Source organism: Suncus etruscus, chromosome 13 (genome assembly GCF_024139225.1).
Source record: "Suncus etruscus isolate mSunEtr1 chromosome 13, mSunEtr1.pri.cur, whole genome shotgun sequence".
Taxonomy (NCBI): Eukaryota; Metazoa; Chordata; class Mammalia; order Eulipotyphla; family Soricidae; genus Suncus; species Suncus etruscus.
In genome coordinates, this window is record NC_064860.1 from 42975820 (window position 1) to 43047908 (window position 72089).

General features: G+C 42.2%; 2 protein-coding genes, 1 non-coding gene and 1 pseudogene across 3 annotated transcripts in view; 3 read left to right on the top strand and 1 right to left on the bottom strand.

Moving 5' to 3' along the window:
* The window catches only part of TMEM50B (transmembrane protein 50B), an 11559-nt gene extending 10838 nt beyond the window's left edge, over window positions 1–721 (top strand). Inside the window, exon 6 of the mRNA XM_049785827.1 lies at window positions 375–721. Coding sequence (XP_049641784.1) covers window positions 375–420 — 46 coding nt within the window. The 3' untranslated portion in view covers window positions 421–721. The remainder of the gene's footprint in view (window positions 1–374) is intronic.
* Window positions 722–20479: 19758 nt separating this feature from the next.
* LOC126026055 (V-type proton ATPase catalytic subunit A-like) lies at window positions 20480–50093 on the bottom strand. Its single transcript, XM_049785772.1, has 14 exons — window positions 50003–50093; window positions 42437–42565; window positions 40134–40348; window positions 39610–39747; window positions 36458–36609; window positions 33877–34039; window positions 31586–31694; window positions 29907–30029; window positions 29690–29804; window positions 27477–27540; window positions 27020–27223; window positions 25635–25729; window positions 23899–24070; window positions 20480–20596 (listed from the first exon to the last, which is right to left on the bottom strand). The coding sequence occupies exons 1-14, from the start codon at window positions 50085–50087 to the stop codon at window positions 20495–20497; spliced, it is 1866 nt and encodes a 621-aa protein (XP_049641729.1). The 5' UTR covers window positions 50088–50093; the 3' UTR covers window positions 20480–20494.
* LOC126026271 (40S ribosomal protein S15-like) lies at window positions 30055–30527 on the top strand (annotated as a pseudogene).
* LOC126026643 (U6 spliceosomal RNA) lies at window positions 30627–30733 on the top strand. Its single transcript, XR_007501867.1, has one exon. It is a non-coding gene; the product is annotated as a U6 spliceosomal RNA (small nuclear RNA).
* Window positions 50094–72089: the final 21996 nt, after the last annotated feature.

Genomic DNA, 72089 nt, shown 5'->3' on the forward strand with positions numbered 1-72089 from the left:
TGGCCCCAAAAAGAAAAAAAATTGTATAGGGGGAAGTGATAGCACAGCAGGAGGGTGTTGTTTGCCTTGCATTTGACCAACCTGGGTTTGATCCCCAGTATCCCATAAGTCCCCCAAGCCTTCTGGAGTGGTTCCTGAGCATAGTCAGGAGTAAACCCTGAGTGCTGCCAGCTGTGCCCCCCCAAAAAAAATCCCAAAAGAATGGAGGAGAGAATTTGGAATGCACCCTGGCTAGCAAGATCGCAGAGCAAACCAGTCCCCCTAACTACTGTCCTCAGTTCCAGCCTTGACACTATGGGGGAAGGGGTGACCCCTGCAATGCCAGTTATGATGTTTTTTTTTTCCCTTCATGGTATCCTTTCATCTCTTTCCAGCACCCTGATCTATAAATTCGGGAGGACAGAGGAGCTGTGGAGCTGAGGCCAATTGTGAACCCCATTTTCTTCCGACTGTATTCTAGCTGTAGATATGTTTTTAATCTCTCAATATAGTTGACTGCATTTTGCCAAACGAAGACACCCGTGCAGGGAATGTGCTGTTCTGGCCTGCGCCTGTGCCCTGAATGTGGAAACATGCCTCGGATACATGTGTCCTCCATCTTCATGGTCGGGATGGTTAATGTGCTCCTGCCATGACGGACACATGGGTTTGTGTCAGAGCCTGAGAGCTGGGCCTGGCCCCTGAGCCCAGGGCCTGTCAGAGCTCAAGCCATGGTCTTTTTCCTGCAGTTGGCAAAAACAAAACAAAACAAAACAAAAAAAAAACAACCAACAACAACAAACCCATACCCCACAAAATCCAATAACAGCCCCTCTCGCTGAACTAAGCACTGAGCCACTTCAAAGGGTATTTTCTGTAAGCTATAACTTATTTAGACTTAAAGCAGATTTTTTTTTAAGACAAGGAAAAAATAAGTTTGTTCTTGTATATGACAGAAAGTGAATTTTGATATGGAGGTTTTTTAACTCGCTTGAAAAAGCCCCTTTTAACAGTGTCTCTGATAGGCCCTTCTTGTAGCAGGGCTGATGCAGGATCAGGAAAGCTCAGCTGTGCTTAAGAGCAGGTGATTGAGGAGTTTAATATGGATCATTTCTGCAGGCAGCAGAGGGGCTGAAGAGATAGTTCAGTGGGGAGAACACTTGCTTTGCGTAGCAGCCAAATTCCATCCCAGGCATCCCATAAGGTCCCCCAATTACCACCAGGAGCAATTCCTGAGTGCAAAGCCAGGAATTATTCCTGAGCACTGTCAGAGAGCAGCCCCTAAACCAAAATATAATAAAACAAAATAAAAGTAAATCATAAGGTAGCTGAATTTGGCTGTTGGCTGAATTCCTTTCAGCCCCCACCCCCACCCCCAATGTCTGACATTACACAGTCTCAGTGTAAAAGCACCACCTACAGACTGACAAGTGGGGAAAAGGAGTTGGGAGGTCAAGACCCATTTCCCAAAGGCAGTCGGGGAAAACTTGCTGTTTCCTCAACTCAGTGCCTGACCGCCAGGCCCCGGAGGCTCCTGAGTTTTGGGCTATGCTTCTGCTTTCGTATTTCAGCCTGGACGGTCACCTGCAGCCAGTGGCACCCTTTCGAGCAGTTTCCTAGGGAGGGCAGTCACGGCCTCCACTGCTCCCCCTTGTTTTCTCTGTCCCACACCCCGCAGATTTTGTGTGGGACTCTTGTTTCTTCCAGTGGGATTTGCTAGAGCAGAGTCTGTTGGAGAGAGACAGCAATGACACCCCCTTGTCATGTCTGCAGTGCCCAATGCCAGCCTTAGATTTTGCTTCACTTCCCTCCTGCAGGGATGGTCCTGCGCACAGAGTATGAAGCCATAGTCCGTGGAGTACTGTGCCTTCACCCCAATACCAGCTGGGTTCACCCATCGCTGGTTTGTTTCTTGTTTGTTTGTTTGTTTTCCCTCAGAAATGCCAGTAAGCTGTCCGGCTTCCCACACACTGTGTGTCGTTGTACTTTTTGCCATTTTCCTGTGACCTGTTGCAATAAAGATAAAGAACACACTTTCTGTGCTTGAAGAAAAGGCATCAGAAGTCAGTTCACTGTGGAGGTGCCTGGGGTGGTGGTGAGTGGGGTTGATGGTTCCAGGGGCTGGATGCATGCCTGGCCTGGCCAAGGCTCTGGGTTTGATCACCATTACTGCATGGTCTTCCTAGTTTGGCCAGCAATGCCTGGAGCCCCCTTAAGCCTGGGAGGGGGGGTCCGTTCCCCTACTTGATTTACTGTTTATTATTCAGCACCTCACAGACACCTAATTAAAGAAGCATTTTCTCTGCATAAAATAAGGACACATTGGAGCTGGAGGGATAGCACAGTGGGGAAGGTGTTTGCCTTGCACATGGCTGACCCAGGATCGATCTCTAGCACCCCATAGGATCTCCTGAACATCACCAGGAGAGTGATTTCTTTCTTTTATTTTTTTTTGGTTTTTGGTTTTTGGGCCACACCTGGCAGTGCTCAGGGGTTGTTCATGAGTACGCTCAGAAATCTCTTCTGGCAGGCTTGGGCTGTTGCTCTGACTCCCTCAGGAATGATTTCTGAGTGCAGGACCAGGAGTAAGCCCTGAGCATCCTCAGTAGGTGTGGCCTCAAAACAAACACAAATTTAGGGGCTGGAGCGATAGTACAGCAGGTAGGGCATTTGCCTTGTACGCAGCTGAACCGGGTTTAAACCCTAGTATCCCATATGGCCCCCCTGAGCCTGCCAGAACAGATTTCTGAGCACAGAGCCAGGAGTACTAATGCCTGAGCACTGCTGGGTATGGCTTCAAAACTAAACAAAAACCAACCCCCACCCCCCCAAATTTAAAGGAAATAAGGACATGTCATGTTCAGGCTTGGGAGATGCATTGATTTGGTTGGGAATTCCACACACACCCCTCTAATGACTCCAAGAGGTAGAGACCATGCAAAAGCAAGGGTTTTTTTTTGTTTGTTTGTTTGTTTTTTATTATACAAGCATGCAGGGGCTCTCCCAGAGGATGAGAGAGTCTCGAACCAGATTTAACAAGCCTTCATATAGCTTACAGTAGGGTGGTCCATTTTAGGGAGTACTTGACACTTGACATTTGCTCAGTTACATTTTTGCAAGATTTAGATAACCACAAGTCATAAGGTTTGCAACAGTTAAAATGTCAAGGACAGGGCCGGTGAGGTGGCGCTAGAGGTAAGGTGTCTGCCTTGCAAGCACTAGCCACGGAAAGACCGGGTTCAATCTCCGGCTCCCATATGGTCCCCACAAGCCAGGGGCAATTTCTGAATGCTTAGCCAGGAGTAACCCTTTAGCATCAAACAGGTGTGGCCCAAAAAACCAAAAAAAAAAAAAAAAAGTCAAGGGCAAGTTCTTGGGATTTAGGAAGTGGTGGCGTCCTCTTGAAGCTCAACAGTTAAAATGTATCTTTTGGTCAAGGGCAAGTCTTCCGAAAGCTGCAGAGAAAAATTATTTTATTTCTTTACCTTTCAGCGTTAGATTAAGTAGGGACAGACGTCTCAGGAAAACAGAATTGGGTGACCCATTATGGACAGCACTTCCTGGTCCTGGAAACACAGCTTTCGGCTAACCTGTTTTCACACTTCTGAGTGTCCAGGGCCCTACTTTATAATTTTTATTTTATTTATTTATTTATTTATTTATTTATTTATTTATTTATTTATTTATTTATTTATTTATTTATTTATTTTTGTGTCACATCCAGCAGCACTCAGGAGTTACTCCTGGCTCTGCTAAGGATTACTCTTGGAAGGCTCAGGGGCCTTCCAACTACGTTCAAGGCAAACATCCAACCCACTTTACTATGTCACTTCGGTCCTGGAACACTTTATTTTGGGCCATATCAGGTGGTGCTCAGGGCTGCCTCCTGGCTCTGTGCTCAGGGAACAAATCAGCACAAACAAGGCCTTAAGTGCCTCTCCATTGTACCATCTCTCTGGCCAGAAAGCTGAGACTTTCAAGGGGATCTGAATTTACAGTGATGCTGGTTTGGTCTCCCTAATTCTGACACTGCCACCTGATGACTAGGAGCTCCCGAGACTGTTTTCAGGAGGAAATGCAGGCTGGAAACATCAGACAAGTCCCTTGTCCTTTCCTAGGAAGCTTCTGGAAGGGACTTTATCTTTCAGTGGCCTGTTTCCTTTAAATTTTTTTCCTTGGAGCCAGAGAGATAGCATGGAAGTAGGGTGTTTGCCTTGCATGCAGGACGGTGGTTCGAACCCCAGCATCCCATAGGGTCCCCTGAGCCTGCTAGGAGCTATTTCTGAGCGTAGAGGCAGGAGTAAATCCTGAGTGCTGCTGGGTGTGACCCAAAAACCAAAAAATAAATAAATAAATAAATCTTTTTTTTTCTTGTCACCAGGGGGCATGCCATTTAAGACATTCCCACGGGGCTGGGAAGGTGGCGCTACAGGTTAGGTGTCTGCCTTGCAAGTGGATGGACCGAGGTTCGATCCCCCCCCCCCCCCCCCCCCCCGGTGTCCCATATGGTCCCCCCAAGCCAGGGGTGATTTCTGAGCGCATAGCCAGGAGTAACCCCAGAGCTTCAAACGGGTGTGGCCCAAAAACCAAAAAAAAAAAAAAAAAAAAAAGACATTCCCAGAATCTTCAGTTGCATTTTCTCTTCATTCTAGCTTATAGGAAAAATTGGAATATTTGTAGCAGTTTTAATATAGCCTAAGGCACTTTCCATTGGGGTTTCACGGGGCCATGAAGGCCTTTTCCATTTTTCCAGCTGCTTTAGTGGGATATTTTAAAATTCTATGAGTGTGTTGGCTGGGCCAGCCTTCCAGACCCGCCTCGGTTATGTCAGGGCAGGAAACACTGAATCTTTGATCACAGATCATCTGGCCTTCTACCCCCACCCCGCATACTCTCCCAACCCTGCCACACATATACCCATTCAGTGTAGACTAAAAGCCAAGAACTCTCAGAAAAGGAGATTAAATAGAGTATTTTCAAAAATTCTGTTTCAGGGGGGAAGAAACAAAGATTTACTGTTCTGTGTATTTAATCCCAAAATGAAAGTTGGATTTTGATTTGCTTTTTCCTGCCATCTACTGGTGCTGAAGATGGAACACAGGGCCACACATGTGCAAAGCATAGATTTTTTTTTTCCCATTCTGCTTGACCTCCGGTTCCAGAAAAGCTGTAGGTTAAGAGATATCCTTAAAAAATATCTTTTAGGGGCCCGGAGAGATAGCACAGCGATGTTTGCCTTGCAAGCAGCCGATCCAGGACCAAAGGTGGTTGGTTTGAATCCCGGTGACCCATATGGTCCCCCGTGCCTGCCAGGAGGTATTTCTTTTTTTTTTTTTTTTTTTTGGTTTTTGGGCCACACCCGGTGACGCTCAGGGGTTACACCTGGCTATGTGCTCAGAAGTCGCTCCTGGCTTGGGAGACCATATGGGATGCCGGGGGATCGAACTGCGGTCTGTCCAAGGCTAGCGCAGGTAAGGCAGGCACCTTACCTCTAGCGCCACCGCCCGGCCCCCAGGAGGTATTTCTGAGCAGACAGCCAGGAGTAACCCCTGAGCACTGCCGGGTGTGGCCCAAACAAAAAAAAAAATCTTTTAGAGGGAGGAAAGGATGGTAAAAAAAATTTTTTTTTTATTATTAGTCTGGAACAATATACAGTGGGTAGAGCATTTTGCCTTGCTTGCAGCCGATCTAGGTTCGACCCTCGTATCCTATATGGTCCGCAATGTTGACCACCAGTGTCCCTATTTCTCTCCCATTCCATGTCCCCCCTCAGTCCTCCCACCCTGCCTGTCTCTGTGGCAAACACTTCTTCTTTCTCTTAGAGATCAATTCTTTTCTTTGGAAATCATTTCAGTCTCACAGGAATATTAAAGAAAAAAAAAAGGTAGAACACTTGTCTGGTGTTCAAATTCCTTAAATGTCAGGCCAAATAGATAGGACAGTGGGTAGGATACCTGTCTGGCAAACCAGATGACCCAGCTTTATTCCTGGCATCACATATGGTCCCCAAAAATGTCTCTAGCAGTGATCCTGGAGCTCAGAACCAGGAATAAGCCCTAAGCACCACTAGTTGTGGCTTTAAAACCAAAATTAAAAAAAAAAAAGAAAGGGTCCTTCAATGTCAACTGTTGCTCACATTTGGGGGGGAGGCACACCCAGCAATGCTCACTGGTTACTCCTGGCTCTGCACTCAGGACTCACTTCTGGTGGTGCTTGGGGGAGCCTGTGGGATACCAGGAATCGAACCTGGATTGGCTGCATGTAAAGCAAGTGTCCAACCCACTGTGCTATTGCTCTGGCCCCAAAATCCATATATCCATATTAACTTACATGCTCTGGAGCTGCATAATGAAGAAAAGTTTGAGCAAGTCAGTGGCCCTTAGATGTACCATAAACCTCAGCATTGCCCCAGTCATGCCACTGGTACCCAACCCATTACACATACACTCCCCTTTCATTTCATTAACTCACTTCCAAAACCTTTGATCCAAACTTGGAGAGGCCCTCATACCTTTGGTGTCTGTATTTCCTCCCAATTATTTTGTTTGTTTTTGGGCCACACCTAGCAGTGCTAAACCATTATTCCTGGCTCTGCAAGGGACACCACTTCTTTAGCTGTAGTTCTGTCTGTCTGTCTGCACTCTGTCCTGTCCTTGAATTCTTTCTCCGGCAAAGACAAAAATGAAGGTAGAGGGGATTGCTGCTGGAAGGAACAGAGGGCCCTCTGAGTCCAAGCCAAGATGTTGGGAGATACAAGAATTTACCAGGAGATGGTCTAGGCCAGTGGTCAGCAACCTTTTTTTCAACTGAGCCAAATCTCTCCAAAACCACGATTGAAAATTATTTTGAGAGCCACATTTTTTTTTTGGGGGGGTTGTTTGTTTGTTTTGGCCGCACTCAGGGGTTACTCCTTGCTCTATGCTCAGAAATCGCTCCTGGCAGGCTCAGGGGACCTTATGGGATGCCAGGATTCGAACCACTGACCTTCTGCATGAGAGGCAAATGCCTTACCTCCATGCTATCTCTCCGACACCGAGAGCCACATTTTTTTTTTCAGGCAGTTTTTTTTTCTTTTGTTTTTTTCAGGGCACACCCGTTTGATGCTCAGGGGTTACTACTGGCTAAGTGCTCAGAAATGGCCCCTGGCTTGGGACCCCGGGGGGGGGGGGGGGATCGAACCGCGGTCCTTCCTTGGGTAGCGCTTGTAAGGCAGATACCTTACCTCTAGCGCCACCTCACCGGCCCCCGAGAGTCACATTTTTAAAACCGAAAATACATAGGATGGTACACTGTTTTTAGTTTCAATAAGTTTTTATTGAGAATATTCTGCATGCAAGTATCCACATAGGACGGGAGGATACAAATAACACAACTAATAAAACAAAAACTTTAGAACAATATTATCTATCGATAACGTTAAATTCCATAAAATTTGCCTTACAATATAGAGAAAATTACATCCTGACAGTGACTGACAAAGTCACAAACACTAATGTGAACATTGGCCTTGCATTTCCTTGGATAGTTTGAGTGATTTCTCAATTTACTCTTGATAAGATTCATGCTTGAAAATGATTGTTCGCATAAATATGCAGACCCGAACAAGGAAAGAACAGCAAACGCTAGCTTTTTTAGTTGATTATATGAGTTAGGAATACTATTCCAGGTGTTAAAAATCAACATATCTTCCTTTTCCAGGTCTTTCTTTCCTTTTTTTTTTTTTTTTTGGGTCACACCCGGCGGTGCTCAGGGGTGACCTGGCTGTCTGTTCAGAAATAGATCCTGGCAGGCACGAGGGACCATAGGGGACACCGGGATTTGAACCAACCACCTTTGGTCCTGGATCGGCTGCTTGAAAGGCAAACGCCGCTGTGCTATCTCTCCAGGTTCTCTTCAGTTCTTTCAAAGCAGACCACTTGTGCTGTGAACTAAGCTCACATGTGTGTTTCTCCAATCTTTCTAAATTAGCACAAACACGTTCAAATTTTGAGCTCCATAGTTCTTTGTTTTTTAAATCCAGAAATTACATTTCAAAGTTGCCAATGTCATTATTAAAGGGAGAAACATTTAATTCTGTTACAGTGGCATCCAGAGGTGTTTTAACAAAGGCAACATCACTTTGCTGTTTCTGAAATCCTGAAACCTCTTGAGAAAAGCTTCCCTCATATTTAAAAGTGCTATTTTAAAATAGGTAATGTCAATATCAGAATTATTTTCTTGGCGATGTTTCAACAGGCTTGGAAAGTGAATCAAAGTTTCTCTGTCGGGGCCGGGCGGTGGCGCTGGAGGTAAGGTGCCTGCCTTACCTGCGCTAGCCTAGGAGACGGACCGAGGTTCGATCCCCCGGCGTCCCATATGGTCCCCCAAGCCAGGAGCGACTTCTGAGCGCATAGCCAGGAGTAACCCCTGAGCGTTACCGGGTGTGGCCCAAAAACCAAAAAAAAAAAAAAAAAGTTTCTCTGTCAAAATCTTTTTTTTTTTTTTTTTGTTTTTGTTTTTGGGCCACACCCTGTGACGCTCAGGGGTTACTCCTGGCTATGCGCTCAGAAGTTGCTCCTGGCTTCTTGGGGGACCATATGGGACGCCGGGGGATCGAACCGCGGTCCGTCCTAGGCTAGCGCAGGCAAGGCAGGCACCTTACCTCCAGCGCCACCGCCCGGCCCTCTGTCAAAATCTTGAGCAAAAACAGATAATTTGTTTTGAAACAAAATAACTTTTTCTAACTTCGAAAAATTTGTGTTTCCTTTCCCCTGTAGTTTATGATTAAGCTGATTTAGATGTGAAGTAACATCCACCATGAAATACAGTTTTTGAATCCACTGATAGTTTGTTAATTCTGGATAGTGAACTCCCTTCTCGAGGAAAAATGCTTTGATTTTTGATAATAAGTAAGCAAAATGTTTTAAAATGTTTCCCTTGATAACCAAAATGTGCTGAAAATTTGAAACCCTACAATACGGAGATGAAACAGGTAAAAGAGAAAAACCTTTTAACAATCTTTAAACGCAAGGACAGTGTTCCAGAGAAAAGTAGTGATTTCACTGAAAGGAAAAAAAAAATCTATTGACACGTTAGTGTGTGCTGCAAGAAACCAAACTAAAATACACACAAAAACAAAAACTGCACTTTGTTAAAGGCATATGATATATCATAAAGGAATTATGATAGAGTGCCTGAAACATTTTAAAAATAATTTTTTATTTAAACATATTTGTTACAAAATTATTCATACTTGAGTTTCAATCATAGAATGTACACCACCCGTCACCAGTGCACTTTCCCACCACCAATGTCCCTTGTTTTCTTCCCCTTCACCCTCCTCTGCCTATGTCAGGGGCAGACATTCTGCTTTTTTCCTCTCTATCTCTCTTCCTTTATGACACTGAGGTTGACACCGTGGTTTGCAATATTGTTAATTAAAGGGTACCATGCATGCCACTTATCCATTTTCAGCATCCAGTTCTTGTCCAAAGTGATATGTTCCAACTATCAGTGTCATAATGTACCTCTCTCTATTCTAACTAAACTCACCCCTTTTTTTTAAATTATCTTTATTTAAACACCGTGATTACAAATATGATTGTAGTTGTATAACAGTCATGTAAAGAACACCCCCTTCACCAGTGCAAGATTCCCACCACCAATTTCCCAGATCTCCCTCCTCCCCACCCCACCCACACCTGTACTCGAGACAGGCTTTCTTTTTCCCTCATTCATTCACATTGTTATAGTTTTCAGTGTAGTTATTTCTCTAACTGCACTCATCACTCTATGTGGTGAGCTTCATGTCATGAGCTGCACCTACATGGGAAGATGGGGGGAAATAAGGGTTGGGACGGAGGCAGTAAAAGATTAGAAATGAGCTTTGTAAGGGCAGTATCAAGGTCACAATACAAGATGGATATTATGCATATATAAACTATATGCATACAATACTATCAATAGGAGACCAAGGAGAAAAAAATTTCCAGTGACTGTCCCAACATAAATCAGTGCTAGAAGGACCCGCTCTCCTCCCAAAATGCATTCTCATTACTGCAGGTGAGAGGTAGGGGGAAAGCCTGATGACCCCTATAGAGCCCACCTGGACTGGCGCCCTGGAAAGGCCTGGAGTCTAGGGGAAAAAGAGAGGGACAGAGAGGGGCCTGCCAAGCATCCCAGCTCTCCCCAGGCTAGGAACAAGGCCTTCGGCATGGGGACTCCCAAACCCCATACCTGAGAAGAGCTGGCCTTCAAAATCAAAGGGGAAACCAGAAGCCAGATATCTGCCTGCCCTCCTCCCCATGCACCTCCCCCCTGGAGTACAGAGGGAGGCGGAGAGTCTGAGGACCCCTAAGAGTCCACCTGAACCCACTTCTGGCCATCTGAGCTGGATCCCAGGGAAGGCCTGGAGTCAGGGGAAAAAGACAAGGATGGCTGGGGGCCTGCCAAGCGAACTCACCACTTTTTTTGTTTTTGTTTTGTTTTTTGTTTTTTTGGGTCACACCTGGCGGTGCTCAGGGGTTACTCCTGGCTTTTTGCTCAGAAATAGCTCCTGGCAGGCACGGGGGACCATATGGGACACCGGGATTCAAACCAACCACCTTTGGTCCTGGATCGGCTGCTTGCAAGGCAAACACCGCTGTGCTATCTCTCCGGGCCCAGAACTCACCACTTTTTATGGCAAGCTTCCTATCATGGACTAGTCCTCCTGTCCCTCATCCCTATTTTCTCTAGATATTACCCGGCAGTGTTCAGGGGTTACTCCTGGCTGTCTGCTCAGAAATAGCTCCTGGCAGGCACGGGGGACCATACGGGACACCGGGATTCGAACCAACCACCTTAGGTCCTGGATTGGCTGCTTGCAAGGCAAACACCGCTGTGCTATCTTTCTGGGCCCGCCATTTATTATTCTTATATGCCACAAATGATTATTCTGTGTCTACACCTCTCCTGAATCATTTCACTCAGAATAGTTATTTGATGTGTTGATGTATGTACAGATGGCTCAGTGTTTTTGTGTAGTCACAAGAAACAGAAGTTGCACACCCGTACATTGTATCCACTCATTGTATGATAGACTGGATTTAAAAAAACTCCCTAAACTAAACACAGTAAAGATAATTGTGATCAAATCCAGGCTATTCACCACCCTGGGTGAGAGGATGGATGCCCACTACTAGCATCTTCTCCATGAAGAAGTGAAGTGGCTATTCAGGGGAAGGGTGCTTTCTGGCCTTGTTGATAAGAGGGAAGAAGTAATGCAGTTCCTGTGAGAGCAGAACTCTGACTTTGTACAGCCCCAGTTGGACAAGGAATGGGTACCTAATCTTGTGCATTTGGCAGACATTGTTCATTTTCTCTACGAATTTAATATTTCTCTGCAAGGGAGTTTCACAAGTAGTTCTTACAGTGAGACGTAAGATGGATGTGTTCAAAAAAGAATCTGATTCTGGGATAGCTGTGTCTGAGGAGATATTGAAATGTTTCCACTCTTGCAAAAAATTTCTGATTGGCACTTATATTATGCAGAAAGTCATAATCAATATGAAAAACAGCATTTAAGGGCATTAGCTCACAATTTAATCATGAGTACTCTGAACATGAGAATCCACGGAAAAGAAAACTCTGGGTTGAAAATTCCTTCATGGAAGATGCACACTCTTGTGCAAAATAAAATATGTGTTTTAAGGCACTGTATTTCTAAACCCCACCCAACCTGGTCTGAAGAAGCAGGGTAGCAGGAAAGAAATAATAAACCAAGCTAGCCAGGAAAGGATGATCATGGAGACTCTGCCTCGAGCCCAAAAAGCTAGAACACCTCTTTCTTTATTAAAAACCAATTCCCAATACCCGGAGGCTTCAGATCAAGAGAGAGAGACAAAAGTACATATTCAGTGGACTTTTACATATCAAAGGAAGAAGTTTAAGAAAGGATGATGATGGGGGAACACCTTTGTTTATAGTTGATACTGGGTATCATTTTACACTCTTGGAACTGGCCACAGGGGCTGCACACAGGGCCCGCACTGACAGAGGCAAGAAGCAAGAGTTCTGACTCCCGGAGCTGCTGCCCAGCTAACAGAAGAGCCAAATTAAAAGCAGACAGCCAGGAGTGACCCCTGAGCACCACCGGATGTGGCCCAATCCCCCCACCCCCAGAAAAAAGTGTAAAGAGCCACATGTGGCTCGTGAGCCGCAGGTTGCCGACCACTGCTCTAGGCAGAGCAAAATGAGTTTAATTAAAGAAAGCAAAAACAAAATAAAAAATCTGGGGCTGGAACAATAGCACAGTAGGGGGGGGGCACTTGCCTTGCATGCTGCTGATACAGGTTCGATCCCCCAGCATCCTATATGGTTTCCTGAGTACTGCCAGGAGTGATCCCTGAGTGCAGAGTCAGGAGGAAGCCCTGAGCATTGCCTAGCGTGTCCCTCAAATACAAAAGAAAACAAGTCTGGAACTGTAGTGATAGCACATTGGGAAAGGTATTTGCCTTGCCTATGGCTGAATGTGGGTTCGATCCCTACATCCCATCTCCTGAGCCCCACCAGGAATAATTCCTGAGCATAGAACCAGGAGTCATCCCTGAAAGTCCCTGGGTGTGGCCCAAAAACAAAAAAAATGTCAAAATTAATGTATTTCACAATAGGTCATTAAGCCATGGTCAAAGGTTTAGTAAACTTTTGTTGCTAGTAGAGCATTCTGTTACTTCATTTGTTTCTGAATATTACGTGGTTTCAAATACTGGTGTTTTCTTATGGGAATGAAAATATTAAACAAAAATGTAGTAGTTTCCAATGGAGTTGTTCCTGGATCATATTCACAGCTGAGTGGTCCAAAATTCCTAGCACTATTGCTTGGAATAATGGGGCTTTTATGGGACATGTTTGAGCCTCCAGGTCTTGTGGAAGTATGAGAAGGCAGGGAGAGAGGGTATGCATATTCATTCCAAAAAATTTTTTTAAAAAAAATCCTGGGGGCTGGAGTGATAGCACAGCAGTAGGGCATTTGCCTTGCATGGGAAAGACCTGGGACATACTTGGGTTCGATCCCTAGCATCCCATAAGGTCCCCCCAATCTACCAGGAGTGATTTCTGAGCACAGAGGCAGGAGTAACCCGAGTGCAGGTGTGACCCCCCAAAAATAAAAAAAAAGGTTCTGGTAATAATAGTTTTGGTCAGATTGGCATTTCTGCTGAGTTGCAGAGGAGTGACTTCAGCAAGCCAGAAATCAGGCTTGCTCTCACCTCCCGAGATTACCAGCTTTCAACTCTGGTCAATGTTACCATACTTTTTTATGGCTTTGTCTACATCTTTTTCTGGGTGGGTACACTCCGGCAGCACTCCGTGGTTATTCCTTGCTCTGCACTCAGAAATTACTCCTGGCATGCTGAGCACACCATATGGAATGCTGGTGATCAAACCCAGGTGGGCTGCATGCAAGGCAAATGCCCTACCCAACATGATATCACTCCAGCCCCTATTTTCATCTCTTTCGAGAACAGAGTGAGTCTATGGATCTAGTCTGTGCAGACATGGAAACTGTGTCCATGGGTTTGGGTTTAGTAGACAGCACTTCCAGAGTACAAGAAGGGGGGGAGGGTACCCACCCTCCCAGAAAGTCCTGTGATATCTGCCCAAATGCTGGCATACCTGGAGTTGTTACTTCGGTGTCTGTAGATAGCTGTAGAAGAGTGGTGAAGCAGGGCCATCATCTTAAGAATATCAAACATAATATATTAGTTTCATGCTTTTAAATTCCATAAAACTGAATTGTATGGCATTATTTTGATTTTTTTTCAATGTTTCCAACATTTGTAGTTACACGAATTTTTTTCTTTTTCTTTCTCATTTCTTTCTTTTTCTTTCTTTTCTTCCTTTCTTTCCTTTCTCTTCTCTCTCTTTTGCTCTCTTTTTCTCTCTCTTTTCTTTCCTCCTTTTCTTTCTCTCTCTTTTCTTTCTCTCTCTCTTTTCTTTCTCCCTCCCTTTCCTTCCCTTCCCTCCCCTCCCCTCCCCTTCCCTTCCCTCCCTTCCCTTCCCTTCCCTTCCCTTCCCTCCCCTCCCCCTCCCTTCCCTTCCCTTCCCTTCCCTTCCGTTCTCTTCCCTTCCCTTTCCTCCTTTCCTTTCCTTTCCTTTCCTCCTTTCCTTTCCTTTCCCTTCCCTTCCTTTCCCTTTCCCTTCCTTTCCCTTTCCCTTCCTTTCCCTTTCCCCTTCCCCTTCCCCCTTTCCTTTTTTCTTCCCCTTCCCTTTCCCCTTCCCCTTTCCTTTCCCCTTCCCCTTCCCTTCTTTCCCCTTCCCTTTCCCCTTCCCCTTCCCTTCCCCTTCCCCCTTCCCTTTCCCCTTCCTTTCCCTTTCCCCTTCCCCTTCCCCCTTCCCTTTCCCTTTCCTTTCCCTTTCCCCTTCCCCTTTCCTTTCCCTTTTCCCTTCCCCTTCCCCTTCCCTTTCCCCTTCCCTTTCTCCTTCCCTTTCCCCTTCCCCTTCCCTTTCCCCTTCCCTTTCCCCTTTCCTTTCCCCTTCCCTTTCCCCTTCCCTTTCCCCTTCCCCTTCCCCTTCCCTTTCTCCTTCCCTTTCCCCTTCCCCTTCCCTTTCCCCTTCCCTTTTTCCTTCCCTTTCCCCTTCCCCTTTCCCTTCCCTTTCCCTTTTCCTTTCCCTTTCCCCTTCCCTTTCCCCTTCCCCTTCCCCTTCCCTTTCTCCTTCCCTTTCCCCTTCCCCTTCCCTTTCCCCTTACCTTTCTCCTTCCCTTTTTCCTTCCCTTTCCCCTTCCCCTTTCCCTTCCCTTTCCCTTTTCCTTTCCCTTTCCCCTTCCCTTTCCCCTTCCCCTTCCCCTTCCCTTTCTCCTTCCCTTTCCCCTTCCCCTTCCCTTTCCCCTTACCTTTCTCCTTCCCTTTCCCCTTCCCCTTCCCCTTTCCCTTTCCTTTCCCCTTCCCTTTCCCTTTCCCCTTCCCTTTCCCCTTCCCCTTCCCTTTCCCTTTCCCCTTCCCTTTCCCCTTCCCTTTCCCTTTCCCTTCCCTTTCCCCTTCCCTTCCCCTTCCCTTTCCCCTTCCCCTTCCCTTCCCCTTCTCTTTCCCCTTCCCTTTTCCCTTCCCCTTCCCTTTCCCCTTCCTCTTCCCTTTCCCCTTCCCCTTCCCTTTCCCTTTCCCCTTCTCTTCCCCTTTTCCCTCTCCTTCCCCTTTCCCCTTTCCCTTCCCTTCTCCTTTCCCCTTCCCTTCCCCTTTCCCCTTCCATTCCCTTCCCCTTTCCCCTTCCCTTCCCTTTCCCTTTCCTTTCCCTTTCCCCTTCCCTTTCCTTTCCCTTTCCCCTTCCCTTTCCCCTTCCCCTTCTTCCCCTTCTTCCCCTTCTTCCCCTTCTTCCCCTTCCCTATCTTCCCCTTCCCCTTCTTCCCCTTCTTCACCTTCCCCTTCTTCCCCTTCCCCTCCCCTCCCCTCCCCCTCCCCTCCCCCTCTTCCTCCCCCTCTCCCATCCTTCCTTCCTTTCTTCCTTCCTTCCTCCCTTTCTTCTTTTCTTTTCTTTTCTTTTTTTTTTGTTTGTTTTAGGGTCACACCTGGCAGCGCTCAGGGGTTAATTCTGGCTCTCTGCTCAGAAATCGCTCCTGGCAGGTTCGGGGGACCACATGGGATGCCGGGATTCGAACCAGCATCCTTCTGCATGCTATCTCTTCGGCCCACACTAATTTTTCTTTATGATACAAATTTATCATTTTCTCTATGATATGAATATAGTATGATCTCCTACCTAAACTTTCAAACTACCATTTAGGTACTTTACAGTTTGTGGTTGTTACAGATAGTGCTACGAATACTTTGGTAGTTTGTGACTACATATATGCGTGAATTTCTGTTGTGTATTAACTTATAGTCATGTGTCATTAGGCACTTTTTTTTGTCGGGGAGCCACACCTGGCGGCACACAGGGGTTACTTCTGGCTCTCTGCTCAGGAATCACACCTAGCACGGGGGACCAGATGGGATGCCAGGATTTGAACCATTGATGGTCCTGAGTTGGCCGCTTGCAAGGCAAATGCCTTACTATTGTGCTATCTCTATCACCCAGGCACTTTTGTTTGTTCATTTTGGGCCACACCAAATGGTGTTCAGGGGTAACACCTGGCTCTGTGCTCAGAAATTAGTCCTGGCGGTGCCTAGGAGAGCAATATGAGGTGCCAGAGACTGAAACCAGGTTGGCTGCATCCACGGCAAACAACCTACCTGTTGTGCTATTGCTCTGGCCACAATTAGGTGCTTCTGATTTAACTTTTTAGATTCTACCAGAATCATTCTTGAGTGTATGCGGGTGTCCTGTAAGCCCCCCGAAGGGGCCCGGCCAGCGGAGAGTGGACGAGAGGCTCACGAACAACCGCACCTTTATTTTGCAAAGCTCAGATCACACAACCACACCTTGAAAAAATCTAAGAGAGGTTAATAACAAGGCCCAAGACAGAATTTCCATTCAAAGGCGTTTTAATGTGACCCTACATTTTCTTATATAAACAAGGTAAAAAGGGGCAGGCATAGGTAGTGTCAATCACTCTTTTTGGCGCACAGGCCATCTCATTATTCCAAATAAGGTATAAACACAGGACAGGTAGGGTGGAACAAGGAACATAACATCATTCCCCAAATATGGAAAGTGGGCAGTGGGGCAGGGGGCAGTCATGCTAGATAAGCAGTTTCCTGGGTAGAGTTTGTTTGACCACATTCCCAGGCTCTTAACAGATTTATGGTGGGGCAAAGTTCTTAAGGAATAGCTTTGTAAAAACCCAATGTTGCACAAAACAATAAAGAGTACCTTGTTAACTCAAGAATGCAGGCCAGGGGAGTCTAGCTTCATTCCTGTGAGTGGTATCAAGCTGTGTTCCTCTCCCCTGGGCTAAGAAATTATTTATTACTTTTGTGGCTGATTTTTTCCTGCTGGCCCAGGGGCTTTGTAGCAAACAGCACGTAGGACTGGAAAATGGCAGAGAGGTTTTTGCAAAAGTGGCCACTGTCAGGTCATGGTAGCCAACAAGTGTATACAAATTTAAAGTTCCACCAAAAATGCATGATAGTGCATGTGCAGTTTGTATGTCTTGATTCTCAGCAGAGCTCAGAATCACTCCAAGAGGGGCTGGGGAACTATGGGGTGATGGGATTGTATAGGGGTCAGTCACGAACAAAGCAAATGCCCTAGCTACTACTGTACAAGGGCTCCAAACTCAACATGAACTATTTTGTGTCCTTCCTATTTTAGTCCTTTCAATGAGTATAATTGTATTATACAGCATCACATTGTACTTTTTTTTTTTTTTTTTTTGGTTTTTGGGCCACACCAGCAGTGCTCAGGTGTTACTCCTGGCTGTCTGCTCAGAAATAGCTCCTGGCAGGCACAGGGGACCATATGGGACACTGGGATTTGAACCAACCACCTTTGGTCCTGGATTGGCTGCTTGCAAGGCAAACGCCGCTGTGCTATCTCTCCGGCCCCACATTGCAATTTTAATATGTATTTCCCTAATGATTAGAAGCTAAAATCTGGGGCAAGAGAAATAGTAGAGCAAGTAGGGTGTTTGTCTTGTTTGTAGCCAACATGGATTTGATCCCTTGCATCCCATCTGGTTTGAAGCTAAATATCTTTTTCATTAATTGTTTGTTGTTAGATGAAGTTCTTTAAGATTCTAGAATTAGGTAAGATAGCTATTATTGTTCACATTCTTGTTCTCTTTATGACTATGACTTTTGGTTAAAAAAACAAGCAGGGGAAGGGTGGGAAGCAAACTGGGGACATTGGTAGCAGAAAATCTGTACTAGGGGCCGGGCAGTGGCGCTAAAGGTAAGGTGCCTGACTTGCCTGCACTAGCCTTGGACGGACCGAGGTTCGATCCCCTGGTGTCCCATATGGTCCCCCAAGCCAGGAGCAACTTCTGAGCACATAGCCAGGAGTAACCCCTGAGCGTTACCGGGTGTGGCCCAAAAACCAAAAAAAAAAAAAAAAAGAAAATCTGTACTAGTGAAGAGATGGTATTGGGAATTATATAATCGAAATTTAGTCATGAACAACTTTGTAATTGTCTATCTCAGGGTGATTTAATTAAATATTTATTTAAAAAAGGAAATAATCCATCTTTTGAAGTGACAAAGGGAAAAGGCTCAAAAGGACCTGTACACACACATGCCAGGTTTGATACCTGGCACCATAAGTTCTCCTGATCATTGCAACTAAAGTAATCCCTCAATCATTCTTCCAGGATGGCCCCTTCTCTAAATAAAAGTATTATATTTTTCCCATTTAAAATAGTCATCAATGGGGCAGGAGCGGAGGTGCAAGTAGTAGGGCGTTTGGTAGGGCGTTTGCCTTGCATGTGCTAGCCTACGATGGACTGCAGTTCTTTCCATTGGTCCCCCAAGCCAGAAGCAATTTCTGAGTGCATAGCCAGGAGTAACCCACCCCTGAGTGTCACTGGGTATGGCCCAAAAGAAAAAAAAAACAATAGTCAAAATATTTCCATGGGAAAAAAAATTTCCCTGAGAATCTGTATATTAAATTTTAAGACTCTAATCATTCTATATTGAAGCCAAGTTAATTTCATAATCTTAGGTAATACAATCTGTAAAGGAAAGAGATTTAATATTTTAAGATAATACTAAAAACAAGGTGTAAAGTTTTCTAGATCATAACATCTGCCATAGAAAAAATGAATAAAACATGTTAATTTAAATTTACTTTTTATTATTTGGGCCCGGAGAGATAGCACAACGGCGTTTGCCTTGCAAGCAGCCGATCCAGGACCAAAGGTGGTTGGTTCGAATCCCGGTGTCCCATATGGTCCCCCGTGCCTGCCAGGAGCTATTTCTGAGCAGACAGCCAGGAGTAACCCCTGAGCAATGCTGGGTGTGGCCCAAAAACAACAAAAAAAAATGTTTACTTTTTATTATTCATAGATTTTTTTTAACAATCATACAGAACTTTTAACATAAAGATAGTGAAAATCTCAAGGATAAGGAGGCAATATATTTGGCCTCTTCTATTCTTTCTTCAGTATATAGAAGGGAATTTCCAAAGACATGATATGTGAGATTTAACACTGGAAAAATGCATATGAAACTTGTTTACCTGGCTCCACTGAGAACCAGGCACAGCGCAATAAATAGAGACCTGTATTGTGTTTTTAAAAGACTGTTGTAATTTTAACACATTCTTTTTTTGTGGGGGGGGGCACACCCGACTATGCTCAGGGGTTACTCCTGGCTATCTGCTCAGAAATAGCTCCTGGCAGGCACGGGGGACCATATGGGACATTGGGATTCGAACCAACCACCTTAGGTCCTGGGTCAGCTGCTTGCAAAGCAAATCTTGCTATGCTATCTCTCCGGACCCGACATTCTTTTTTTTTTTTTCTGGTTTTTGGGCCACACCCAGCATTGCTCAGGGGGCTACTCCTGGCTCTCTGCTCAGAAATAGCTCCTGGCAGGCACAGGGGACCATATGGGACACGGAGATTCGAACCAACCACCTTTGGTCCTGGATCGGCTGCTTGCAAGGCACACGCCGCTGTGCTATCTCTCCGGGCCCAGCCCCGACATTCTTACTATAGAAATAAGACCAGTGACTGACCTGAAACTGTACAATATAAAGTTAAGAGGATATTACGATGAATATCTGAGCATAGTTTCTCTAGAGATTTCACGCCCATACATCAACATTTTTTTTTTTTTGGGCCACACCTGTTTGATGCTCAGGGGTTACTCCTGCTCAGAAATTGCCCCTGGCTTGGGGGGACCATATGGGACGCCAGGGGATCGAACTGCGGTCCTTCCTTGGCTAGCGCTTGCAAGGCAGACACCTTACCTCTAGCACCACCTCGCCGGCCCCACATCAACATTCTTAAAAGAAAGTGAGAATGGACATTGCAAATTCAGAACAACAAATAAGCTTGGTCAAACTCTTCATTATATCGTTCATCACTGATTTATTTATTCTTTTGATCCTACAATACCATTTTAAAGAGTTTAGTTTCCAACAGTTTCCCACAAATATTTCTAATTTATGTTAAAAAAGTAATGTATGTGAGGATATTAATCATTCATGTTTAAAAAACATGTTTCCTGCAAAATAGTTACTTAGCATACGTTAAGCTCTAAAACCTTATATTGATAATGGAGTTATTTCACAAAGTACATGTCAAAATATGTAGAAATTTTTCATTCCAAAGCCACTGCAGAAACAGTGCATACATACAGTAATTTTGTTTCAACTGAACGGTAGATGCAGAAAGAACAGGATAAGGAGGGATGTTATCCTTCATAACAGAGATACAGTATTGTAGCCATTGTATAAGATATTTACTACATTCACCACTTCAGACAGAGGATCAGGGAGGCCCTTCAAACACTGCAGCTAAGGGATATTTGTTTTATAGAAGACCTATCAAATAAACAAGGAAAACAAAGAATAACATACATTATCACTAATCTTAAAGTTACACAATAAAGCAAAAGGTTTGAGATGATAAAGTTTGGAAAAAATACACAGATGAACTTGCTGATGACAAATAGCAAAGAAATCACAGTTCTAAGTCTTCAAGGCTATGGAATGCATTCTGCATATCTTCAAGAAGTTGTGCATAGTCGGCCTTAATCTTTGCTTCACCGTCTTTCGTCGGATCCTGAAAAGAAACGTTACATTATTTTAGCTCTGGAAAAAGAAATGTCTGAACATCAGCAATATATCACAGAACAAATATATCACAAATATATCACAAAATATAGAATAGAAGAGGGGCCTGAGCGATGGCGCAAGCGGCAAGGTGTCTGCCTTGCCTGCACAAGCCTAGAACAAACGGACCGCAGTTCGATCCCCTGGTGTCCCATATGGTCCCCCAAGCCAGGAGCGATTTCTGAGCATATAGCCAGGAGTAACCCCAAAACCGAAAAAAAAAAACAAACAAAAAAATCCCACACATAGAAAAGACTTTAAGATATGGAAGTTATTTGACTCAAGTAGTCAGTTCTGGAATCTATTAGGTAAAAAATGCAAAATACTGGGGCCGGAGAGATAGCACAGCGGTGTTTGCTTTGCAAACAGCTGATCCAGGACCTAAGGTGGTTGGTTCGAATCCTGACGTGCCTGCCAGGAGCTATTTCTGAGCAGATAGCCAGGAGTAATTCCTGAGCACCGCCGGGTGTGGCCCCAAAACAAACAAAAAAATGCATATATATATATGCATTTATATATATATATGTATATATATATAAATATATATATACATATATATATACATATATAAAAACATTATAAATAACTGGAAATTTCTAAGATGTCTTAAATAATAAAATTTAAGATTTAAAATTAAATTTTTTCCAGTCACAAAACTATTATGTAAATATTTAATGACAATAAAAATATGGATACAACTACTTTGCATACAACTCACTCAGATTTGATCCCTGGCATTCCATATTGTCTCCTAAGCACCATCAGGAGTAACTCCTATATGTAGAGACATGAGTAAAACCTGAGCACTGCTGAGTATGGCTCCAAAGAAACAAAAATTACTCGATGTGAATTTAGCATAATGTACATATATACTTTTTATTGGGTTTATTACTGGCTGTGTTTAGGGCTTACTTAATGTGAGCTTAAAACCATATGTGCTGCATAGTGATCAAACCAGATCAGCTCTGTGTAAGGCAAGCATTCTATTTGCTGCACTATAGCTCTGGTCCTGTATGTATAAATTTAAAAAACATATCACCCCATCACACTAACAGAAATCACCATTATATTATTACTGCACATATTTTTATATTTTCACATTCAATGGGGGGTGGAGGACACATCTGGCTTCCTAACGTAACCATGTCATACTGGGAATTGAATTGGGAATTTCCACATGCAAAGCATGTGTTCCAGATTTTTTGTTTTTGCTCCACACCGGCGATGCTCGGGTTACTCCTAGCTCTGTGCACAGAAATCGCTCCTAGCAGGCTCGCAGACCATATGGGATGCCGAGAATCAAAACTGGGATCATCTCTGATCTGCTGCAAGCAAGGCAAAAGCCTTATCGCTGTATTATAACTCCAGCGACATGCTGGAATCAAACATGGGTCCTTTCCAGGTAGGCAGCATGCAAGGCAAATACCCTACCACTGTGCTATTGCCCTGAATGTTGTTTTTTTTTTTTTTGGCTTTTGGCTTTTGGCTTTTGGCTTTTGGGTCACACCCGGCAGCGCTCAGGGGTTACTTCTGGCTCTACACTCAAAAATCGCCACTGGCAGGCTCAGGGCACCATATAGAATGCCGGGATTTGAACTATTGTTCTTCTGCATGCAAGGCTTACCTCCATGCTATCTTTCTGGCCCCTTGTGTTCCAGCTTTTTAAGCCATCTCTCCAGCCCTTTTTATTAAATTATTTTCCCACTGAATTTTTACTTACTTTTTTCAAATTATATATGAAATTCCTTCATAAAAAAAAAACTGTTAACACTTTCATAATGTACACTTGTAATATAGATGCTCTGTTCATGTCTCAACCTTGAAGTTTAAAAATTCAAGAAGTTGGGCCCGGAGAGATAGCACAACGGCGTTTGCCTTGCAAGCAGCCGATCCAGAACCAAAGGTGGTTGGTTTGAATCCCGGTGTCCCATATGGTCCCCCGTGCCTGCCAGGAGCTATTTCTGAGCAGACAGCCAGGAGTAACCCCTGAGCACTGCCGGGTGTGGCCAAAAAAAACAAAAAAAAAAAAACAAAAAAAAAATTTCAAGAAGTTTAATGAGCAACTTATATATATATTCACATGAAATATCTTTATTTCCTTGGGTTTTGAAATAAAAACTGGACTCAAGAGTGTGAATAGTGTTTTCCCTCCAATCTGGTGGTTCTCAGGATAATCTCCTGGCAGTGTTTGGGGGACTGGATAGATCCAGTGAAGGAAAAAGGTCTGAAGCTTGCATAGCAAGCACCTTAATCCCAGTATTTTCTTCTCTCCAGCAATGTTTGAATGTTTTTTTTCCCACCTTGTATGAATGTTTTTATTTTCCTGTGTGAATGTTTTTAATTACAAGAGAGTGAATTTCTATTTATTTAGGTTGACTTTTAATCTATCGTATAACAAACATTATGGATAATAAATGTAACATATACGTTCAGAAACAATCCCAATTTCTCAAAAGGTGATTATTAACAGTTGAATGCCATGAGATAAACAATTAAATGCAATTTAACCAATAAGACATTTTGTTTTGTTTTTTGTTTTTGGGTCACACCCGGCAGCACTCAGGAGTTACTCCTGGCTCTATGTTCAGAAATCACTCCTACCAGGCTCGGGGGACCATATGGGATGCCGGGATTCGAACCACCGACCTTCTGCACGAAAGGCAAACACCTTACCTCCATGCTATCTCTCCGGCCCCTTAACTAATAAGACATTTTAGAAACAATCTTACATATTCCAATTTCTGCTGATAAGTTAACTATCTACTTCCAAAAAATAAGAGTCCATTTAAAAAGTTAAAATGATATGTAAGAGGATACTTAAAAGAAGTAAACAGCACAAATCAATTCAGATAAACACGAGAACTTGAAGTTAATAGGCACTTAAAATAACGTAATTGCTGCTAAGCAGTGATTTTAGTTTTAAATTGCAGGCAGCAAAGACAAAAAAAGAGAACATGTTAGCATTTATTTTGGACAAGACATACTTTAATTTTTATCATTACAATTGCTATTTAAACATGTACCTTTCAGGTTTGTTCAGATTTTATATAAGCTGAACCTGTGTAAAAATGAGAAGTGTTAACTATAAATTTTCACAAGTGTGTTGTGTGGACAGGAAATCAAATTCAATGTCCAACACATTTGAGGTCTGTCCTTTATCACTGCATAACTGCATAACAGGTTTGCATAGCTTAACTAAAGGTTTAAAAGTACTTTCCCTATCTAAAAGTGTAGCATAGAAACAAAATATACCTTGAATTTCATCGAAGAAAGCTTATAGAGAATTTCTCCCATATGTTCTCGGATAACGGACCATGTGATTTTATTGTCACTTTGGGCAGTGTTTTCAACAGCACTACGGGCCATATCATAAAAAGCAATCATATTGGATAGCATTCCCATGGTCTTGTAGAATGGGCAGAACCTAGGATAAACAAAGTAAAAACAAAATCTAAAGTAGGCTCATATTCTTTTTTTATTTTTGGTTTTTGGGTCACACTCAGCAGTGCTCAGGGGTTACTCCTGGCTGTCTGCTCAGAAATAGCTCCTGGCAGGCACGGGGGACCATATGGGACACCGGGATTTGAACCAACCACTTTTGGTCCTGGATCGGCTGCTTGCAAGGCAAACGCCGCTGTGCTATCTCTCCGGGCCCATATTCTTTTTTTTTTTTTATATTCTTTTTTTTTTTTTTTTTTTTTTTTTTTTTTTTTTGTTTTTGGGCCACACCCAGTAACGCTCAGGGGTTACTCCTGGCTATGTGCTCAGAAGTTGCTCCTGGCTTGGGGGACCATATGGGACGCCGGGGGATCGAACCGCGGTCCGTCCAAGGTTAGCGCAGGCAAGGCAGGCACCTTACCTTTAGCGCCACCGCCCGGCCCCCATATTCTTTATGTAACACTTTATATTATAGATACTAGCATTAGCTTATTTTAATATGAAGGCTTCTAGATAATAGCCACATAAAAATGAGTAATAGAAAAGAACAGTTGTCTACTGAACCAGTGTCCTTAGGATATGAGTTAGATGGAGACATATATTCATATACCTAAGAATGATGCTTATTTTTATGTTCAGTTAACTAAACAGAGTCCAGAGAGATTGATCAATTGGCTGAGCACAATGCTTTGCAATGCTCTGGCATTGCTTAGTGAACCATATACAGCAGAAGAGATCAAACAGAGGTTGACCAACAGGTAGATACCTTAGTCTTTTAACTATCTCTTGAGATCCTAAGAACTTTGGAAGATAGGGAATAAGACACATAAAAAATAAATTGAAAAAGATAAGTACAATTTCAGAAAGAGTAAGAGAGAAATAGGCAACATCAGAGAAAGAAATGCTTCTAGCAACAATCCTTAGGTACTACTACACACTAAGCAACAATTTAATCTAATGGACAAATAGTGAGTGAAAATACTGACATAACTAAACAAATGAATAAAATCAAAATATGGATTATATTAGATTGCTATATTTCTGCTGTAGAAATGGAAAAAAGATATCAAATCAAAAGTATGTTTTTTGGGCCAGAGTGATAACACAGCAGTAGAGTGTTTTGCCCAGCATGCAGCTGACCTGGGATGGAACCGGGTTTGATTCCCGGCATCCCATGGTCCTGAGACTGCTAGGAGCAATGTCTGAAAGCTAAAGCTAGGATTAACCCCTGAGCACCACCAGGTATGGCCCCAAAACAAAAACAAAAACAGAAGTGTGTTTTGTTTGTTTTTATTTCGGGGCCACACCTGGTAGTGCTCAGGGTTTATTCCTGCTTCTGTGCTCAGAAGTGACTCCTACTAAGTGCATGCTAAGGCATCATATATGATGCTGGGAATTTGAACCAAAGTTGTGGCTGCCATAGTCACATACAAGAAAGTAACTTATCTCCTGTACTATCTCTCTAGTATGGAGCAAAAGAAATTTTTACTGTGTGAGCAGCTCCTTCAAAACCAGAAAAACAAAATCTTCAAATTTAAAGGGAGGGTTACCTGTCATAAGAAGTATATCCATTCTGTTGTAGAAAATCATCTTTGATAAGTTTTGCTACTTCCAAAGTGATTTTATCTTTTTCTGCTAGAGAAGCCTAGAAGAGAAAAAAAATTTTTTTCATTTACTGTTACATATTTACAACAAAATAGCCAGCTGAAGAGCCATATCCAATTGTGCTCAGGACTTACTCCTGGCTCTGTGCTCAAGGATCACTGGTGGGCTTGGAGGACCATAAGTGGTGCCAGGAACTGAAATAGAGTCAGCCTCAGCCTCATGCAAGCAAATATCACAACTTAACGTATGTATTATTTTTCTCACTATGCTTTTGGGAACACTTTCTTCATCATATTTTGGCTTACAATCTTAAATTTTTTTTATTATAACATCATGATTTACCAAGCTGTTTATAATAGTTGTTTTAGGTATTAAATGTTTCAATACCAATTCCACCACCAGTGTGTTTTTCCCTCCACCAATGTCACCCAGTCACACGATGTCAGTGTGCTCCTTTAGCAGGCACAAAACATTTACTGCATACATATGTTACAATACAAAAGCAAATAGAATCATCAAAACTTATATCAATAAAAATCAATTGGTGATAGTTGTTTTATTTCAGATTCGTGTTGCTGAAGTCATTATCTGAGGATTTATTGGGTGGGTTGGTCCCAGTTGAACCTTCTATGTGCTATTGTTTTCATGTTCACTGAGCTTGGTGGGCTTCTATAAAACTTTCCTATGCTGTGACTTAGTGGGCTGACAGTACAAATCTGGAGTTGTCACGTGGCCATGTGACACAGGAGCTATGGAGCTGGAGCAATTTGGTGGCATGGCAGATTGATGAGGTTCAGTTGTGGAGCTGGGTGATTTCTCTGCCAGCAAGATGACAGATGTGGGTGAGGGCTACTGAGATATTTGGTGACAAGTGTGGGAATCTGTCCATCCCAATCTCTTGGCTTACTATTTATTTGAATTCTCAGGTTTTTGAATTTGTGTTTTGGTTTTTGGGTCATACCTGACAGTGCTCATGGGTTACTAAAATGTTTGCTAACTAAATAAAGTTATCAATCAAAAATATCTAATCCTCATCTTTCTTTTTTTTTTTTTGTTTTTGGGCCACACCCGGTGACGCTCAGGGGTTACTCCTGGCTATGCGCTCAGAAGTTGCTCCTGGCTTGGGGGACCATATGGGACTCCGGGGGATCGAACCGCGGTCCGTCCGAGGCTAGCGCAGGCAAGGCAGGCACCTTACCTTTAGTGCCACCGCCCGGCCCCTAATCCTCATCTTTCAAGGCAATAATGTACATCAATCACCAAGGCTCTATCTGTCCTTCTACTAGAATTAACTTACAGATCTAATCTCCATAGGATGTATAAAACTCACCTTCCCCACAAGCTGTATAATTTCTGCCAGGTCTTCTTCTTCTTGCAGAATCTCTTTAGCTTTGGTCCTCAGGGGAACAAACTCTGTGAAGTGTTCATCATAGTACTCGTCCAATGTACGCATGTACTTGCTGTAGCTGATTAACCAGTTGACAGAGGGGAAATGTTTGCGTTGAGCTAGTTTCTTATCTAATCCCCAAAACACCTGATTTAAAAACAAGACCAAATGAAACCACAGTGATTTTTCTTCTATTTTCTATTAATGGGTCACAAACAGGGTCTACTCCCAGTTCTGTTCAGGGATTACGCTCAACAGTGCATTGGGAACCATGTTGTAACAACATGGTGAGATTGAACTAACCCAGGCTTCTCACATGCAAACCATGTGATGGGGTGAGTATGGGGAGAGTTAGAGAGTGGAGACGGACTTAAGAAGATTACATGAGGAAAAGATATACCTGGACAATACCAAGAGTAGCAGATGTAACTGGATCAGAAAAATCACCACCAGGTGGAGAAACTCTAAATTAAAAAGAAAAAAAAAAGATTACTGCAAGTCTTTTTATTTTGGCCTTTTTATTTTTATTTGGGGTGTTTGTGTTATACTAAGTGGTGCTCAGAACTTACTCTAGGCTCTATGCTCAAGATATCATATACAATGCTGGGGATCAACCTTAGGTTAGCCCTGTGCAAGGCCAACACCATACCAGCATCTCTCTGCCTATGAAAGTCATTTTATTTTTTTTTTTTTTTTTTTTTTTTTGGTTTTTGGGCCACACCCGTTTGACGCTCAGGGGTTACTCCTGGCTATGTGCTCAGAAATCGCCCCTGGCTTGGGGGAACCATATGGGACGCCGGGGGATCGAACCGCTGTCCGTTCCTTGGCTAGCGCTTGTAAGGCAGACACCTTACCTCCAGCGCCACCGCCCGGCCCCCTGAAAGTCATTTTAAATTATTGAAACCTTTCGTTAGCAATATATATAGAGGACCACACCCGTCAGTGTTCAGGGGGTTACTCCTGGTTCTGCTCTAGGAATCTTACTGGAAATCAAACCCAGATATGTGGTCCACCAGGGACCCCGACCAGCGGGTAAAGCTGGGGACCACGTCAGTAATTCACAGTTCTCGAAGAAGAATCCGGCCTGAAATAGAAGAGGGACTGGGAAATAAAGAGACTCGAGACGAAGGGTTCTGATCGGAGTCCATTTAATAAAGGGAGAAATAGACCTTTTATAGACAATGCAAAACAAAGAGAGTAGGGGCGAGGCACAGTAGGAATTGCTGTAACTTTCCACGGGGACATCTTGATTTTCCAAGGTTAATAAGATTATCATCAATCAAGAGATTCACATTATCTTTGAGCAACAAAATACAAAATCTAATCTCAGCTTGGGCCTTTTGACCCCTGTCTTTACAAGGACATCTTGGAGCCTAGTGACTCCCTAGCTCTAGGCTATTTCTATTTCTTTGGGTCAAAGGGCAAAAAAGGCCACATGCAGCTTGTAAGCACTTTGGCTAAGACTTTCAGAGACTCCATTTTGATTAGTGAGAGGGCTTTTTAATTATTCCAAACAGTCCCCAACACAGATATGTCTAGGGCAAGGCAAACATGTTATCTACTACTGCTATGATATCTTTCTGGTGCCAGAAATAATAACATTTTTATTTTCAGTGAAGCAAAATAGTTTATTTTTAAATTAAAACTTACTGAGAAAGATTTGAGAGAAGATAAAGAGGTGAAATGTGTTCAAGAGAGAACACTGGAAGCAAAGGAATAAACAAACATGGGAGATACATGGCCAAGGTTGAACACAGGCTTGAAGGATTAAGCCTCACCAGAAATAACTTCAGAAATCACCTTTGGAAAAAAACTACATAAAAGCTAGTACTGAGCTGACATTGTGAAACGTAACTCTATTGCCATTGCTAGTATGAGAAACAAGACGTTCTAATTAGTTTCACTGCTGTTATCAAATAGTTGACACAGGAAGGAGGAAACGCTGACTACAAAGTATAGCTTTATACAGTGGCCATGGCTTTTCACACTGTTTTATTGCGATATATTCTTTCTTGAACATATTTGTTTCTAAGTTATTCCTAAGACACTGACGGAATATCATAAGTGACGCATGCCAAATGGAACCAGAATGTGCAGATACCTAGATATGTGCCTTTTTAAAGAGCTCCTTAGAAAGGGAAAGAGCAAAAGAGCAGGGGGGGGTGGAGGGAGAGAGGGAGGGAAGAGGAAAGAGAGAGAAGAAAGAAAAGGAGAAAAGAGAGGGGAGAGAAAGGAGAGAGAGAAAGAGCGAGCGAGCTAGAGCAAGAGAGGGAGAGAGCTCATTCAGTGGACTGGAGAGTATTAATAGAGGTACAGAATGTGTTTATTTGCACACGGCTGACCTGGGTTTGACCCCCAGCATCCTCTATGGTTCCCTGAACACCGCTAGGAGGGATCCCTGAGCACTAGGAGTAACTAGTGATCTCTGGCTCATTAGCACAGCCAAGTTTAACCCCTGAGCACAGCTGACTGTGGCCCAAAAGTTAACCAGCTCTCTGAGTGATTCCACAGTACAACCTTGGTTCCAAATCACTGCCCTCACAGGAAAGTAATATTTTCTCTAAAATAAATGACCCATTACTCTTTGGAAAAATAAAAAGTTTAGGTGCTTACGCTCCCACAATGCTGATACTTCCTTCTCTCTCAGGATTTCCAAGACATTTCACTCTGCCTGCTCGTTCATAGAAAGAGGCAAGCCGGGTACCAAGATATGCAGGATAGCCACTCTCTGAAAATTGGCAGGGGGTGGGGGGATTAAAAACAGAGATTTTAAGCTAGTCCTCTCAAATCTAACCAATATTTCTTACATTTTAAGTAATGTCAAACTTACCTGCAGGCATTTCAGCAAGGCGACCAGAGATTTCTCTAAGAGCCTCTGCCCATCTGGAGGTAGAGTCTGCCATCATACTGACATGATAGCCCATGTCACGGAAATATTCCGACAGTGTAATTCCTAAATTGGAATGAGCATAGTACAAATGATAATCCTGTACTTCAGACAGCATTTTCTCCCTTATGAAAAATTTTAAGCAGTTTGCAAGTTTAGAGATAGATTTCTAAGTTGTGTCAGAAGAGCAGGCAAGAAGGCAGAAGTGGAGCTGCAGAAGGAAAGGCCTTTCCGCAAGTTCACATACCACTGGTGGCCCTAGACCAGCTGCTGGCTATGTCCTACAAGCAGCTGATGCAGCTGTCCAGTACCTTGCAGCGGCGGTGCCTAAACCAGGGCCTGTGTCTGAAGCAGCACTCCATGCTCAAGTGCCTGCGCAGGGCCCAAAAGGAAGGAGGCGTCACCCAGGGAAAAGCCCGAGGTGGTCAAGATGCATCTTCGTGACATGATTATCCTGCCCGAGAAGTGGGCTACATGGTGATCATGTACAACGGCAAGACCTTCAACCAGACGGAGATCAAGCCCGAGATGCACGTGGGAGCCCTGATTTCATCACTAACATAAGAGGGTCTATTCCCCCAGCAAACATCATGGGGATGGGAATAAAAGCAAACCCAAACAAGAGCCAAACAAAAAAAATGGTCACTTAAGTTATAGAGACTTGTGCTCACTTCGGCAGCACATATACTAAAATTGGAACGATACAGAGAAGATTAGCATGGCCCCTGCGCAAGGATGATACGCAAATTCGTGAAGCGTTCCATATTAAAAAAAAAAAGTACAGAGATTTGGGGATGTTTCTATAGTTAAAGCAATGTAAAATATTAATAGAAAAATAGTAAAAGAGGGGCCAGAGCCGTGGTGCAAGCGGTAAGGCGTTTGCCTTGCTACGTGCTAACCTAGGATGGACGGCTGTTTGATCCCCCAGCGTCCCATATGATCCCGCAAGCCAGGACCGATTTCTGAGTGCATAGCTAGGAGAAACCCCTGAGCGTCACTGGGTGTGGCCCCCCCCCCCAAAAAAAAGAAAATAGTAAAAGATAAATCATCTTATGATTATTATAAAGATAGCTCAAATGACTGTAGCACATGCTTTGTATCCAAGGGATCTGAATTTGATCCTGGCACCACATATTCCTCCAAGTGTTGTCTGAATCAGCCACATGTAAGGAAAGACAAGTGATTTGTCCCTGCCCAGGACAAATCAAGTACTGAGCTGGAATAGTATCTGAGCACTGCCAGATGTGGCGCAAAAACCAAACTGAAGAGATAGCTTCAAGTGCTGAAGTTATGTTTTGCATGTGGGATTCTATGCCCTGAATACTACTGGTGTGCCCCCTAAGCACAGAGCTGGGAGTAGATCCAAGCACTGCCAAGTTCTGCAGTAATTACCGACACACACCCCAAATTTATATGACACACACACATACAAACACATATCGTACACCATGTTTATAAATGTTTTATGACATATTCTAAGATATATAAACAAATATTTCTAAAAGCTATAGATACATCTTAGTTTGAGTATTTTAGAATGAAAGTTTATGAAAAAACTGTTGCTAGGTAATGTGCTCAAACTAGATAGATGCTATTGTTTTTATCCCAACTCATGTACTCACCAGTATAAATAGAGGCTTCTCTAGCAGCAACAGGCATATTGGAGGTATTGGCCACAAGAGCTGTCCTCTTCATAATTGACTCTACTTTGCCATCAACTTCCATTGTGAGCTAAAGAAACAATCTGTTAGTGATCCTCAGTTTTAAATGAAATGTTGTAACCCTCTTCTCACCACTGTCTATATTGAAACTTCCTTATAATCATTATTTCCAGAGCATTTATTCCCCAATCACCCCCCCTTTTACATACCTCATACTGCTGTAAAGTGAAGCATTATTTCCATTTTATAACTTATTCTCTGTATACTGTATCTATATCAGTATCTACATCCAGACATATATTTTGGTATTTGAGTCACATCTAGCATTGCTCAGGGTTGACTCCTGGCTCTGTACATAGTGCATAACACCAGCAAGGCCTCTGGGACCAAATGTGGTACCAGGAAGGAAGCTGCATGTAAAGCAAGTGCCTTATCAGTTTTTACTATCTCTCTGGTCCCTTAAGCACAGATACATTTAAGAAAATTGCTTAAGAGACTTTCAGCAGGGCCCGGAGAGATAGCACAGCAGTGTTTGCCTTGCAAGCAGCTGATCCAGGACCTAAGGTGGTTGGTTCAAATCCCGGTGTCCCATATGGTCCCCCGTGCCTGCCAGGAGCTATTTCTGAGCAGATAGCCAGGAGGAGTAAACCCTGAGCAATGCCGGGTGTGGCCTAAAAACCAAAAAAAAAAAAAAAAAGAAAAAAGAAAAAAGAAAAAAAGAAAAAAAAAGAGACTCTCAGCAAATAAAAATACTGAGTACTTTCCATATTCAACACTATTTTATTTTTTCTTTCTTTTTATTACTATTTTATTTATTTATTTTTTTTGCTTTTTGGGCCACACCCGGTGATGCTTAGGGGTTACTCCTGGCTATGTGCTCAGAAGTTGCTCCTGGCTTGGGGGACCATATGGGATGCCGGGGGATCGAACCTCAGTCCGTCCAAGGCTAGCGCAGGCAAGCAGGCACCTTACCTCTAGTGCCACTGCCCGGCCCCTATATTTTATTTTAATTATGAGAACAAAGATGCAAAGAAAGAGGACAAGGTAAAGTTACAGTGGAAGGACAATCACCCATAAACAGAATTCTCAGTAGTCCTATTGCTGATATACAATTTTTTTTTTTTTTTTGTTTTTGGGCCACACCCGGCAGTGCTCAGGAGTTACTCCTGACTGTCTGCTCAGAAATAGCTCCTGGCAGGCACGGGGGACCATACGAGACACCGGGATTTGAACCAACCACCTTTGGTCCTGAATCGGCTGCTTGCAAGGCAAACACCACTGTGCTATCTCTCCGGGCCCCTATTGCTGATATCTTAACTTTGAACTTTCAGCCAAAGAACATTAAGAAAAATAAAGCAGAACCTATGTACAATTGCTTTGTCCCTCAAGTCCTCAGATTATAGTACATAATATTTCTTAGCAGCACACAAAGCAATCTAAAGACATAACACTTATATAACTCCTTAAACATTGAAGGCAAAGTACTTTTTTACATTTCCATGCATATGCATATTAGTTTAAGTTAACCTCAAAAGTTTAAGTGGTTTGTTTCTCTTAAGGATTAGAGTCAAAGGAGCACAGTAAAAACGGTGTTAGAGTGGCAATTATTGTTTGCATAGGCCCACCAAAATATGAGGGACATGGAATGGAAAAGCTTTGGCCTAAATACAAGGAGACCCTACCCCTGAAGTTTCCTGGCATAAGACCAACTCTAGGCTCCAGCAAACTAGTTTGTCCAATCCAGGTCATTGTCTGTAGTGCCAATACACTTTTTTTTTTTTTTTGGTTTTTGGGCCACACCCAGTGGTGCTCAGGGGTTACTCCTGGCTGTCTGCTCAGAATTAGCTCCTGGCAGGCACGGGGGACCATATGGGACACCGGGATTCGAACCAATCACCTTTGGTCCTGGATCGGCTGCTTGCAAGGCAAACACCGCTGTGCTATCTCTCCGGGCCCGCCAATACACTTTTATTTTTCACACATTCTCTGTTGTTGGTATCATGTTTCTGTATTAAAGATCCTGGAATCTGCATATCCTATATTGCAGTCAGGATGGTGCAGAGCGTCCTCTTGTTTCACCTCACAATTAAAGGGCAATGCAGAGAACCCTGTCCTGTAAGCAGATCATTGTTGTTGTCAAGTCTTCTTAGCCAACACAATTTATTAACTACAAATCAAAGGAGACCAATGGTCTAACATTCTCTGAGAGTTAGTCAAATATATATAAATAATATGTGTACACACACACATACCTCTGGGAAGTCACGGAGGACTTCAGCCATCTCATTTCCTCTTTCACCACATCCTACATAAATAATAACATCACTGTTCGAATACTTGGATAGAGACTGTGATATCACTGTCTTTCCACAGCCAAAAGCCCCAGGAATTGCTGTAGTTCCTCCCTGTACACATCTAACAAAGAAAACAAAATATGTATCATAATAGGAGTTGGCACAACTGATTGGCCAACTACATAACATATACCTGACCTAGGTTGATTCCTAACACTACATGGTACAACCTGAGTGTCATCAGGTGGAACTCTGTCGACCCCAGCACTGAGCTAATGTTGCACCTCAGGCCACTAGGCCAGTTGTCCAATAAATCTGTGTAGTCCCTGGACCTCCTGCGTACCACTTGGAAGGCAACATCCCCATCTACTAAAAAAAAACTAAAATTAAAGGAAAAAGAGTGAATAATTTTGAAAGTTGTCATATAAGACAAACAAAAGAACCTAAAAGGGACCCTGAAATGGCTTAGCGCTATAACTTCAGGCCAGATATGAGATGTGACTTACATCCTTAGCACTATCCCACAAGCCAATGCAAAGAGGCTCTGTTGTATGGCAACTAAGAATTACAATAAAATATATGATCTGTGGCACACTACAATCAGGTGTGTGCAAGCACCAGAGATGAGGTGTACAACCCTTTGTGAGTACACAATTAAGGGTGAGAGCACTGCATCCAAGTATGTAATTCGGGGTTACTGCAACAATAGAGGAAGTGAAATAACAATGATATCAATAAAAGGTAAATGAAGGGAGAATAAAATAATAAGACCACCTAAGAAATTGATAGCTTGCTATAAATATAATGGTAGATGAACAAGAATTTTAATGTATCAAATCCATCTATGTTTATTAATTACCTATTTACAAAATACTTCTTAAATATTAAGACCTGTGCTTGCAGAAGCTGAAGAGACAACAGTAAGAGAGCAATGTTTCCACACAGACTATTTAGGAAGCAATTTAAAACTTTCTTTTTTTTTTTTTTTTTTTTTTTGGTTTTTGGGCCACACCCTGTGACGCTCAGGGGTTACTCCTGGCTATGCGCTCAGAAGTTGCTCCTGGCTTCTTGGGGGACCATATGGGACGCCGGGGGATCGAACCGCGGTCCATCCTAGGCTAGCGCAGGCAAGGCAGGCACCTTACCTCCAGCGCCACCGCCCGGCCCCAAAACTTTCTTAATATATGGTGCCTAATTTTTGAAAAAGGAGCAAAAAATCCTAAATGGAATAGGGAAAGCCTCTTCAATAAGTGGTGTTGGCAACTGATTAGCTACTTTCAAAAAAGCGAACTTAGACCCCCAGCTAATACCATGTATGAAGGTAAAATCCAAATGGATTAAAGACCTAGACCTGAAACCATAAAGTATATAGAACAACACGTAGGTAAAACACTCCATGACATTGAGACAGACTAAAGGCATCTTTAAGGAGGAAACAGCACTCTCCAAACAAGTGGAAGCAGAAATAAACAGATGGGACTATATTAAGCTGAGAAGCTTCTGCACCTCAAAGGAAATAGTGCCCAGGATACAAGAGCCCCCCACTGAGTGGGAGAAACTATTCATCCAATACCCATCAGATAAGGGGCTAATATTCAAAATATATAAGGCACTGACAGAACTTTACAAGAAAAAAATCATCTAACCCCATCAAAAAATAGGGAGAAGAAATGAACACTTTGACAAAAAAGAAATACAAATGGCTAAAAGGCACGTGATAAAATACTCCACATCACTAATCATCAGGGAGATGCAAATCAAAACAACTGTGAAGTAGTAGCCTCTGAGCACCATCAGATGGAGCACTAAATAAAATTTTAAATAGGACCTGAAAGGAACTAGAAACCAGCTTGATAAACAAAAATAATATCCCAAGCAGATGGAACAAGAGGTCCAGGAAACAAGGGGAAGAGATTATTTCTTGAGAAATTAAAAATGATTCAATACACCTAGAACATGTTGTATAAAGAAATAAGAAGCCAGGAAGCTGAGACAACAGTAGATGGCAAGCAATGATCATTAAGAAGGTTTTGTAGAACTTAAGGTGTGTGTATATTTTAAGAGCAATGAAGAGCTCTGAATGATAAAGGACCAAGTATGTTCTAGATAGACCACTATGTCATTGGGACAAATACTTAAAAAAAAAGGAAATAGAAAAGACCAGACTACACATTAAGATGGATGTGCAGCAAGAAAGTTTAGATGATTTTACAAATCATCAATTAATATTAGAGTAAGTTAAGAAGAGTACTGCATTGTTTTATTAACAAGGACTCAAAATTTAGGCTCAAAATTTAATTTTTTTCATAAATATTTAGAAATAGCACTTTCTGAGTTAGAAAAAAAGGCTTCACTGGTAGAACAGTAGTCCATAGTCACTGACAATATATAATAGATACTGCATATCCAATTTACATTCTAGATAGAAATAATTACGAACTGTATAGATAAAGACATTAAAAATTTATCTGCAAATACTGAAAGAAAAAATCAAAGACTTTTTCCTGAGGGAAAACCATGGGCTACAGCTCCAACTTACGGAAAAAGGGCATCAAGTACTCTCTGGCCTGTCCACAAAGGATTATTGGCTTGTAGTTTCTCAATGACAGGCCGAACTTGACGTACAGGCCAAACTTGGACCATGGTAAACTTCTCTTTTACACCTTCAAATTCAAGCTCCAAGACAATATCCTATAAAAATACAGTAGAATTTTAAGGAGTCAATTTTATAAATATTTTTTCCTCTAAAATCAAAGCATACCTGGTTCTTCTTAGGGATAAGCAAAATTGGTAAATTCTGTGGAACACAGTATGGAGACTCCTCAGAAAACTTAGAATTGAGCATAACCGGGGCCGGGAAGGTGGCACTAGAGGTAAGGTGTTTGCCTTGCAAGCACTAGCGTAGGATGAACCTCGGTTTGATCCCCCGGCGTCCCATATGGTCCCCCCAAGCCAGGAGCGACTTCTGAGCGCATAGCCAGGAGTAACCCCTGAGCGTCAAACGGGTGTGGCCCAAAAACAAAAACAAAAACAAAAAAAGATGCATGTACACCTTTGTGTGCTGTAAAGAGTACAATGCATTCACTGCTGTAATGAGTACAATAGCTAAGATATGGAGTCCACCTAGGTGTCCAATGACAAATGAGAGGATTATGAAGATGTGATATACACAATGGAATACTATGCAGATGCAAGAAATGATGAATCATGCAATTGCTGCAACCTGGTTGGAACTGGAAGATATCATGTTGAATGAAGTAAGCCAGAAGAAGTACGACAAACAGAATAATCTCACTTATCTGCGGTATATAAAATAATCGAATTAGGAAATGTAATTAATACAGAGGGGGATGCCTAGATCACCCTTGATCCCAGAACCTAGGGAGAAAAAGGAGAAAAAATCAAGGAGGGAAGGAAAAAGATGGGAAGTAATGGGGAGTAGGGGTCTGGGCTTCAGTTATAATGAGGCTGAGGAGAGTGGTATAGCTATGTATCTAAAGAACAGACTCAACAACAGTGAAAGTATGAAATGTATGCTGAAATCACCAAACTTCAATGTGCCTTCCGGGGGTGGTATGCAGGAGGTGGAAGGTTGGTTGAGGAGTGGAGGATGATGGAGTATGGGAGCCTGGTGATGAGAGTTGACACTGGTGATAGGATTCGTGTTGAATTATCGTATGCCTTATACTCAACAACTAATATAGCATTGTAAATCCCAGGTTTTTAATTAATTAAAATTTGTTTAAAAGGGGAGATTAATACCTTTATTTTTTATTTATTTATTTTTTTTTGGTTTTTGGGCCACACCCGGTAACGCTCAGGGGTTACTCCTGGCTATGTGCTCAGAAGTTGCTCCTGGCTCGGGGGACCATATGGGACACCGGGGGATCGAACCGCGGTCCATCCAAGGCTAGCGCAGGCAAGGCAGGCACCTTACCTTTAGCGCCACCGCCCAGCCTGTACCTTTATTTTTTTTTTAACAGCCAGCAGTGCTCAGGGGTTACTGCTGACTCTTCGCTCAGAAATTGCTCCTGGCAGGCTCAGGGACCATATAGGATGTCGGGAATCAAACCTGAGTCTGTTCTGGGTTGGCTGTGTGCTAGGCAAATGCCCTACTGTGCTACTGCTCCGGCCAAAAGATTAGAAATGTTTATGCATTACACTAGTTTCAGGTATACCAAGAATGATTTGATATCTGTCTATATTCTGAAATTATCACATAAAAATGGCAGTTAACATGTACCAGGTTTATTTTTTAATGGAAGAGGACTTTCTAAGATATATATATATATATTTTTTTTTTGGTTTTTCAGGCCACACCCGTTTGATGCTCAGGGATTACTCCTGGATAAGCACTCAGAAATTGCCCCTGGTTTGGGGGGGCATATGGGACGCCGGGGAATCGAACCACGGTCCTTCCTTGGCTAGCACTTGCAAGGCAGACAACTTACCTCTAGCGCCACCTCACTGACCTCAAAATCTATTTTTTTTTTGGTTTTTGGGTCACACCCGGCGGTGCTCAGGGGTTACTCCTGGCTGTCTGCTCAGAAATAGCTCCTGGCAGGCACGGGGGACCATATGGGACACCGGGATTCCAACCAACCACCTTTGGTCCTGGATCGGCTGCTTGCAAGGCAAACGCCTCTGTGCTATCTCTCTGGGCCCCAAGATCTATTTTCTTAATAATCTTTACATATGCAATACATGCACAACAGTTTCATAACTATAATCACCAAACATACTTTACAGCTTCAAGAAAGTTATATCTATAAATTTCATCTTTTGACTCTACCCATTAGCCCACTCTGGACTTACATAACCACCTCCTGCCATTAACAATTACCACTGTTCTTTTAATCTCTGAGCTTGATTTTTCATTTTGTTATTGTGTTATCAGATGTCATATATAAGTGAGATCATAAATTATGTTTTTCTCTGACCTTATTTCATTTAGCATAATGTTCTGAGAGCTTTCTACCTGAAAGATCATTGGTAGTTTTGCTTTATTTTATTTTATTTTTGCTTTTTGAGCTATACCGGGTAGTGCTCAGAGCTTTCTCCTGGCTGTGTGCTCCAGAGACCCTATGGGATGCCAAGGATTGTTACTTAGGCAACTTGCAATTGATATTGGAATATATTGCAAATAATGCTGTAAAGAAGTGCACGTATCTCACAAGTCAGTGTTTTTATTTTCTTCAGAAATTCCCCAATTAGAATTCCTGGATCATATAGTGGCTAAATTTTCCATTTTCTGAGGGATCTCCAGGCTGTTTTCATAGTGGCTACATAAAATGACTAATTCACAACAATTGTAGATGAGGATTCCCTTTCCTCTATGCTCTTACCAATACTTGTTTTCTCTTGCTGGGTGGTAATAGTCATGTTAACAGGAGTGAAATTATGTATCACACTGAGCTTTGATTTGCAATTTCCTGAGGACTAGCAATACTGAATGCCTTTTCTTGTACCTGTTAGCCATTTCTTTTTATAATAATTTTATTTATTTAAAGAAAATGAGCTGTTAGACATTTATTCAAAAATAAAAGCAGTATTCTCTGCTTTTTGTACTCCCAAAAGTTAATTAAAAATTTGTGGGAATTTACACCTTATATAAAAATATAGAACACTTAGGGCAATAAAACCAAGTAATTATTATATGAAACAGGCCACAAAATTACTTTTTATACTTACGGAAGTGTCATAGTTCCCTGGTGGAGCAATGTAAGTTATAGTCCCTTTTTTTCTTGGAGGTAACATTATTTTATGCTTGATGAGAGAGTTCTCATTGACAATTCCATAAACATCTCCACCAGTTATAAGACTACCAACCTAAAGAACAAATAAGTTGGCTTTACTACTGAATTTATTGAAAAATAAAACTATATTCTTTCTTCCTTTTTTAATTATTTTTATTTTTATTTTTTTGGTTTTTGGGTCACACCCGGTAGCACTCAGGGTTACTCCTGGCTCAGCACTCAGAAATCACTCTTGGTAGGCATGGGGGACCATATGGGATGCCAGGATTTGAACCACCATCCATCTTGGAGTGACTGTTTGCAAGGCAAACGCCCTATCACTGTGCTATCTCTCCAGCCCTTAATTAAACTATATATCTATGGTACATTTTAATTTTATCTAAGAATACAAAATAGCTCAAATTGCATAAATTTCACATTCTCTCTGCAACTTTATAAATCTCAGTTACAAAGACATACCCGAAGATTTTTGCAAGGTGTAAAATCCCATTTTAAATCTCTTCTAAGAGCAGGCACATTAATTCCTCTGGGAATGTAGATACTTTTGGTCATAGCCCTGATATCTGACAAAGGTCTTTGAATACCATCAAAAATGGATCCCATAATGCCAGGTCCAAGCTCTACAGAAAGCGGTTTACCAGTACAGAGTACAGGATCTCCAACAGTCAAGCCAGCTAGAAGCCATTTTGAGGAAAATTTACTAGGTAAGTTTAAATACTATAAAAATAAAAATAAAATACCATAGTTTAAGAAAGAAATGATACTCAACATATGTCCTAACAACAAAGTAACATGAAACTATAAAACTATAAATTGTATTTTCATTTTTATTTTAATTTTTTTTTGGTTTTGGGTCACATCCAGCAGCGTTCAGGAGTTACTCCTGGCTCTACACTCAGAAATTGCCCTGGCAGGCTTGGGGGACCATATGGGATGCCAGGATTTGAACCACCGTCCTTCTGCATGCAAGGCAAGCGCCCTACCTCTATGCTATCTCTCCGGCTTCTGTACTTTCATTTTTAACCTGATTATGAAGATTTTAAATCCTCAACAAAATTACTTCTATGGTAAAACCCTCAATCTTTGCCAGCTAGACCCTACCATTAATGTTTTACTATATTATATACATATCCCTCTTCCACAACATATTATTAATAAAAAAAAGCATGTTTAAAAAAATTATTAAGGGGCCGAAGAGATAGCATGGAGGTAAGGCATTTGCCTTTCATGCAGAAGATCATCGGTTCGAATTCCGGCATCCCATATGGTCGCCCGTGCCTGCCAGGAGCAATTTTTGAGCATGAAGCCAGGAATAAACCCCTGAACACTGCCGGGTGTGACCCAAAAACCACACACAAAAAAAATTATTAAACAAAAGTGAAATCGTTGTTCAATCTAAATAAAATATGTGGGATTGGGGCCGGGAAGGTGGCACTAGAGGTAAGGTGTCTGCCTTGCAAGCGCTAGCATAGGACAAACCACGGTTCTATCCCCCGGCATCCCACATGGTCCCCCCAAGCCAGGGGCGATTTCTGAGCACATAGCCAGGAGTAACCCCTGAGCGTCAAACGGGTGTGGTCCAAAAACCAAAAAAAAAAAAAAAATGTGGGGCTGGAGAAATAGCATGGAGGTAGGGCATTTGCCTTTGATGCAGAAGGTCATTGGTTCGAATTCCGGCATCCCATATGGTCCCCTGAGCCTGCCAGGGGCGATTTCTGAACTAGAGTCAGGAGTAACCCCTGAGCGCTGTGTGACTCAAAAAGAAAACAAAACACATAAAAATAAAATATGTAATGAAACAAAGAAAAACCAAGCTCTTCTTACAAGATTTCATTTCTTTTCTCTTTATTTTTACACAGAAATTGAAAGTAAATGTTATGTGTAAAATCTAAGCATATTGGATATGATTTTATCTTTTTTTTTTTTTTTTGGAAGAAAAGCACCCCATGGAGCTCTAGGGTTATTCCTGGCTCTGCACTCAGGAATCACTCCTGGCAGGCTGAGGGTGCCGTATGGAATGCTGGGAATAAAATCAGCGTTGGCCATGTGCAAGCCCTCTACACAACACTACTATCTCTCCAGCCCCCAATTTTTTTTTGTTTGTTTTTGGGTCACACCCGGCAGTGCTCAGGGGTTACTCCTGGCTCCATGCTAAGAAATCGCTCCTGGCAAACTCAGGGGACCATATGGGATGCCGGGATTCGAACCAATGACCTTCTGCATGAAAGGCAAATGCCTTACCTCCATGCTATCTCTCCAGCCCTCCAGCCCCAAATTTAATTTTAACTTCTACATATTAACGTTATTCTGTATTTGGGGGGGGTGTTTGGGCTATACTGGTGATGCTCAAGGGTTACTCCTGGTTATGCGCTCAGAAATCGCTCCTGGCTTGGGGAAACATATGGGATGCTGGGGATCGAACCGAGGTCAGTCCTGGAACAGTAGCTTGAAAAGCAAATGCCCTACAGTTGCACAATCGCTCTGGCCCCTCAATGTTACTCTTTTATCTTTCTTCTATGTGTCCTTTTGAAGAAAAACCCCAATTGGCTTCTCCTAAATTTTCCTCATTATGAAAATGTTAAGAACAATGAAAATTCAGAAGATAATACCAATTTCTTAAAATAAGAACTTTCATATAATTTATTGTTTTTTTTTAACCTACATTCACATTTCATGTTACACCAATAGGTGAATCTGCTTCTATTTCAATATTTGAAATCTGGCTTATAGAAAAAGACAAGAAATGAAACAAAAAAGGATACAAGTTTCTTCATACACTTGGATAGTAGCCATGTCACCCTCCAAACGGATAATCTCTCCAACCAATTCACTGTGGCCCACTCTTACCAATTCATTCATGGCCGCACCTGCCATTTCACAGGCTGTAACCACTAAAAAAAAAATAAATAAATAAAAGAAATCAGTATTCTGATGACTAAAGGTTCTGTGATTATGCACAGATAATAAAAAACATTAGAGAAATTCAATTATATAATTCATACTTTCATAAAAATATAAAATCTGCTATAAAAAGATTTATTTTAGCAATTTCTTAAACATGATATAAAAAGACATACAAAATTAACATTACACTAAAGATTGTTCACTGAAATAATATACTGAAATATAAAGATTGTCCACTGAATTAATTTTGAAATTCTAGGATAGCATAGCAGGTAGGGCATTTACCTTACATGTGGCCAACTTGGGTTTGACCCACCAACCTCCCATATGGTCCCCTGAGCCTGCCAGGAATAATTCCTTTTTTGTTTTGTTTTGTTTTGGAGCCACCCCTGAGGGTGACACTCAGAGGTTGCTCCTGGCTATATGCTCAGAAATCACTCCTGGCTTGGGGGATCATTTGAAAAGCTGGGGATTGAACTGAGGTCCATCCTGAGTCAGCCTTGTGCAAGGCAAATGCCCTACTGCTGAGCTACACTCTGGCCCAAGCCAGGAATAATTTCTGAATGCAGAGTTAGGAGTAACCCCTGATTGCTGCTGGGTTTGGACCCCCCAAAAAACAACAAAAACAAAAACAAAAAAATAAAATCAAACAAAAATGTATAAAATTTTACATTGCAAACTCTTAATAACATTAAGGCATGTTAATAACATTTGATTAAAATAACATTTGATCAACCCAAGCAGCTATAAATATGGAATGCCAGGTTTTGAAGTCATACTTTAACACTAAAGAATCATCTATTAAAATTGGAATAAAAGCTTGGCCAGTAGCTAAAATATTATCAGTTTGGTATTCCTTTGACAGATAATATCTAAGACAGTAAGAGTTTTTACTTTCTTATATTTTATAGTTGGGTTTTTTTTTCTCTGTTCATTTGGTTTGGATTTTGGTTTTGGGTCACACTTGACAATGACTGGGCTTATTCCTGGCTCTCTACTTTTTGATCTGGTGGGCTTTCAGGGATCCTACAGGGCACTGGGGATGAAATTCAAATTAGTCACATGCAAAGCAAACACCTTACCAAAAGTATTATCTCTCTTGACTGGTTCTAAAAAGTATTCTGACAAGTATCATAATAAAGTAATGATAGTTCTACCTAAAAAGTTACAAATGCATCTACAAATGTTTCTCACACACCATAAAAGATAAGACACCACCACTGCTGAGATATTGGTTAAGAAATTCTATTTCTGGCCAATGGCCTCCTAGGCTGACCACTTAGTCCAGGAGACCAAGATCCCCCCCCCATGCCAAACTGGTTTTCAGGGCCAGGTTTGGCAACTGGGCTCTGGGGGGAGGGGGGAGGAGGGAAATTCCAATCCCATGCTTTTTCAAACTGGAGAGGAAGGCTGCAGCTTGACCCAGAAGATCCCACATGCCAGGATTACTGCTCCTCTTCTACGGGCATGGCTGGGAATCTGGACAGACAGCTGGCCAAAGGCCTCCAGAACTGACCAGTTAGTCCTGGAGACCGAGAGCCTCCGCCCCCCCCCCCCACCAGGCTGGCTTTCAAGGCTAGATCTGGCATCTGAGCTCTGGGTGGATGGGGAGGAGGCAAACTCCTCCCCCATGCTTTTTCATACTGGAGAGGGAGGCTGCAGCTGGACCCAGACGATCCCACATGCTCCTGCTCCTCTCCTACAGGTATGGCTGGGAATCTGGGCAAGTAGCTAGCCAATGGCCTCCTGGGCTGACCACCTAGTCCAGAAGACCGAGATCCCCCCATGCCAAACTGGTCTTCAGGGCCAGGTTTGGTAACTGGGCTCTGGGGGGAGAAGAAAAGAGGGAAACTCCTCCCGTATTCATACTGGACCCCCTGTAGCAGTTTCTTTTCTTACTAATACTCATTTTTATAACCGTGCGGGCGGTTATACTTTTTAAGCATTATCTAAAAATGTTCTTCATTCTAGATGGTTCCTAGGAAAGGAAACGGAATACCAAAGATTTGGATGATAACACTCAAATAGATTTTTAAAGTCAGTCTTTATGGACGTGACTTTCCATACTGACTCCAAGCCGAAATCACAAACAATTCATATATATATATAGTATATAGCCCCTGTCATGTATTGCCTCTCCCCTACCCCAGTGTCTCCTCTATCCCCTCATTTTTCAATCCTGATTCGTTATCTTCCCCTAATTTAACCCTTTTTACCCTCAGTTCCTAACTCGGTAGGCACCAAGATTGACCTCCTGCCCCAACAGACCACCTTCCAGCTCCTCAGTGAAAGACACACTCTGGGTCCCCGTTCTCATGCATCGGCAAAGAACTACAACCAGCACACCTGCTGACTCATGCTTGATGGCCCCTCTCACCCCCACCAAATCGTGGACTGTTGCACGATACAGGAATCGGCCTCAGCAAAACTCCCAGCTCAAAGACACTATATGGTCTCGTAATGCAGCAAAGCACCTCTCAAACTCAATTCCAAGGCCTGTGAATCGAAAAGTACCTTGGCTTTTACTCCCCACAAGAATATATCAAAAGACTTAATTGGGAGTCTTATATTGCCTATGGAAACTCAATACCTGTATAACAATACATCTTAAGATGTGTATTCCTAAATATACAAGTAGCCTCCTCCACCACTTGTTTTATTCGAATACTTTTTCTTTTTAACTCAGCTTTATTTATTTGTTCTATTTTAATATATACATTTTTTCTCTATCCTTACCATTTTTGGTGCTGCTTGGTACAAAAAGCCTTGACTGGGATAAAAGCTCAGAACAAAACCAGACGACAGAGACTGTGTGTGCAGCCTATCATCCTTACCCAGAATAGCACCAACAACACAGTATGACACCATACGTTTTTGTATGTGAACAGTAAAAAAAAGGGGAAACCATAGACACAGAAACAAGATCTTATCTTCTAGGGATAAGAACTCACTTTTTATAGCAAAAGGGTGCCTCCCATCCTGAATATGTGTCATGTGGATACAACCAGTCCCCAGGAGATTGGACAGTGTTAGTCCAATCTGAAACCCCAGATCCCCAACATAGAAATGATACAGCTCTGGGCAACACCACCAGGAACTAAGCTCCATTGGGAGATTTATAATACTACTCTGACACCAACTTGTGCCAGTTTTGATATGACAACGAGGAAAGGAAAACTTGACCTAAGACCAGGCTGTCCTATCACATCACCTAACATTAAATGGAAATCAGAAGAGATATCGTCCTTTGAACTGTGAAAAATAAGAGCACCAACAACAGAAAACTGACTTTGACAACCGTGACTGAACAGAGCCTACCTTGGGACTAATAAGGAAAACCCTACCCTAGGCTGTAGTCCAGGACACATAAACAACAACAACAACAACAAGATGTCTTATTGCAGAGGTCCAACTTGGACAACAGAGACTGAGCAGAACCTTAGGATCCATAATATCCTAGGCATCAGCTTAGGGACTGAACGAAAACAGGGAGCAAGTGTTACAGAAGACTGAACACCACAATAACGAATGGATAGGAACCTCAACCTAGAGACTATCCTAAACCCTGACCTATAACCTGCGCAAATACCAAGATCGCTAGCTACAGTGGCTTGATTTTCTCACATACAACCGAGAGGAAACTTTCCTGGCATCACAAAAAAGCCTTTGGGATGGGGTAATGAGTATATATGGAGCCAGGGGTTGATCCCATGATGGTATGCTTCAAGGATGGAGAAACCCTGAATCTCTTAGGCCATGGGAATTCCCTTTCTTCCCCAATGCTTACTGTGCCTATGCACAAAAAAAAAAAAAAAAAAAAAAAAAAAAAAGTGGGGGAAACGCCAAACCCTACCACTCCAGCACACATACTTTTTCTTGTTTTGATTTGTTAGTTTTTTACTTTATTTTCCTTCTCTTTTTTCTTCCACTTTTCTCTTTCTTTTTCACTCTTGTAATTATTATTTAGAGATTTATTTTTATTTTTATTTGCCAGGTCCATTTTTTTTTCTTCCATTTTTCTTTTTTTTCTCTCTTCTTTCTTTTTTTGGTCACCAAATTTTTTTCTCCCCTTTTTCTTATCCTTTTTATCTCCAATGACGGTGGAATAGATGCTCAATCTACAATAAGCTGTAAAGTGGAGACCAGTTGCACTAGCATACTGGGGGGTAGAGGAGGGAAATATGGGATGCATACTGGGAACAGGGGCGGAGGGAGGACAGCACTGGTGGTGGGAATGCCCCTCATTTATTGTCACTATGTACCATAAATGATGCAGTGAAAGATTTGTAATGCACTTTGGTCATAATAAAAATAAAAAAAGAAACTATTTCTTATAAATACTTAGGATGTGTATTTTTATTTTAGATCATATTATTTTGAAAGCAAAAATTATTTTTCTGGCAGAAAGGGAAAATGGGCCATTTTCAAATATGTGCACAAATAAATCTATTTATAATATTTAGTATTCCAGCAGAATAGATTAGAATTGTACAATATGCAAGAAGAAACTATTGATGTATTAATATTTAATAAACATGTATTATAACAATAAAGATTTAATGTTGGGGCCGGCGAGGTGGCGCTAGAGGTAAGGTGTCTGCCTTGCAAGCACAAGCCAAGGAAAGACCGCTGTTTGATTCCTCAGCGTCCCATATGGTCCCCCCAAGCCAGGGGCAATTTCTGAGCACTTAGCCAGGAGTAACCCCTGAGCATCAAAAGGGTGTGGCCGAAAAACCAAAAAAAAAAAAAAGATTTAATGTCTATGACTACTATATAACTAATACAATGAAAGACAAGGTATACCTAAACTCATATTTCATAAACTGTAGTATATGAAAAAGTTTCCATAAGATTATTCTTGGAATTGTTGTATATAAAAGTATTTCCTTAGGATTGTTCTGTGACTATTGCCCCACCTAGCCCTTCCAGGTGGGGCGCTGTGGAGTTGGCAATAAATAGCTTGATGGACAGGGGAGAGGGGTCCTTTTGCGAAATAAACTATATAAAGTTTGTTGGAACAGTAAGATAAGGTGTTTGTCGGGCATGTAGCCAACAAGGGTTAAACCTCAGTTGTTCATTTTTTAATTTTTTAATTTTTGGAGTGGGGTTTTGGGGGCACACCCGGTGATGCTCAGGGGTTACTCCTGGGCTGGGGGGGCCATGTGGGATACCAGGGGATCGAACAGTCCGTCCTAAGTCAGCTGCATGCAAGGCAAACACCCTATCGCCGAGCCACTGCTTTGGTCCCTAGATCTCCAATAAGTTTTTCTTTTCTTTTTTTTTATTTTGGGGGGGGGTCACACCCCTCAGCGCTTAGGGGTTCCTCCTGGCTCTACACTAAGAAATCGCTCCTGGCCGGGGATTCGAACTGCCGTCCTTTTGCATGCAAGGCAAACACCTTACCTCCATGCTATCTCTCCGGCCCCTAAGAACTCTATTTTTTTGTTTGTTTTTGGTTTTGTTTTTTGGGCCACACCCGGTAACGCTCAGGGGTTACTCCTAGCTAGAAGTCACTCCTGGCTTGGGGACCAATTGGGATGCCAGGGGGATCAAACCGCGGTCAGTCCAAGGCTAGCACTGGCAAAGGCAAACACTTTACCTCTAGCGCCACCACACCGGGCCCTCCAATAAGTTTTTCAAGCACTGCTAAAAGTGATTCCTGAGGACATAAACAGGAGTAACCCATGAACATTGCTGGGTGTGGCTCCAAGCCTCACCTCTCCACACAATAAAATTGGTCTTTTATCTTTTTTTTTTTTCTCCCGCGCCCTCCTCTTTTATCTTATTAACTACTTAAAAAGTATATCCATGGGGCTGGAGAGATAGTACCGTGGATAGGGCACTTGCCTTGTACCATGGCATCTGGGTTTAATACCTGGCATCTGATAAGGTCCCTCAAATACCACCAGGGTAATTCCTGAGTTCAGAGACAGGAGCAATCCCTGAACATTGCAAGATGTACCCAAACAAAATATATACCCCTAAAATTCCATGTTATAAATTAACAATAAAACAATAAGAGAAAATAATTTTTGAAAAAGGCCAGTTTACTGTAAGTTTCAGAAAAATTCTTTTTTTTTATTTTTTTTTTCAGAAAAATTCTTGATGAAGTTGTTTGCCTTTTCTAAAATAGTTTGGATTTCAGCCTATTCTTAAGCTATTATAAATTATCTCAATAATTATCTCATTTAATATTCATTATTTGAATGATTTAATTTAATATGAATATTAAATGATCCCTTCTGATATAGGATTTCCTCAATTCTTTCTTATTTAGTTTCTGGCCACACCCATTGGTGCTCAGAAGTTAGTGCTGGCTCTGCACTCAAAAATTACTCCTGGCAAGCTCGGGGGACCATATGGGATGCCGGGGATTAAATCTGGGGTTGGTGGCATACAAACCAAATGCCCTACATTCTGTACCATTGTACCCACCCTGTATTTTTTTCATTCCTAATTACCAAAGACATCTTTTTTTTTTTTTTTTTTTGGTTTTTGGGCCATACCCAGCATTGCTCAGGGGTTACTCCTGGCTGTCTACTCAGAAATAGTTCCTGGCAGGCACGGGGGACCATATGGGACACCGGGATTCGAACCAACCACCTTTAGTCCTGGATCGGCTGTTTGCAAGGCAAAAGCTGCTGTGCTATCTCTCCGGGCCCTAATTTATTTTTATTGCTTGTTACAAAATGGCTACTGGAAATATATAAAAAAAAATGCTTCAGTAAAAGAATATTTGTGAGGGTCTGGAGCGATAATGCAGTGGTAGTGTTTGCCTTGCATGTTGCCAACCCAGGATGAACCCGGATTCAATCCCTAGCACCCCTTATGGGCCACCCCCCACCACACACCCCCCCCCCCCGCGCCTCCCAGAAACGATATCTGAGCACAGAGCCAGGAGAAGCCCCTGAGCACTGCCAGGTGTGGCCCAAATCCCCCCAAAAAAAGAATTATTTGTGAAAATTGTCACTGCCAGAGGGGTTAGTAAGCTGTCTGCTGCTAGTTGAGCCTTCTGTGTTATTGTCTTTTGTTTATTGTGCTTACTTTACCACTTAATTCGGCATATCCATACTGGGCTGTTGAGATTGTGAAATCTGGTGGTATTGTGAAGCTAGGATCTGTAGAACAGGATGATGAGTTTTAGTGGCTTGTCCTGTCTTGAGTCTCAAGATTAGTCGTGAAGCTGCAGCAATGAAATCTTTTAGGAAGGACAGTTTATGTAAGTGATCATAAACTTGTGTATGTGGGTATTTTTTTTTTATCTTTTGGAGGTGTTCAGGTAACCATGAGGTACCTGTTTGAATATCAGGTGCCTTTATGCAAAACAAATACTCCCAAACTTTGAGCCTTCTATCAAGTCTCAAATGTGTATGTATTTATATATAAAACAATAACATTATTTTTCTACTGATATTATTACTTACCAGGTCCTGAGACTCCATACACATAACCAAATGTGCTTTCTTTATCTTCATCAGCTATTTTGGGTAGCTTGGAGAAATCCATCATGTTAATTTACCTAGGATTTAAAATAAAAGTCATAATTTCAGGTTTTTGTTTTTTTTTTTTAATTTTGGTGTTTGGATCAACCTGGTGGTTCTCAGGAGTTACTCCTGGCAGGCTTGGGGTATGTTCTGTGTTGGCTGAATGCAAGGCAAACACCTTACAGTTGTGCTATCACTCTGGCCCATAATTTCAGGTTTTAAAACAAATATAGTCAACTCTTCCCTTAAGGCATATGCTTGAATAATTTCCTCTTCAAATAAAATGCAAAGTAATATAGCATTAGCTACAACATAACAAAATGTTATATGTCAGTCCATATATTACAATGAACCCTTTGCCATTTTCTATAAAACACACACATCCTACTTTAAGTGTTTGTTCATATTCTTACTCCCTGTTGGAATATTCTTCCTGATACTGCTCTTATATTTCCTTCAGATCTTTCTTCAAACTTCTCAAAGAGGCTCCTTTCTTAGCCTACTCATCATTTAAAATCGCAATACATCTCTTGCTTTATTTTTTGTCAACAAGTTATATTATATTGAAATTTTGGTGGAAGCATTTTTTTTTTCCCATTTTGGGAGAGGGATCTCCCAGGCAGTGTTTAGGATTCAAAAGGCCATTTCTGGAAATATCTAATCAACCAGGCCTGACAATGCAATGCTCAAGGCCTGATGAAATGATGAGTCAGGCCTTATAGAGCGGAAACCAAAGGGGTACCCTGAAGTCCTTGTAGGCCAAGAGGGCTATACCCAGCAGAGCTAAAATGGTTATTTCAGGGCTCAAAACGAAATCCCACAAATGCCAAACATCAAACATGTACTCTAACCCCCATACTATTTTCCCAGGTCCTCCTTTTCCTTTCTTCCAGCAATAGAGAAAAAAGTTTAAGAAATGTAATTTGGGGCCGGAGAGATAGCATGGCGGTAAGGCATTTGCCTTTCATGCAGAAGGTCATCAGTTCGAACCCCAGCGTCCCATATGGTCCCCCGTGTCTGACAGGAGCAATTTCTGAGTATGGAGCCAGGAGTATCCCCTGAGCCATGGCCGGGTGTGACCCAAAAACCACACACACACACACACACACACACACACACACACACACACACACACACACACACAGAAATATAATATATAATTCAGGGGCCCGAGAGATAGCATGGAGGTAAGGCATTTGCCCTGCATGCAGAAGGTCTGTGGTTCGAATGCCGGCATCTCATATGGTTCCCCGAGCCTGCCAGGAGTGATTTCTGAGCGTAGATCCAGGAGTAACCCCTGAGCGCTGTTGGGTGTGACGAAAGAAAGAAAGAAAGAAAGAAAGAAAGAAAGAAAGAAAGAAAGAAGGAAGGAAGGAAGGAAGGAAGGAAGGAAGGAAGGAAGGAAGGAAGGAAGGAAGGAAGGAAGGAAGGAAGGAAGGAAGGAAGGAAGGAAGGAAGGAGAAAGAAAGAAAGAAAGAAAGAAAGAAAGAAAGAAAGAAAGAGAGAGAGAAAGAAAGAAAGAAAGAGAGAGAGAGAGAAAGAAAGAAAGAAAGAGAGAAAGAGAGAGAAGAGAGAGAAAGAAAGAAAAGAAAGAGAGAAAGAGAGAGAAAGAGAGAAAGAAAGAGAGAAAGAGAGAAAGAAAGAAAGAGAGAAAGAGAAAGAGAGAGAAAGAAAGAGAGAAAGAAAGAAAGGAAAGAAAGAAAGAAAGAAAGAAAGAAAGAAAGAAAGAAAGAAAGAAAGAAAGAAAGAAAGAAAGAAAGAAAGAAAGAAAGAAAGAAAGAAAGAAAGAAAGAAAGGAAGGAAGGACATAAAATTTCCATTAGTCAGGGGCTGGAGAGATAGCATGGAGGTAATGCGTTTGCCTTTCATGCAGAAGGTCATCAGTTCAAATCCCGCCATCCCATATGGTCCCCTGAGTATGCCAGGAGCAATTTCTGAGCCTGAAGCCAGGAGTGACCCCTGAGCCCTGCCAGGTGTGACCCAAAAACAAAAACAAAAACAAAATTTCCAATAGTCAGACTGACTAAAATAAAAGTTATTTTATTGGGCTGAAGAGATAGCATGGAGGTAAGGTGTTTGCTTTGCATGCAGAAGGATGGTGATTCGAATTCTGGCATCCCATATGGTCCCCGGAGCTTGCCAGAAGCAATTTCTGAGTTTAGAGCCAGGAGTAACCCCTAAGCGCTGCTGGGTGTGACCCAAAAAACCAAAACCAAAAACAAATTTTTTTTTTTTGGTTTTTGGGCCACACCCGTTTGACGCTCAGGGGTTACTCCTGGCTATGTGCTCAGAAATCGCCCCTGGCTTGGGGGGACCATATGGGACACCGGGGGATTGAACCGCTGTCCGTCCTACGCTAGCGCTTGCAAGGCAGACACCTTACCTCTAGTGCCACCTTCCCGGCCCCACAAATTTTTTTTATTAGGGCAACAGACACTAATTTTGAATCTTGAAAGCATCAAGTAAATGTCTTGCTTTTGTAAACAAAGGAAACAAAAGGCCAGGGGGAGAATTGTTAGGGGAAAATGATATTTAATTATCTAACATATTAAAGTAGGGGAGAGAATGCAAGTCTGGAGGAAAGTTGAAAATATTAAAGCTTTATTTTTTTTTGATCTTAAAGTCTTTGCTTGGAAATTATTAAATGTTTATTGAGCACCTACCAAGGAAGAAGGCACAGTGGGTAACAGGGAAGGAAGAGACTGAATAAGAGGAGCTTTTGGTGGCTTTAAAACTTTAAACAAAAAACAAAACAAATTCAGTGTTCAAAATGATAACTCTACGAACATATAAGAAATGATTGGAATGTGGGTGAAGGAGTAACTAATGTGGTCCTGAAATTTTTTTTCGGGCCACACCCATTTGATGCTCAGGGGTTACTCCTGGCTAAGCACTCAGAAATTGCCCCTGGCTTGGGGGGACCATATGGGACGCTGGGGGATCAAACCGCAATTCTTCCTTGGTTAGCGCTTGCAAGGCAGACACCTTACCTCTAGCACCACCTCGCCGGCTCCGGAGTAACTAATGTGGAAGAAACAGACTAGGCAGCTGGAAAGTAATTCTGTGCCTGACTCAGCTGAGTTCAGCTAAGTCTAGATAGAAATACTGAAAGAGGATTAAAAAAAATGGAGGTGAGAGTTGGAGGACAGGAGATTACATCAAGAGCAAAACCAGGGGCCGGGCGGTGGCGCTGGAGGTAAGGTGCCTGCCTTGCCTGCGCTAGCCTAGGACGGACCACGGTTCGATCCCCCGGTGTCCCATATGGTCCCCCAAGAAGCCAGGAGCAACTTCTGAGCGCATAGCCAGGAGTAACCCCTGAGCGTCACAGGGTGTGGCCCAAAAACCAAAAAAAAAAAAAAAAAAAAAAAAAAAAAAAAAGAGCAAAACCAAACCTTGAGTCCCTGGAACAATTTAGGCAGGGATAATGAATGTTCTTCAGTCTTTTGAGATGCTCTGAAATTCAACAGAATAATTCACTCAATAAAATACAACTTACAATCCAATAAGATATGAAATAGGCCAAAGTAGGAATATAAGGAGAAATAGAATGAAGGGGGCTCTGGAAAATGGTGAGAGAAGTAGACAGTCTGGTTAGGATGTGGTACTGGAATGTTTTATGTATAAAACCCTATCATTAACAACATTGTAAATCACAGGGCCTAAATAAAATAAAATTTTCAAAAAGTCTGACTAACTTTGGGAGCCAACAGCTCGGATATCCAGTCCCTCTCTGCCTACCTCCAGCCAGCCACTCAACTGCCCCAACCGACTAGAGCTCCGAGCTCCACCCATTCTTTATTTATCTCTGAACAGCGCCCCTGCAGGTCGTAGGTGGAACAACATAAAGGGCTTTCCTAGATAACACTAATTCCCCCTTCTTTAGGAAAGCCAACAGTACCCTAAAGTAACACAACATAAATCCTCAAAGTAAAAATTAAAACGAGGACGAACATTCATTACAATAGCTGAAAGAAGGCTGGCATCAAATATAGGTTCAAAGGATTAGTCATAAGAAAAATACTAAAGTTGAAATTTTTACAGCCTCCTTTGTTCTCTCCTCCTCTCTCCTCTTTCCCCCTCTCCTCTCTTCCACAAAGAAATTTAATAATCAACAAAGTTGGAGAGCATACAATGAAGTGACTAATAATCTGCTCCGACGCACTAAAAGAATTTTTGTACTCCATTCCAACACTAGATGTGAAGACTTCCCTACACCAACAAGCAATTTTCCAGCAAGCTGTCTGGAAACAGCTACAAATCAAAGTAAAGGGCCCAATGTCCCAAGACCATCTTTCCTTCTTCAGAAAACTGTAGTAAACCCACAGAAAAAACTATCTGTTTTCCTGAAAGGTCATAAATCAGAGGTTCTCATGACCTCCATTTGTGTCACAAATTTATCTGAGTGTTTTGCAGAACAGGATTTACTTACTAGGCTGCCTTTTACTAGAAAAGTATAACACTCATACTAGAAAAGTTGTATACTAGAAAAGTATACAACTCAAGTGCTGTTGTTCTCATCAATCTCCCAGAATGGAAAATTAATTCTCATACCCTAGTCACAAATAATCCAGACAGAGAGCAACATCCAAAAGGGGCTTTCAGCTTGGATGTCCAGTCCTCTCTGCCTACCTCCAGTCAGCTCAACTGGCCCAACGGATCCCAGCCCAGAGCTCCGCCCACTCTTTATCCCTTAACAGCACCCCTGCAGGTCGTAGGTGGAACAACAATAGACAGGCTTTCCTAGATAACACTAATTCCCCCTTTTTAGGAAACCCTAAAGTAACACAACATAAACTCTAAAAGTAAAAATTAAAATGGGGAAGAACTTTCATTACAATAGTCAAAAGAAGGCTAGTATCAAATATAGATTCAAAGGATTACAGTCATAAGAAAAACACTAATGGTGAAATTTCTACAGAGTCCAATGCCAATTTGTAACTATGAGAGGTCTGAAACTCTGAAAAGTCCAACCAAAAACACTTGAGGAGTGTTTCTGAAAAAATGGTTTGCAGCTTGGTACAGGATATGAAACTCCAAAAGCCAAGGGTTTCTTCCTTGGGCCAAAATCATGAGGCTTGTAGTTGTGGGTGAAGGAGATGATTTGCACCAATGAAGGAATTCCTGAAAATTGAATGTTCAGGACAAGGGTGAGAGAGGGAAGGAACAATAGGCAGACTGTTTAGATGAATAAATTCAAATTAACAAAATTAATTTTTTTCAAAAGTAGCGTAGAGCAGATCTGAAAGAGAATTTCATGCACAATACAAACATTGAAAACACTATTAATAAGTATGGACCAGTAACTCTATAATAGTCAGTCATAGATGAGGAGCTCTGTGAAGGGAGTCCACCTAAAAAGTATCATTATGCCAAGATTATGTATTCACTTCCATATTGAATCCTAAATTGAAGAAAGTAAAGCAGATATGTTAGAATAAAAGAATAAAAGTCATTAAATAAACATACCTAAATAAATTATTATATAACAACATTAATATGGTGAGAAATTTCTTTCAGGTGAACCTTGAGTAGCACAAATTAAATTGTAAAATTTTATGGTTAACTGTGACCTAGAGCAATAATAAAATTAAGACATAAATTCACCATACAAGCAACTGAAATGGAAATCCATCGTTTTCAATCCTTTTCAGCGATCAATCATACCTGTGAAAAGAACCAGAGAGTACTAATAGCAACTGAAAAGGAAGTGAAATGATTATCTGGCATTCATTGCAGATCTCCAAGAAGTATAAAACAGGATGTATGCTGCTGTGGATTTTATCCATGTATTAGAGACTCTTTTGATCTTCTTGTCATCAAAATTGACCCAGTATTGTCTTGCAGCAATTTTACACTATGATGTACAGTGCCCATAGTGAATTTTACCATAATTGGTTTGATACTGATGATAAGTTGTATTTCTCAATCTTGCTTTTAATCTCTGGAGTGAATTCTACTAAATTGAGGTCTTCTAAAGGAAAATTCACACAAGTTTTTAATTTGTTTGCCATCAAAAGCAAAATGTTTCAAGTGTATTATTAGTACTGGTGGCAGTTTCCATATGTATGTTTTCTTTAAGAAATTCCTTTCAGGCCTAGGGGGGGTTGCGGGACATGGGTGACCTCAGCACCCCTCTACCACCTTGCTCCAGATCTCCAGGGCTTCCCTGGGCCACATGCCTGGGCAAGCTAGCGAGCTGGGTCCCTCGGCGGAACTTGAAGGTTGCCCTAGGCTTTCCCCATTCCCCACTCAGCTCCTTAGGGAGGGTCTGGGTGGGGGCCCTGAACTTCCGGCCTCCCAGCTTCTTGAAGGTTCTCTTTCCTTTCTGGGAGCTGGGAGTCTCTACCAGCATGGGGTTCGGCAGGCCTCCACCATGCCAGAGGCCTTCTTAACCAGGCCTGGGGGGGGGGGGTGCTGGACTTGGGTGACCCCAGCACCCCTCTACCGCCTTGCTGCAGATCTCCAGGGCTTCCCCAGGCCACATGCCCGGGCAAGCCAGTGAGTTGGGTCCCTCGGCGGAGCTTGAAGGTTGCCCTAGGCTTTACTTGTGGGTTGCACTATAAGCAGTCACTGGTAATCTCTTTACCAGTCTATATTTTCAAAACCGTGCAGGGGCTAGCGCTCCCGCATGCACAAGGTACATTAATAGCTTTCACTATCATTGAATTATGTTTTTGTGTATGCAGAATGTCCATTTTGTACTCTGCCCTTTCGCATACCCCTACAAAAGATCATTTTTCTCTTAACTCTCTCACCCCCTATCATCATTACTCCACATTTACCCTTTTTAACTTAAGTACTGTAGAATCCTAAGTCACAGACCATAGTGGTACCCTGTAGTTAACACCCCCCAACTATTCCAAAAGGCATAGAATGTACACATATGTCTTTTCAACATTTTATGTGTGTTTTCTTTGATGGCTATAACTCTTGCTGAATATTTTCTTATACACTGACGATCCCCCCCCCCCCTTTTTTTTTTAATCTTTTCTTCTCTTTGTGAACTGTTCAATAGGGAATTTGGTGAAAGAGTCCTTCAGTTTAATGCTTATGTTTGAACCAAGTCATGGGTATTGTTGGATGTATTCTTACGCCCCCATATGCTCATATAATGCCACGTGGCTTTATTTCTTGTTTTCTTAGGCACATTAAAATGGGAAAATACTGGGCCCAGAGAGATAGTACAGCGGTGTTTGCCTTGCAATCAGCTGATCCAGGACCTAAGGTGGTTGGTTCGAATCCTGGTGTCCCATATGGTTCCCCGTGCCTGCCAGGAGCTATTTCTGAGCAGACAGCCAGGAGTGACCCCTGAGCACTGCCGGGTGTGGCCCAAAAACCAAAAAAAAAAAAAAAAATGGAAAAATACTATACATACAAATAAGTTCTTATCTAATAGAGATGGGAACACACAAATCTTGTAGTGCAATGGGACCTTACACCCTGAACATTGACATAATGACCTGGCACAGGCCTCAGAAGAATGGGCATTCTCCATTCATCCCTGATCTAGGAAAGACATCTACGAAACATCCAAAGTTGTCTATAACATCACCTGGAAGCTGTTCTGACATCGACCTACTCAAAAGAGACTTCCCTTAACACTGAGAAGACTTAACAACAACAATGACCTGCTTACTGGACTGGGCTTTCTGTATTGCCCCTTAATTGTGAGGTGAAACTAGAGGATACTCCACACCAGCCTGACTTCAATGTAGGATGTGCAGATTCCAGGATCTTTAATACAGAAACCTGATGCCAACAATAGAGACTGCGTGAAAAATAAAACTGTAGTGGCACTACAGACAATGACTTGGATTGAACAAACTAGTTTGCCTGGAGCCTAGAGTTGGTCTTATGCCAGGAAACTTCAGGGGTAGGGTCTCCTTGTATTTAAACCAAGGCTTTTCTTTTCCATGTCCCCCATATTTTGGTGGGCCTATGCAAACAATATTTGCCACTCTAACACCGTTTTTACTATGCTCCTCTGACTCTAACCCTTAAAAAAAAACCTCTTAAACTTTTGATGTTAACTTAAACCAATATTCATGTGCATGAAAATATAAAAAAAATACTATGCCTTCAATGTTTAAGGAGTCACATAATTTTCATGGCTTTAGATTGCTTTGTGTACTGCTAAGAAATGTTATAATGTACTACAATCTAGGGACTTGTGGACAAAGTAATTGTACCTGGGTTCTGCCTTATTTTTCTTTTCTTTTTTTTTCTTTTTTTGGTTTTTGGGCCACACCCGGCAGTGCTCAGGGGTTTCTCCTGGCTGTCTGCTCAGAAATAGCTCCTGGCAGGCACAGGGGACCATATGGGACACCGGGATTTGAACCAACCACCTTTGGTCCTGGATCGGCTGCTTGCAAGGCAAACACCACTGTGCTATCTCTCTGGGCCCTGCCTTATTTTTCTTAATGTTCTTTGACTGTAAGTTCAATATTTAGGCGTCATCAAAGGGATTTCTTCTGAGAACTCTGTTTATGGGTGATTGTCCTTCCACTGTAACTTTACCTTGTCCTCTTTGCATCATAATTCTCATAATTAAAAATAAAAAATTAAAAAAAATTTCTTCAAAAAAAATTTCTTCTAGTGTTGCAGTTACTGCAATGAACTTTGTTGTCATCTCTTAGCTCTTCTTTTTTGAAAAATTCAAAGAGGCATTCCTGTAATGTACATTTATCTGTAGACATAACAGCCAGTGACAAATGAACAAACATCTCATAAACCTCAGACTTTTGGTGACATGTGAGGCACTGAAGTATAGATTTGAACTATCCTTGAAAAAGATCATAAATGGGGCCGGGTAGGTGGCGCTGGAGGTAAGGTGTCTGCCTTGCAAGCGCTAGCCAAGGAAGGACCGCGGTTCGATCCCCCGGCATCTCATATGGTCCCCCCAAGCCAGGGGCGATTTCTGAGCACATAGCCAGGAGTAACCCCTGAGCGTCAAACGGGTGTGGCCCAAAAACCAAAAAAAAAAAAAAAAGATCATAAATAATAGACTCTGGGGCCGGCGAGGTGGCGCTAGAGGTAAGGTGTCTGCCTTGCAAGCACTAGCCAAGGATCAGGACCGTGGTTCGGCGTCCCATATGGTCCCTAAGCCAGGGGCAATTTCTGAGTGCTTAGCCAGGAGTAACCCCTGAGCATCAAATGGGTGTGGCCCAAAAAACCAAAATAAAATAAAATAAAATAAAATAATAAATAATAGACTCATGAGCCTTTTGGTGTTCTGCTCCAGATTGTTTATAATTTTCATTGTCCATAAGGTGTTTACCTTTATCTGTCCTCAAAATTTCATTAAGGAGGGGCCAGGAAGGTGGCACTAGAGGTAAGGTGTCTGCCTTGCAAGTGCTAGCGTAGGAGAGACCGTGGTTCGATCCCCCGACATTCCATATGGTCCCCCCAAGCCAGGGGCGATTTCTGAGCGCATAGCCAGGAGTAACCCCTGAGCCTCAAATGGGTGTGGCCCAAAAAAACAAAATAAAAACAAAAACAAAACAAAAAATTTTATTAAGCAAATCCTGGTGTAGGTCTTCTATGAGAAACATCAATAGTTCATGTGGAACCTGCTCATTGTGTCCAGCAAACTGGTCATTAAATAAGCCAATTGTTACTTTGAAGCTTTCAGGGTTAATATATTTATGATATTCATTTCCCATGGTTTTGATAATCTGACCAATTCTTTTTTTTTTTTTTTTTTTTTTTTTTTTGGTTTTTGGGCCACACCCGTTTGACGCTCAGGGGTTACTCCTGGCTATGTGCTCAGAAATCGCCCCTGGCTTGGGGGGACCATATGGGACGCCGGGGGATCGAACCGCGGTCCGTTCCTTGGCTAGCGCTTGTAAGGCAGACACCTTACCTCTAGCGCCACCTACCCGGCCCCAATCTGACCAATTCTTTGGCTAATTTACCTTTATGTACCACTGGATTTTTCCTGTTAGTATCTTTTTTATAATGATCTTGATAAAAATACTGAGTCAAGACTGAAGTATTATACAGGCATGGCAATATTGAGTTCATGTAGCAAGAGTTTCCTATATTTTTGGAGCCCAGTTAAGACAGGTTCCTATCTTTCCTTTTGAATCCTGGAATGTAAGGGATTATCGCTCTCACTCAAGTCTCACTCAAGTTATAGGGTGTGAATGTTAAATCCTTGTTACCTGTCACAGAGGCATCAGCAATGTTACTGTTGTCGGTGTCTTGAGCGTTTTGTATTTGATCTGAAGGGGAATTGATAGTCCCAGCACTCTGAACCTGATCATTTGTGCTAGCCCGGTTTCTGATGAGGTGTAATGGGACCCAAAATTTCTTGGGAAGGTTGTCATCTGTACAAAATAGGCATATCATCTCCCTCTCAGGAGAAGATATCTAGCTATCCTTTTTTTTTTTTTTTTTTTTTTTTTTGTGGTTTTTGGGCCACACCCGGCAGTGCTCAGGGGTTATTCCTGGCTCCAGGCTCAGAAATTGCTCCTGGCAGGCACGGGGGACCATATGGGATGCTGGGATTCGAACCAATGACCTCCTGCATGAAAGGCAAACGCCTTACCTCCATGCTATCTCTCCAGCCCCGCTATCCTTTTTTTTTAAAAAAATTTTTTTTTTTTTTTGGTTCTTGGGCCACACCCGGCGGTGCTCAGGGGTTACTCCTGGCTGTCTGCTCAAAAATAGCTCCTGGCAGGCACGAGGGACCATATGGGACACTGGGATTCGAACCAACCACCTTTGGTCCTGGATTGGCTGCTTGCAAGGCAAACGCCTCTGTGCTATCTCTCCGGGCCCCAGCTATCCATTTTTTATCCTCCTTAATCCAAATAGGTGTATGGATTGTTTCTTGAGTCTGAATATCGTCTTTAAAATGTCTTTCCTCTGCAGTGTAACTTTCCCCTTGGGGTAAATTTAAGTAATTTAGTGTAATAAGAGTACATGATAACAAGTCCGTTGGTGATAAACCTCTTTTTCTATTTTTTGTAATTGAGTTTTTAAGGTTTTGTGAGTTCTTTCCACAATGGCCTGTCCACGACAATTATGAGGAATCCCCTTCAGATGTTTTTTCTGCCATTTTTTGCAAAAGAATTAAAAAGTTTTGCAGATATAGGCGGGTCCATTATCAGTTTTTATAGAATATAGAATACCCATCACAGAAAAACACTGTAAAAGAAAACTGTGGCCCACCAGGGACCCCGACCAGCGGGTAAAGCTGGGGACCACGTCAGTAATTCGCAGTTCTCGAAGAGGAATCCGGCCTGAAATAGAAGAGGGACTAGGAAGTAAAGAGACTCGAGACGAAGAGTTCCGATCAGGAGTCCATTTAATAAAGGAAAAAAATAGACCTTTTATAGACAATGCAAAACGAAGAGAGTAGGGGCGAGGCGCAATAGGAGTGGCTGTAACTTTCCACAGGAACATCTTGATTTTCCAAGGTTAATAAGATTATCATCAATCAAGAGATTCACATTATCTTTGAGCAACAAAATACAAAATCTAATCTCAGCTTGGGCCTTTTGACCCCTGTCTTTACAAGGACATCTTGGAGCCTAGTGATTCCCTAGCTCTACGCTATTTCTATTTGGATCCAAGGACAAAAAGGCCACATCTAAGCACTTTGGCTCAGACTTTCAGAGATTCTATTTTGATTAGTGAGAGGACTTTTTAATTATTCCAAACATCCTCAACAGAAAACTACAAACAGCTTTAGACTTTTGAGATTATATAGGGATGATCTGACCAAAATCTGACCAGATATAGGGATTGCCTATATAAATCTAGAATAAGTATCCACCACAACATGGAGATAAGGTTTTCTTGGAAATAAATCTGTTTGAGTTCTATCCATTTGCCAAGGTTTGTTAGTCTGTAAACCTCTTGGGTTTGCTCCTGTTATGCGAGTTTTCTTGTTAACAGTGCACAAATGTTGCAGTTCCCTATAATCTGTTTGGCTTGCCTCCATGGCAATTCACATATAATGGTAATTCACATGTAAACAGCATGCATTTGTATGTTGGGCCGAATGTTCTTCTAAGGGTGATTTAAATATAGGCATTGCTAACAAGTCAGCAGTTTTATTTCCTTGAGCCATCGGTCCTGGAAGACCTGAGTGGGCTCTAATATGTGTGATGAAGATGGACTCAGTTCGTTTTTGAAGAAACTGTTGTAATTGTTTAAATAAATTCTGTATAATTGACTTTTTAGTTAAGGGAGGCAAATTTACCACGTATATAGAGTTACTAACAATATTCATCAGTTCTGTTACGTTTTCTAATAGGTGAATTAAAGTTGCTAATTCAACTTTCTGGGAAGATTTATATTTGGAATTTATAATAATATTAGTGTTGTCCCTGGTGATTCCTCCCTTTCCATTCTGTGATCCATCGATGTAAAAAACCTTGGCATTGGGAATAGGAGAATCCCAAACAATTGAAGAAACAATAAACAAAGTTTATTATGTCCTTTTATAGAATTGTCTGTATATATAATATTTTCTTATGTACACATGATGCAAATTTTACTTTTAAGTACACTAAAGAAGAATAAACTTAATTTTTTATTTAAGCATCGATCATTAGCTGTTGGGTTGACAAAAATTTTAGTTTTGATTTGGTAATTGAGAAAATTTAAGGATATATGTGCTGTAGAAGCTGATGTTGGGCTAAAAAGAGGTGTAAGCTGAGAGAGTTCTTACATCATTTGCTAAAGATACTGGATTTCCAGTTCAAGTTTCATTAAACCATGAATTATTTGAATCTATCTTGTCAATTTCTGAAATGAGAAGCCTTATAGTAGCACCATAGTTTATGTTGTTAAATAAATAAACATATCTAAATATGACCTACTTATACACTTCTCCTGTACCATTGCCTTAATGGTACCTATTGGCTTTATTAATAAAAATAATTTGGGAGGGCCCAGAGAGATAGCACAGTGGTGTTTGCCTTGCAAGCAGCCGATCCAGGACCAAAGGTGGTTGGTTCGAATCCCAGTGTCCCATATGGTCCCCCGTGCCTGCCAGAAACTATTTCTGAGCAGACAGCCAGGTGTCACCCCTGAGCACCACTGGGTGTGGCCCAAAAACCAAAACAAAACAAAAAAATAATTTGGGAGGTTATACCTGGAAGTTCTCAGGGCTTAGTCTTAGTGCTATGCTCTGGGATCACTCCTGCTGGGGCTTGGGGACCATATGTGGTATTTGGGGTCAAACCCAAGTCAGCTGAGTGCAAGGCAAGTGTCTTAATACCTGTATATTTCTCTCTCTCTCTCTCTCCCCTCTCTCTCTCTCCTCTCTCTCTCTCTCTCTCTCTCTCTCTCTCTCTCTCTCTCTCTCTCTAACCTAACAATATAGCATCGCTATTTTATTCTTGCTGGACAGGGATCAAATCTGGACTTCATATATATAAATCAAGTGCACTGCCACTGAACTATATCTCCAGAATATCTATTTTAGCTAGTAGTGCTTCATTTCCACAAATGTTTTAAATTATATTTAGCAAAAGGTTTTCTAATAGACTATTGCTAATGTAATTAAATTAATGCATCATCAAACACATGTAGGTGATTTTTTATTTTTGGTACACTCTCCATACTCCCTATAGCACCGGGAGTGAACTTGATTAAGCTCCACACATCCAGCGCGTCATTTTCCCCCCCAAAGAGGGAGGCAAAGGCTGAGGTTTTGCTTTATACACCCATTTCGAACCCCCCTCCCACATGGGAAGAAGTAGGGGACCGGAGGTAAGCAGTTCTAGTTTCACAGTCTACTGATTGAGTGTACAAAAGCCTACTGTTGAGTTGATGGCCCGCCCTGCAGTCACAGGAGTTTTCATATAGTCTTTTTACCAGTTCATCCAGGTGTATGGCCTGATCGAGTCCTCCCTCAGCAAGTACCAGGGGAAGCATTGCCAGAGTCAGTGAGCACATCAGGGCTGGAGTGTGCCCACCAGAGCCAAATCTTGAGGGGATTCTCAGTGGAAGCATGCCGTCCACCTTAACAGCAGTTGGGGTGATCAGAAGGATGACACAAGGTCCTTTTCACCTAGGCTCTAGTGTCTGCGAGCTGTGCTGTCTCACCAGGACCTGGTCTCCTGGCTTCTGGGGTTCATATGCCTGTCTGAGTCCCTTCCAGACTTGGCTTTGTAGGGCATCGATGGCGGCTGGCTGAGCTGCTAGGGGAATGGAAGGGGGAGAGAAAACATCATAAGGCTCAGAAGGCATTTGCACTGGGGGGGGGGGTGCCATATGGTTGCTGCCGTAGGAAGACTAGGACTTTTGTTCTGGTTCTATGAGCTGACTCAGCTGGATCTTCAGGGTTTTCTTCTTATAGGCTGTGAATTTCACCATGAAGATAAGGAGGTTTCTGCTTCCTTTTCTTCAATCCTGCAACTTAAACAGCTGTTGGGGTGGAGAGGTGGAGAGAACAATAGAGCCCTAAACTCCAGTTGCCTTTCCTGCACTGGGTCAGACAGAGATGAAGAAATCTTAACTCTAGTAATAATTGTCTTACTTTTAACATTACCAAGGGAAGCATAATTTTACTTCTTCCCTTTTACCACCCATCTTTATTAAATGTTAGGGTTGGTTTATTTTCGCTACCTGCTTCAACCTCTGGGATAGATAGGCATAATGTTATCTTTAATTGTTAACTTGGCTTATTAATTTCTGTGGCCTTTCCTTTCCCCTTATTTCCCTTATAGCTCTTTCTGATAACCATTTTGCTCCATGTTCTCCTAGAGATTTCATTACCCTAGAAGTCATTAAAGGGAACGTGGTTGAAGATCAATTTTCTGTAGCTACTTCAGGCTGGCACGGGACTGTAATCTCAATCTCTAGATGGGGTGAAATCTCATTATTTCCCTAAAGGAGCAGTTAACTGGTTCACTTTTGCAGTCTTAACACCTGAAAAGGATCAGATCAATTAGACAGGGGAATATTACTTAACCCAATCAGGCCTTGGAGCAGTAAATAGTACAACTAGAATGGCACAGCTATCCTTATTATCTGTAATGATAGCACAAATTAAACAACAGAAAACAAAGCAGTATAGCATTATTAATAAACACAGCTCTGAGTTACTTTAGCCAGAATAACATTTGCAGTACAACTAGTAAGAACATTTTTACATAAGTTACTTCAAAGAAGTGGGTTTTAAGTTAGGCCCACTAGAATTTTAATAAGCTACAGAAATAGTTTTTCTCTCCACCTTTACCTTGTACCTTACCAGGTATTTGAATAACTTGGCTTTTTCCTTTTGCACATATACAGCACTGTTGGAGAAATCTCCATCTGGGATACCCCCATTACTTACAAAGCCTTTCTGAGGATAGGTTGTAGACACAGCAGGCTTATCACGTCACAGTCACTCAGGTTTGGCTGATGAGTTGGTCAGTTCAGCATGAGGATCTTGTGGCTGACCGTGGGCATCTCATCCTCTGTAAGAATTTTCAGAGGTGATCTGTCTGTTCCACTCCTCTTCAGGTTTGGAAGAGACTGACCTCGAATCCTCTTTCTCTTGAGATTGAGGGTGGAGGGTGAGAGCAGGGCCCACAGGCTGTGGTCAGTTAGTGCTGCTCCAGAATCTTTTAGGAAATCTTCAATTTCCTTACTCAGGCCATTTATCTTGGTATCTTTCTGGTCTTTACAGCCAAATGCTTAAGGGTGCCTGCTTATCACACCACTTCAACTCCAATTATTCCTTTGAAAGAGGGCTTTGGGGTCCTCTTACTAATTTTAGGATTTTCTGTCTGCAAGGGGATCACTCCTCATACAGAGAGGAAAGCCATCTGCTTGTATCTTGTGCAAGTGATGCCGTGACATAAAATGGTACTAAAAGGTTCTAGAAGAAGAGAAAAAGCAAATATTACTTAAATTACTCAGAAAATTCTAGAATCCTTTTTTTTTTTTACAACAAAATCTTTCATATATTTTTTTCTAAAACCATGACCATTTTTACAAAGCCTCCTGTGATACAAATATTAATGTTCTTGGTAGCAAATAATGAAAAATTGTAAAATAACATTTTAATCATGCTTAATTCTACATATAGGAAATAGACATTTACTTAGTCTTCTGGCCTCTATTTACAGGCAGAAGGCATTAGCAATTCACATTACACAAATAAATTCTGAATACCAGGAAGAATGCTCACTACTTCTGGCAATAATTAACAGTCGCCAATTTTCAAAAACTTTTAAACTGAACCTCAATGATTTTTCTAAATCCCTAAAACTAGCTTTTATCTTTTAGATGTTTATAAGATTTCTTATTACCCCATTTTCACCCAATAGCATGAGAACACTATAACATGTTTTAAAACATTTAAACTCCTTTTGATGCAACACATTAACAAATTTAACCAAGGTTTAATTATCTAGTTTTATTCTCAGTCACTTTTGCATATTCTTAAACTTTTTGCATTCAGCCGCTACTGATCAGCACAGGAGCTTTTACCTGCTCCGTTTCTGACCTAGGCCAGTTAGCTTCTCCTTAGGCAACCTGGTGGTCCCCCGCTCCCGGGGGATCACCATATTGATGCTGAACTTAGTGCGGACACCCGATCGGCATAGCGCACTGCAGCCCAGAACTCCTGAACTCAAGCAATCCTCCGGCCTCAGCCTCCCGAGTAGTTGGGACTACAGGTGCCCGCCACCATGCCTGGCAGTGCTTGGGATCATATAGGATGCCAGAATCTGAACCATCTTTCTTTTGCATGCAAGGCAAATTCCCTACCTCCATGCTACTTCTTTTCTTTTCTTTTCTTTTTTTGGTTTTTGGGCCACACCCGGCATTGCTCAGGGGTTACTCCTGGCTGTCTGCTCAGAAATAGCTCCTGGCAGGCACGGGGGACCATATGGGACACCGGGATTTGAACCAACCACCTTTGATCCTGGATTGGCTGCTTGCAAGGCAAACACCGCTGTGCTATCTCTCCGGGCCCGCTATTTCTATGGCTCCTTCTCTTTTTAACCTTTCCTCCACTCATTCTCTGGGGGTGGTCCTGCTGCTAAAAACCAGCATGTGCACCCAACTCAGAGCCAGTCTTTTCTTAAGGACCAGCTTTCCAGCACTAGGGCCCTAAGAACAGAGCTTTAAATTGTCTGCTGCCAATTTGGAATTACTTTGCTGAATATTTTTGCACCTAGTGGGACCAAATTCTGTTGATCCCATTTTCTTTAGGTATTCACAACCTAGTAACATCAAGATTTTCACATTAAGCTACCTTAAAATCCACCACTAAGTTTGGTGAGATAAATTCGACATGTAATTGAGATACTGTAACAATAACATGCATCCACAAAGTTAACAATATTGTTAAAAAAAAAAACCAACCACAATAATCTGCAACATCCTTTCCCCCCCCCAATTGTTCATTTTAAGAAAACTTTAAATTAGATATTTAAATGCTCAAAATTTTTCCTGACTTCCAAACCATTAGCTAAATATTTCTTTGATATGTAAAAGACTCACTGAGATTACTTTGCCTACACCTACATTTTCCAGCCAGGTGAGCCTGGGAGGACAATAGCCATTGCCCTGGGGGCTCAGTGAATTCCTTCAGGCTGGAGAGTTTAAAAAGCACCTTTTTTTTTTTCAGCTAAAAAAAAAAAAAAAAAAAAAAAAGCGTCCACTTGCTCCCGTTTCTTTTTGGCTTAACACATGGCAGGAAAGTTGGGCAATCGCAAAGTCCAGAAATTCTCCAGGGAAAATTTATCCCCGATGGCCATTGAGAAATCTGGGGTTTGCGATTTCTAACACCCTCTACCATGTCCCTAGGATAACAAAGCTGGCTTAACACACAATTTCTGACCTGAGGAGAGGTGGCCCCTAGAGATTCTTTCCATGGTCAGACCAAAGAAAACATAGAACACAAAGAACCACAGACAAAAAAAAAAAACAAAAAACAAAAAAACAGACAGTGGCGCCACACTGGAACAACCCCAACGAATGCACTCAAGTAATTTCTGCCCAATGTTCTAGTGTCAGAGTAAGTGGGGTGGATTGACTTTGCCTCATTCTAGAGAGTTTGAAATTTTCTATCACAGTGGCTAATACAGCAAATCACTAGAAGGAAAAATATTCCAGAGCCTATGACAATATGAAGGGCAAGCAACTCAATAAAAGTATAGAAATTTTCTGTCTGAGAAGTGCAATTTGAAATACAACCATAGAAAAAGAAAATGGGAAGGAATCAAACTTGTAGAATCGCCACAAAAGCAGACAGACAAAGAAGGCAGTCAGAAGGGAATCAAACGAACATTTAGAGGCACAACTGTAAAATTCACATATTAATTCTTGACTATAAATACCAACAATAAATCCAAAACCAATTATAGCAACAAAGAACGAACCAACAACACAGTACGCTTCACACAGACAGACCTTTTCCCGCAACCAGGGACCTTTTCCCTGTTGCCTTCCCATTGAGTTACCTACAACAGCTCCCTGGGGCGCCTCCAGGGCCGTGACCTTGCAGTACCAGAGCCCGTCAGCTCCCTGCCACTTGGAATACACGTCAAGGGGGGACCCCGCCACTTGGAATACACATCAAGTGGGAGATCCCTTAGTCACGTGAGGGACTCTAACCCTCCTTGCCACAACTCAGTTTCCCTTCTGAGTTACCAGGTCTGTTCAGTGATAGCAGCGCAAAACCGCATCCCCAACAGATAGACCCAAAGAGAGGTAAGCGAGGGGCTGAGAAAAAGAAAGGGATCCCAGGGAACTCACCAAACTGGTCTGTTCATCTCTCTGGTCTGGGCAGGGTGTGTGGGCTCCTGGCTGGCTCGCCAAATGCAGGGTCCGGAAAACCCGATTTCCAGCTGCCCGGCACAGAGTAATGAAAAGACTCATGCCAAGCAATAATGCAAGCGAGTTCCGTTTATTATTATCTGACCGGTCAGGGTCCGAAACGTACCCCTGGCAGAGTAGAGGTTTGCGGACCCCGAGACCTTAAACCAGTCTCTTTTTATACAGAATTTAGACAGGTTGATTCATTCTTATCATCAAAGCACAATCTTAAAAGAAACAGGAATGAGCACTGACGTAGGAGAACTGCACTCGGGGTTGTGAGATAAAGGTGATTTCAAATTTTAAGATTTTAGGGCGGGTGGGCCACACAGGAGCGGGAAGCAGGGAGGCTGGGGGGCAAGGGGCAGCATTTTAAAATCTCAAGGGTGGGTGGGTCACACAGGAGCTCATAAAGCTGCGGGAAGCAGGGAGGCTGGCAGCAGGTTCTGTAACTTGGCAGATAAGAAATGAAAAGCAACTTATGGCTGGAGTTTAATAAATTCATATCATATTTTAAAGCTTTCATTAAAAGTATGTTTTTCACTTCTTTCACTCTGACCCCTGGCAGGTGAGTAATGTGGGGGTCTCTTATCTCTGTCTCCCTTTCCCCCACAGGGTGCATTATGCTTGGTTGAAAAGTCTGCTTGTAACTGGATAGCACAATGTGGAGGGCGCTAGCCTTGCACGTGGCCAGCAGGGGTTCCATCTCTGGCACCCCATATGGTCCCCCAAGCCTACCTGGAGTCATTCATTCCTGAATGCAGACTCAGGAGTAACCCCTGAGCATCACTAGGTGTAACCTCCAAACCACCACCACCACCACCACCACCACCACCACCACCACCACCACCACCACCACCACCACCACCAAAACCCACCAAAAACCACCACAGAATATAAAGAAAGTTCATCCGACCTGGTTCCATAGCCAGTGTCAGCACCACGGGACTGGAGTTCCATCCAGGCACTGAGCCCTGCAGAGTCCACAGCCATAGCCCAGTGACGCTGCCAGGGTGTGCTCCTCCCAGATGCCACTAGCAAAAGTGATGGGGCATATGTGTGTGCACAGTGCCAGGGCTGGAATGACCTGTCCATTTCCTACATGGGAAAGGCTCCTAAAATATTTTATATGATTGTTTTATTTAAGCACCGTGGATACAAAAATTGTTCTTTCTTTTTTCTTCCTTTTTTTTGGGGGGTGGGTGGGGGCGTCAGACCTGGTAGCACTCAGAAGTTACTCCTGGCTCTGCACTCAGAAGTTGCTCCTGGCAGGCTTGAGAAACCATATGGGATGCCTGGATTCGAACTGTATGTTGGTCATGTGCAAGACAAAATGCCTTACCTCTGTACTATCGCTCCAGCCCCCCCCCAATTGTTCATGATAAGTTTCTGTCATATAATGTCCACCACCCTTCACCAGGGCACATTTCCCATCACCAATGTCCCCAATTTCCCTCCTCCCACCCCTGCTTGCCTCTGGGTCAGGCATCTAAACTTCTCTCTCTCCCTTCTTAGTTCCTTTTAGACATTGTGGTTTGCAATATTTTCCTGAAGGGGTATCATGCATGTCACTATCCTCTTTCAACACCCAGTTCTTGTCCAGAGTGATCACTCCCAACTCTCATGGTCACAGTGCTCCCTTCTCTATTCTAATTGCACTCACCACTCTGTGGTAATTTTCCTTCCTGGATGGTTCTCAAATTATAGATAAGGCTACAGAGATGGGCATCAAGCCTAAAGCATGGTACCAGGCTGTGTTCTGCCCTTCCAGCCTAACCTGATCTGGACATAGTTTTTTTTTTTTTAATTAAGAAATTAAAATAAGGGGCCCAGAGAGATAGCACAGCGGCGTTTGCCTTGCAAGCAGCTGATCCAGGACCAAAGGTGGTTGGTTCGAATCCCAGTGTCCCATATGGTCCCCCGTGCCTGCCAGAAGCTATTTCTGAGCAGACAGCCAGGAGTAACCCCTGAGCACCACCAGGTATGGCCCAAAAACCAAAAAAAAAAAAAAAAAAAAAAAAAAAAGAAATTAAAATAAAACTAATATGTATGTGCATGGAACTGTAAAAAAATACTATGCCTTCAATGTTAGGGGAGTTACATAAATTTTGTGGCTTTAGATTGCTTTGTGTACTGCTAGGAAATGTTATAATGTACTACAATCTTGAGATTTGACTAATTGTGCATGGGTTCTGTTTTATTTTTCTTAATGTTCTTTGGTTGAAAGTTCAAAATTAACGTGTCAGCAAGGGGATTTCTTCTGAGAATTCTGTTTATGGGTGATTGTCTTCCCACTGTAGCTTGACCTTGTCTTCTTTCTTTGCATCTTTGTTCTCATAATAAATAATTAAAATTAAAAAAATATTAAGATAAATATATTTATTTAAGCACTATTACAAGCATGTTTATAGTTGGGTTTTAGTTTATACATAAATATATATTTAAGGGCCCGGAGAGATAGCACAGCAGTTCTTGCCTTGCAAGCAGCCGATCCAGAACCTAAGGTGGTTGGTTCGAATCCCGGTGTCCCATATGGTCCCCTGTGCCTGCCAGGAGCTATTTCTGAGCAGACAGCCAGGAGTAACCCCTGAGCACTGCCGGGTGTGACCCAAAAACCAAAAAAAAGAAAAAATATATATATATATTTAATATATGTTATAATATATATATACATATATATATATAAATATAAAACACCCCCCTGTAACTCCACCCTGGATTTAGGTGTATCTACCTGAGACCCACCCACCCATTTCTGGGAGGGGTCTTGGGAACCGGATATTACATGTAACCTTACCTGCAAAACCCCTCCCATTCCAGGGGGTGGTCTTGGAAGGTTATATAAGGGCTTTGACCCATGGGATTAGCCTTTTTGGTCTTTTGCCAGCATGGAAGTCAAAGGGAAGATGGCTGAAAGGAGTTAAGACACAGGGCTAAAAAACAAAAACAAAAACAAAACAAAACAAAACAAAGACACAGGGCTAGCTAAGAATGGCTGTATGCTTAATTGGTTATGATATAGGCCACACATGTGGTGGATAGGGCATGAATAAAGCTGATACTTCCTGAAGCCTGACTGAGTGAGATTTCTACCCACCACTTTCATGAACCTCCAGACCCGCCGGCTGAAGGGGGTTGCAGAGCCACGTGGCCTGGAATGGCACAGAAAGGCCCCTCCATCCATCTCCATCCAGCACCATCTTTAATTATTTAACATTACAACTGGTATAGGCCACACATGTGATGGATAGGG

Coding starts and splice junctions, on each gene's coding strand:
- LOC126026055 (XM_049785772.1), bottom strand. CDS start 50,087: ATGATGGATTTCTCCAAGCTACCCAAAATAGCTGATGAAGATAAAGAA. Junction 34,040..36,457: donor GTACTTGATGCCCTTTTTCC/GTAAGTTGGAGC, acceptor TTTCTTTGTTAG/ATGTGTACAGGGAGGAACTA. Junction 30,030..31,585: donor AGAAGCCTCTATTTATACTG/GTGAGTACATGA, acceptor ATTCCAATTTAG/GAATTACACTGTCGGAATAT.